The sequence below is a fragment of the Amblyomma mixtum genome, chromosome 3 (assembly GCF_055824585.1).
Source record: "Amblyomma mixtum isolate Tamu chromosome 3, ASM5582458v1, whole genome shotgun sequence".
Taxonomy (NCBI): Eukaryota; Metazoa; Arthropoda; class Arachnida; order Ixodida; family Ixodidae; genus Amblyomma; species Amblyomma mixtum.
In genome coordinates this window covers 75,493,108-75,565,196 of record NC_143014.1, presented here as the reverse complement: position 1 = coordinate 75,565,196, position 72,089 = coordinate 75,493,108, and the positions used below count along the sequence as shown (strand labels likewise).

The 72,089-nt window shown below is 46.6% G+C and overlaps 2 long non-coding RNA genes and 2 pseudogenes across 2 annotated transcripts; 3 read left to right on the top strand and 1 right to left on the bottom strand.

Annotated features, from left to right (window-relative positions):
* The first annotated feature begins 17,032 nt into the window (after nucleotides 1–17,032).
* LOC149350634 (uncharacterized) lies at nucleotides 17,033–18,279 on the top strand. The gene is made up of 2 exons (XR_016289463.1): nucleotides 17,033–17,165; nucleotides 17,949–18,279. It is a non-coding gene; the product is annotated as an uncharacterized LOC149350634 (long non-coding RNA).
* A 27,100-nt stretch (nucleotides 18,280–45,379) lies between these two features.
* On the top strand, nucleotides 45,380–50,569 carry LOC149350633 (uncharacterized). Its single transcript, XR_016289462.1, has 3 exons — nucleotides 45,380–45,630; nucleotides 46,439–46,619; nucleotides 49,139–50,569. It is a non-coding gene; the product is annotated as an uncharacterized LOC149350633 (long non-coding RNA).
* A 467-nt stretch (nucleotides 50,570–51,036) lies between these two features.
* LOC149350632 (uncharacterized) lies at nucleotides 51,037–51,821 on the bottom strand (annotated as a pseudogene).
* Nucleotides 51,822–69,086: 17,265 nt separating this feature from the next.
* Nucleotides 69,087–69,870, top strand: LOC149350631 (uncharacterized; annotated as a pseudogene).
* The last annotated feature ends 2,219 nt before the right edge of the window (nucleotides 69,871–72,089 follow it).

The following is a 72,089-nucleotide window of genomic DNA, read 5'->3' as shown; positions in this document are numbered from 1 at the left end:
TAGAACATGTAGAATTTATACAAGGCGTCCCAGCTAAAATTAGGCAGGATTTGAAAATCTCCCGAGGTGCTCTAAGATGATGATGTCCTGAGGCTTAATGGCACATACCCACGGCGGGGAATTGGCCATGGTGCATAGCGGAAACAAACGCATTCATGTATAGGGAATGGAGTATATTTAAAACTTTACGACGCAGAGCTAGAATTTGTACAAAACAAAAAATATGGAGAAGGAAAAGTTGTGGATTCACATTCTAGCAGAGGAATCTACCAGATGAAATTATATAATCGCGAATGTAATAGCACACTGGTTTCAGGGCATATCCCTTGGCGCTTGCCCCGAAGGATAGGAGAATCGGAATAGAGGAAGCCCAAGCCGAGCGAGGGGGATCTCCAAGTAAATTCTATGGAGAGCAGAGAGCCGCCGGCAGGAGGGAAAAAAATGTTCTATAGACTCAATTTCGCCACAAGAGTCACAAAGGTTGGATATCGAAAACCCCGATCGGCATAAATAAAGAATTAGCCGAGGTATCCTGGAGTGCAAAAAGGGTTGGACAACTTACATTGCCTCGAACTGCACATCCGCACACTCCAGGGAAATGCCAGGTGTTGAAAATCCGCTGCAGCAAGGAGAGGCTCATGGCTCAAGGTGTGGAGAGGCTGGAATCGCTGAAAGCGTGCTAGAGTCAAGTAAACAGTATTTGGGACGAAAGGGACAATAGGTCCATCAAGAGCAGACTTTGCTAAAAAATCAGCGCTCTTATTATAAACAATGCCCCAGTGTCCTGGGATCCAGTGAAAGCGTACACCTGCAACATGTGGAGGAATAAAAAATCGAAGGGAACAGCTCATAGGAGTAGTGCATATTCCCGCGAAATAAAAAAAAAATAGCACGTGGCATGAACGCTCGAGCGCCACGATTAGAGGGCTCCCAGACATTTCGCGTACAAAAAAGCATAATCATTTAGCAGGGTGTGCGGTATCTTGAACGACAACAATGCAGCGACGCAGGCTCTGGCTGTGCGATTTACCCCAGCGGTATGCTTGCCTCGCTTCGGTTCATAACAGGTACATACAGGGACCATTCTACATGATTCTCATTGGAATGTTCCTCCTACGTTGTTTGTGAAGTTGGCTAATTAAACTCCAGTTATAATGCAATTAAGCAAAACATAGAATTAGTGTCCCTTTTCTCCATAGTATAGCCAACAGCATACATTTGGTTCCTTTGCCTAGACTGCCTCGGTTTATTTTTATGCCCTGGGTAAAGTTAACTTGGACACCGTGAATATGCTGAGCTGCCACTACCATGGTTTGTAAAAATTCATGTACGAAATGCGAGTTCATGCTAGTAATTTTGTTCTCTTTCATTTGATTTTATTAATCGAATTTTCTCTGAATGCAGCTTGAAAATTAAATCCTGCCATTTTCCAACAACGCGTAGCCTTAGGTGCTGATGGCGGGCAAGTTTTCTCCGCGTCATCACTGTTTCAAACACGTGGCGGAGCACTGAAAAGAAAATACAAACGCCCGCCACGAGTATAGGGCTTGGCAAATTCAGGACAGCACTTTGGCCTTAATTCAATTTCGAGGAACTGCGATGATTGATGAAAAAATAACTTTCAGACAACTAAGGGAAAAAAATGTAGGGGTTTTCCAAAATGGTGCAGAGACAAAGTGCCTGAGATAGGGATTTTCCGGAAGATGTCTGAGAATTATCGGTTGCGGCATGGATCATCAGTTGTCCGCCTCATCCTTGATACCGCGACGTTAGTGGGAACTCCCTGCCAATCCTTTTCGCTCAGGGAATTGTGACATGAAGCTGTGCCATCACTAATCTTCCGAATGATGGATGATTGCATGAGAAGATGGTAGGAATAGTCTGGTTACTCATACCGAAGCGTGGCCTTGTGGTAGAGCATCCGCCTCGCATTCGGGAGGTGCTGGGTTCGATCCCCAGTGCCGCCGGGTACCCACCGGTTTCTTTAATGGGCACAAGATTTCCCCTGGCCTGGTGCTCGGCTCTTCTAGGGTGAAATGCTTGGGAAAAGGGTCTTAGACCAAACAGTTGCCTTGGCGGATGAGTGATAAGTTCCCCTGCCAAGCAACCATAAGTCCGCCTCGTGCGGCATAAGCCCAATTTGTGGCCCTTTTTTCGCTTTGTCTACACGACTCTCTGCCCACAGTGACGGGATTTGAAGGCGCAGGCTCCTTTCCCAAGCAATGTAGACCTAGTAAGCCGAGCACCAGGCCGGGCCATAGCTTGTACCCATTTTGAGAAAACCGGTGGGTACCCGGCCGGTGGCGGGAGTCGAACCCATCACCTCCCGAAGCCGAGGCGGGCGCTCTGCCACGAGGCATTAGTCGTTTTAGTATTAGTCGTTTATCCTTCGTGTCTACACCTACATACCTCATGAAGCAACGCTGACCTCGAATGGCCCTGTTTTCTTTTCAGCATATTCCTGCGGTGCGAGCGTGGAGCGCAGGTTCCTGCCCTTGCACAGGGGACTTTGTTCGGTACCGAGCAGGGGCCGCTCACCCGATACCAACGGGCCGGGGACATGGAGGGTGCGCAGATGGTGAGACCAGGGACAAGATTACCTGACGACAGCAGGACTGCCACTATTTTCATATACCGATTGAAGCACTGCCCATTTAATATATGCGACTGTATAGGGAAATTTGTTTCAGGATTGGTACGTGTCAGAAATAAAACTAACACATCAAATTAACCGTTACTGCTTCACCGGCAGACCCTATAAAAAGCTATATATTTTAATGTCTCTGAACCGTGTAATGAAAGAGAATGATTTCTTTTAGCAGTGCAGCAGAGCAGAAACTAGGACTTAGAAGGAACGGACTGACGAGGACGATGCTGTTCGTCCCTTCTATGTCGTTGTTTCTTCTGTGTTACAGTATCGTAATAATGCTCCAACTAGCTAAGCTATCCAACCTGTTAATGACTTCATCCGCTTGAGAACCTTCACTTTTCTCTCCCTAGAATGTATTTATAAGCCGCCGACGTCGCTGTAAACGAAGCATAAGTATTCATATATCTCTTCTTATTTTTGCTGAGACTGGCTTCGGCCGGCGGAATTTCGACCATGTCTACGGTGCAGGGCAGGCACTCTGAGAAGCATCATCCATTCTTGCTGCATATTTTAGCGTTATAAAGCTGATTGTGTAGCACAAAAATAATTCTTAGGTTTGGCTGTGAAGGAAACGCTTTTTTGCAATGTTATTTATTCGAAGAAACAATGCAGCAGCTTTAAGGACCAAGAGTTCTAAAAGCTGCGTTCCTCGGCACCTCGTTCGTCTATACAAATGTTGGTTTCTCTACGCTTTCATTTTGCAGGTTCTGCACGTGATCGGCACTTTCTGCGACTTGGACAACATTGGAGTGGAGCTGACATCAGCCTCTGACCTGCCCTCGATGCACACCCGCTTTTTGGGAGAAACGGTCTGCCACAACAAAGGAGGTAGAAGAGCGCACAGTTCAGTCCCACGGTTGCTGTTGTCGTTGAGGTTTGAGCTAGTCCGCATCCGCTAGATCTAGCCGCTTCGTGGTTCAGCCCTGCGAAGCTGCGGTGGTCACGACGGTCGCCTTGGCAGGTTCGTTTTGCCGAAGATCAAGGCCACTCTGGACAACGGAGGCACCGTCGCTGGAAGGGGTATTGCTGGGAAGCCACGTCGTCTGCGACATGTGGCCAGAAGGAGCCATCGCAGTCTGCAGGGCAGCCTCTAGAGCGGCTTGATTTTATGTACATATTTTGATTTTGTATAATGTGTATTTTTCAGAAGTGTTTTATTTATGCTATTTATATTCCTTAAATACATTGTTTACTAAAATACATTTGCGTATATATGCTTTGCTTCTGTTTGTAGTAACGGGCATTTTATCTTCAGCTTGCCAGCTCTCCACCTTTCAATTTTTTTTCCTGTCCTCGAGTTTCTTCACTCGCTTCACAATTTACAAAGGTTCTGAGGTCATCTCCTGCCAGAATTCACCCACGGGGGAGAAATTTAGAGTACAACAAAAACCTTGAAAGTAATTGACCAGAAAAGAGCACTATACGGAGAGCGAACTAAGGGTAGCGTTCAGTAAAGGAGAGTACCGTAAATTACACAGTGAACTCGAACTGATGATATCCTTTAGCGTGAGATCAATCAATCAATCAAACGTTTTTATTTTCATCACAAATTGATGAGGGTTGGTTCAGGCAAAAAGTGGAAACAACTTCCACTTGAAACAGCCTGAACCCCCCGTATACATGACTTGCAGCGCGGGGGGACACGTGTACAAAACAAAACAAAAAAAGAACACGAATAAGATCAGGGTAGGGAAACAAACTTGGGTGGACGAGTGCGAGTAGACTTAAAGGGTAGAACATACACGACGGTTATGGTAACCCTGAGCTCGGAGGGAGGGCAGCCTAGCCGAACGCGCCAAAGAATACGGGGGGAGGGGGGGGGGGATATAAGACTTGGAAATTTGTTCTGATAGGGCGGCCGTGGCGTAGGACTTTCACATTTCTTCTTTTTTTTTTTCAGTATACTAAATACCCAACAGTGCTTCCACTCTTGCAAGTCAGTTTGGTTCATGTTTTATCGAGCCTCATTGCATCTTTTATTCTTTCTGGTCGTTCATGTCTGTGGGGTTTTAGGCATTTGGCTGTTCGTTTCCTACTTGTTCGTTTTACAACTGAGTCCCCGTTTTCTGTGTTGAGGAAACGGTTGGACAAGGATATAATTTGTACGCTCTTCCCTCCGCCTATATACATCTCTCTATATTTTATTTTACCGGCACATGACGTACTCAAAATAATATGTAAAATGCCCACATCACAGTGTACAAAGACATTTTGCTATAAGCTCCACACCGAGACATTACCCGTTAAAACATTGTTAGAGAAAAAGAATATTTTTGTGTCTACCGCAAATTGGCGCCTATGTGGTGTTCCCGAAACGATTGAGCATTGTTTCATGAATTGCAAAGATTCAATACTCTTTTGAGATATCATGCAATGGATATTGCGAAAGACACTTAATCTGACACCACATTCTGTACAATATCTCCCTGCACTGCCATTTGTGGATGAACCCTTAGACATGTTGTTTCTAATTGGATTACACAGCCTTTGGATGGACCGACATTGTGAATCAGTTGTTTGTGCTAAAGACCCCTTCAGTAGAATCATTGTACGCCTAAAATAAGTGCATGCCCAGACCATATTTTCGGAACAGAGTGGCGCTCATTGTTAGTGCTGTGATCGTCATTATCTTTTTTTTCTAGTGCTTTATTCCTTAGGTGTGTCGTATTATGATGAGTCAGTTATGGGCTCTGCATTGCTTCTTGTCTCGTGTTTGGTTGCTTATAGGTGCGTCTTGTTATGCATGATGTTGGTTTGCCGCTGTGTTCCTGATGTCTGTACATAGTTCATGTACGTAAAATATTACATCAGTGTAACAAATAAGGCGTCGAAGCATGAAAGTAGCGATGGCATTGTGTGCCAATGCTGTGTCACCAAAGCTCATCTGTTGGCGCCGCCGCGTGTTCCAAACCCGCTCGCGGTCATGAAGAATGTTATTTTATTTTATTTCATTTTAGGTCACGCAAGCTTCACACAAGAACCACCGAAATCTGAGAGTGGCGGCCTTTATTTCTACCGCATTGGAAAAGACGTCGACGTTGCGTGGCATGGGCGGTGGAAGACGTGGTGAACGAAGAGCGGGGACAACAACTTTCGAGGGAAGGCGGCCTGTTGCCAGCAGGGCCGCCGGCCGAGCGCAATCCTGCCCCTGGAGTTGAGGAGCTCTTGTAGCAGCGCATGGTAAGTTCCGTGACTATATTACAGACACATTTGCCGGAGCTTTAACTTCGTAGTGCTCAGTTGCGTTGACGGCGAGGGTTTTCTTCCACTGGCACCTTTCTCACTCTCTGCACACGGAACGCGGACGGGGCACGCACTTTGATGAGCGTGCCCATTAGGGTTGAACAGAATAAGTAAGAATGTGGACCGGTGACTAGGTGTCAAGCTCTCACCCGGTGTGAATGTTTCGGTTGCCGATCCGAGCGAGATGCACCGCCGGCGCTCCTCCTTATCTGGACTGGACCGTCCTCCTCGTCACTTGCAGGGCCCTGGCAGCGACGTTCCATGGGGAGGATTTTCCTTTCTGCATAAAATTTTCCATCTTAGATTGCGCCTAAGGAGAAAAGGACATCTTGATGAATTTTCGGGGAATCTTAAAGGGACACTGAGGAGAGCACTATTAATATATTTTTTATAGCAAAATCCGATAGTTCGTCATGTCATGGCTTTGTTGCCACTTGGCCGGTAGCGAAAAATGCATTTATTTCTAAGAAATTTGGATTCGAAGTTTAAAAGGTTTTTCCCGCCGCTGTGATTCAAACTTGGGATTCGGCTATGACGACAGAGGACTAAGTGACGTCAAACATGACGTGACATGACGTGATGCAGACTCCGTGATTTCTGGCGGCCAGCAGTGCGGCCTAGCAGCAGCCGAAAAGAAAGCTACCGCCGGCCGCACGTTGAAGGCATCTATCGGCTATTGCGGCCGTCGCTACAGTCGCTTCGCTTACGTTTGCACCGGCGTTTTGCGAGCGTTACGATGGATCTCGTTCTCGAAGTCGTCAACGAAGTTCTCGCAAATAGACACCTTTAGCATACCGTGTACCTTGATACCGCTAGCGGAATACCGGGAGCCCGCCTAACGCCGGCGAGCAGGCGCTGATTGGTCCCGATGCTTCAGGCGAGCGCGTAGCTGCCCGGCACGTGGCGCCATCTGGCGACGTCAAGGAGATTTGCGCATGCATTGGCTGCGCCTCAGTGATTTGTGCTTCTCGTGTCCTAGCGTTGCTAGAACTAGCAACACTGTTTTGTTATATGACGTCATGACGCTTGTACTTGCGAGTTTGGCCTGTGGCGGCGATACCTGTATTTTGGTTCTTGCTCTTTTCTACGTTACAAGAGCTTTGTTGTCAGTATGAGTGGCGTTTTTGTAATCAGGAGCTGGTATTCTGTCGATACAAGCCAACTTCAATTTCTCCTCAGTGTCCCTTTAACAACTAGCATCCATAGGAGGAGGCACATTTTTTTTTGTGCATTGGAAGATATTTTCGGCCTACGACAAAGATCACGGCCAGCGCAAAGCGCAAGCCCGGCCTAAAATGCTAGAACGGAATTAAAAGAATGGCGCAATCGATTGCAGTGCGGAATGCCTTATCCCTACGCTCACCTTCGGACCTTCTCGAAAATGACAGTCGCTACTGCTGTTACCTTGCAGCGCTTTCATGAGCTCTTTCTTTTCAAGGCAGCCGCAGAAACGACTGGTATACGGCTGTCAGCACTAAGGCACACCGTGCCGTCTCCTTCCCGAAAGTGCGTTCGACATATCGTTGCTTTGTTGGTGAAATGTTTAGGGGAATTCCCCAAGGTGGAGTAGATTTTTAATAGGGGAGTAATTACTCATTGACATCCACCCGAGCGCAGCCATAAGGCTACAAAGGAAAGCTATACGGGTACAGCTTTCTCAGAAAATTCGTAGTTAAGGAAAAATTCGTCCTGGTGTGGGATTAATTACTAAAATTAACATACCACAGCGTTGACGAGCATACGTTTATGTTCTCTGCCCAACATTGAGAGAACGAAAAGGTGGTGGTTCCATTTCGCGTATTCTACTGTGCCGGGAACCTTAAACGCATTTTGGCGGTCCAGAGCTTTCGCTGGGCGATCCATCCTAGGTGCTAACCGCAATATTTCACTGCGGAAGCATTCCATGTCCTGTTAGCACAAAATCAGTCGTTCGTCACTATCCACAGCACGAAATTATTAAGTGTTGTCGCCATGTTCTCGGATAATATGAACAGTATATATAGCGGCGTCTAGTGAAAAAAAGAAAAAAAAACAGAACTTCTTCCGAAGTTGCGAGGGATTCAACAAAGGTCCTACAGACGGCGAAGCGAGTAGGCAACCCATAGGCCCTGAAACATACTTCTCGGCCCATAAAGGTGAACCTAGTGTATATGTTTCCTTACGGCTGTATGCTAATTAGTAGGTGTGTCACTGGAAAGGAAGGAATATTTAATTTAGAGCTCACGATGAGACAATGTTTTCGCATTCAAAGCGTGTAAGCTGTCTTAAGTGCCCTACCTATTTTTTTTTTTTGATTCCCGATGGTAGAGTGTGGACTGATACGACGGATCACACCAACTTGGTAGAACATGTAGAATTTATACAAGGTGTCCCAGCTGATTTCAGCCAGGGTATAAAAATATGCTGAAACACTCTTAGACGACGCGGCCAAACGCATGTTGCTGGTTATTGTATGAAGGAAGTGACATTAGTTTTGTGTTCCGCTTAATTGATAATTTGTCGAGCTTAAATAACCAACTTCGCAAGCAACGAATTTACGCGAAAAATTCCAATGATAAGGTTCTAGAACGTTCCGCAAAACTAGCGATTGAAGAGCTTATAACTTTCCATCGATTACGTAGTTGTTGTTTTTTTCGATCACTGCAGATGCTCGCGCAATGCGTAAAAATGCCACGTGACATGCGCGCTTGGCGCCGCGATTGGAATGCTCTCAAACGTTGCACGTACAAATGGACACATCATTTAGTCGGGTGTGCTGCCACTCAAAACACGACGGGGCAGCGACGCAGGCGCTCGTTGTGCGGTTTACGCCAGCGGTAAGTTTCCCTCGCGGTGGTTCGTGACAGGGACAGACAGGGACCGTTCTACAAGTTTCTGATTGGAATTTTCCACCTAACTTCATTGCTTGCGATGCTGGCTAATTATTATCGACTAATTATGCACTTAAGAAAAATACAAAATTAGTGGGCCATTCTCTATAGTATAGCCAGCAGCATAAATTTGGTCCCGTAGCCTTAGAATGCCTCGGTATATTTTTAAACCCTGGCTAATGTTAGCTCGGACATCGCGAATTTGATGAGCTGCGACAAGCAAGAATTGTAAAATTCATGTACGAGATGCGAGTTCATGCTAGTAATTTTGTTCTGTTTGTTGTGTTTCTGCTGATTTTGATATTCGCACTGAATTAAGTTTATAAATTAAATCACGCAATTTTCTTTCAACGCGTAGATTGAGGGGCTGATGGCGGCCAAGTTTTCTCCCGATTCATCCCTCTTTCAAATACGTGGTTTGGTTTGGTTTGGTTTCGTTTGCTTTATAGGATTTAACGTTCCAAAGCGACTCAGGCTATGAGAGACGCCGTAGTGGAGGGCTTCGGAAATGTCGACCACCAGGGGTTCTTTAACGTGCACTGACATCGCACAGTACACGGGCCTCTAGAATTTCTCCTCCAAAGAAATTCAACCGCCGCGGCCGGGATCGAACCCGCGTCTTTCGGATCAGCAGCCGAGCCCCATAACCTCTGAGCCACCGCGGCGGCTGTTTCAAATGCGTGGCGGAGCACGGAAAAGAAAATAGAAACAGGGGCCACGTGTATAGGGCTTGGAAAATTGAGGACAGCTCTTTGGCCTTAATTCAATTTCGAGGAACTGCGATGATTGACGAAAAAATTCCTTAAAAGAGGGAAGAAATCTAGGGATTTTCCAAAATGACACAGAGTAAATGTGCCTGAGATAGAGATTTTTCGCACTATGTCTGAGAATTATCGGTTGCGGCATGGAACATGGGTGGTTTTGTTCGCCTCTGCCTTGATACCGCACTGTTAGTGGGAACTTCCTGTCAGTACTTTTCGCTCAGTGAATTACAATATGTGCCGCCTTTGCCAATAGTAATCAGTCCGTCATGACCGCGAGAGATCCGGGCTGGTGACGCGAGTGTGACGCTGTGTTAGCCAGCCCCTTGTCGTTTGCGAGCACAACCTTTTTGACGTATAGCTGTGCCATCACTAATATTCCGGATGATGGATGATTGCATGGGAAGGTGGTAGAGAGACCCTGGTTGCTTATAGCAAAGACGGTATCTGTTAAGAGCAGTTGTAACAGATACGAGCATGAAGAATGCATTTGGGAAAAGTACGAACGGTCCCCCCCCCCCCCCAATGATGTTTACAATCGAAGAAGCCATTGACTATGCTGAGTTCCAATCCTTGTAGCATTGTAAATAAGGTTGATAAGTTAGAAGAAATAATTATGATTTATAGCCCAGATATACTAGTAATAACGGAGACGTGGTTAAATGCCTCAATACATGACTCTGAAAACGTCCTGGTGTCTTACACGCTCCTTCTGTCTGATAGGCACAGCCGTGGTGGTGGTGTTGCTGTTGCCATTGAGCAAAACCTTCCGTTCATGGAAGAGGAAGGTATAGACGGCCATGAAAGTGTTTGGGGCATGATTAAAATAGGTGACGCTACAGTACTAGTAGGCCACATTTATAGGCCCCCGAATGCATCCGATGAATATCTCTTGAAACTGCACGACTATTTAAATTACAAAATGAGAGAACGCAGTAATCTTATATTAACTGGAGATTTCAACTTGCCGAGAACTGACTGGGCCACCCTAACTCCTGGTAGCAGGGAAGTGACTAATTGCGAGCTGCATTTAAACTTAATGTTCAGTTTTTCCCTGCTACAGCTTGTTACACTGCAGACACGCATTCAGGGTGGGACTAGCTCAGTCCTTGATCTTGTTTTTGTATCTGGCACGTTAAACCCGGAACGTAGCATCGAAGAAGGTATATCTGAACATGAACTACTTGCATTAACATTTTCTCAGATAGAACATCAGCATACCAGAGGCCACAGTGCGCAGACACCTATCCTAACGAAGGATTACTGTCGGGCGGACGACGTTAGCATCATCGACTACATCGAATTAAAGTTGGATGATTACATTGCGGAAGGCCCTGCGACTATCAATGATCTATGACTAAAGTTCAAAGAAAGGATAAAATATTGCGAAGAAAACTTTATTCCCAACAAGTGAAAAACAATACACCGTAAAAATCCATGGGTTATCCGTAATATAATTCACCTAAAGCAAAGACTTCAGAGAATGCGTAGAAGTAAAGAATCACCTGCGGAAATATGTGAACTTTCACATGTTCTCAAGAAGTAAATTAAAGGTCAAAAGAAAAATTAAAGAGAACATATATTTGCAAGCACTCTGTAAAATTTTATGATTACGCAACCACAGAAGTTTTGGCGTTATTTATCGAAATCTGATGGTGCTACTTCGAAAATTTAAACTGACGGTAGTATCGTTGAAGATCAGTGAGTGAATGCGAACTGCTTCAACTCGTACTTCCAAGCCTTCTTTACACGTGCAACTCCAGTGAATGTAGCCACTGCGCAGCGCACCAGCCACATGCCCGAGCTAGTGATGACGCAAACAGGCGCTCTAAACTTGCTCATGCAAATCAATACGAAAAAAACCCCTGGTCCCGACGGCATTTCAAACGTATTTTTTAGGCGCTACGCTGAACAAGTTGTACCTTTTATGTGTGCAATATTTTCTGAGTCGCTCAAAACAGGTACCGTACCTCAAGACTGGCTCCATTCGAAGGTGATACCTATTCTTAAGGGTGGCAACAAATTGCTAGTAAATACGTACCGACCAATATCGTTAATTAGTTCCTGGTGCAAAGTTTCAGAGCACATAATTCATAAAGCTATCATGACACATCTGGAAGAAAATAATCTACTCTACATCAGGCAAAATGGCTTTCTTGAAAAAAATGTCAACTGTTACTCAACTGCTTGAAATAATGCATGAGCTAGCCTCAGTAACTGATTCTCGACTACAGGCTGATGCAATCCTCATAGACTTTGCCAAAGCTTTCGAAATCAATAGGCATAGATTCGAAAGTAGTAGCATGGGTAGAAGCCTACCTCTTCAACCGTAAACAGTTTATCACAATAAACAGTGTCAACTCGGATTATCTGGAAGTGCCCTCGGGGGTCCCACAGGGCTCCGTTCTAGGCCCACTGCTGTTTCTTCTATCTGTTAACGACATTCATTTGTGTGCTGAGCCTGGCGTGACCATGAGACTTTTTGCCGATGATTGTGTGATATATACAACTATGAGGAGCTCTAGTGATCAACTGAAACTACAATCATCTGTACAAAACATTTGTGACTGGTGTGCAACTTGGGACTTGCAAATTAACATTTCGAAGACGACATGTATGAACATAACAAGAAGAAAATCTCATCTGTCCTTCAACTACACGCTATCGGGTCTGACAATCCCACGCGTAGACAAAGCAAAGCACCTGGGGATCCCAATAACCAAAGACCTGAAAGGAACACACACATCGGCAAAATATGCATCTTCGCGTTTAAACAGCTCGGTTTTCTTCGTCGCGGACTATCAATGGCTCCATCGCACGTAAAACTAACTGCCTACAAAGCAATAGTCCGACCTATTCTTGAATATGCGAACATAATCTGGGACCCTCATCAAGCACGCCATATAGGAAAGTTAGAAAAAATTCAGTCCAAAGCACTACGGTTTACATATTCGAAGTACTCTCGTCATGAAAGCGTAACAACCATGCGCATCAATTCTCAAGTTCCGATTTTGTCTTGCCGGCGTAAAACGGCTGCAATAAAATGCCTTTTAAACCTTTATCATCCCGGATTAAATGTAGTTAAGGAAGATTACCTAAAAACACCAAACCGTCACTCTATCTGAGGTAACCATACTAAGTAGTACATTAGTCCATGCTGGGCGAATTGTAACACGTTCAAGTTTTTATTTCTTCCGAAGGCAATCGCAACGTGAAATGCCTTGCCGAGCGATATTGTTCACACTGATAGCTGATGTCTTTTGTCAATAATAGAGCGTTTTTTCGCCCATCAAAATGAGGCTACTTGACGGTGATTGTTACGGCCTTTTCCACTGTGTTTTTAAGGCGGAAGCCTTTAATGCCTCATCGTTGTAAGCAGGAGTTGACAGAAATGTCACGCTTTTCAATTGGCCGAAACGGTCGTGACGTCAGAGTGCTCGTATTTCAAACGGGGCCAATTGTACTTTGGCGAGTAACCCAGCAAACAATTAAAGGGATCGTATAGTGATGCTCCAAGTTAGTTGGGCTGAGTTTAGTTAAATTGCTTAATTACCCAATTAGCCTACTTAAACCTTCTAGTCAGGCCAGATAAATAAATAACTTTGAGTAGGAAATTGGTCGAGTTCGGGAATCGAACCCCGGTCTCCGGAGTGCGAGACGAGCATGCTAACCACTCTGCCATGCCAGCTCGATGGTATGAACAAAGGCGCGTCTAGTGAATACTGTGTCTTCGTTCACTCCCATCTTCCTCCCTTCCCGTTACGGTGAGGTTTAGGTGTCCACTGAGATATGAGAGACAGATACATTTCCTTTCCTTAAAAACCAATTTACGGACGAGCAAGGCGTACAACCGAACGGGCGATGGCGTTCTATGGACTCCCTGGCAGCGTTGCAAGAGGCTGTCGCGTTTCACTCTTAGAGGCGAAGCCTAACACCTTAACAACGCATCAGTGACACAAGCAGCAACACCGCGCTTAAAGGGAGCCTGAAGCACTTTTTTTGAAAATCCGGCTGGCAGCGGCGTCCTATATTTTTTCATGCTGTATGCTCGAATATCGCATCCAAATAAGGCAAAAACAAGCGCGAATTGCCTTTTTTAGCAGAAATATGCGGCCTGTGCCGCGGGGCACGCCGCGTGGTGCGCCGCCGCCCGTGATTGGTCAAGAGAGGTCGTGACGTCACTTGTGAGGACTGGAGAAGCTGCCGATGCGGATCCGGCGCTGCGCTGAGTGCAGATCGCAGCTTTCAGTGGCGTTGTAAAAGCGAATATGGCAAATATTTTTTTACTGACCTCCAAAGAAAAGGATACTACAGTTTGTTCATTCCACGTATCACCTGAAAGCAAAAAACGACACGAGCAAAAACTTCTACGCCTAGCACAACAATACGCTAGCGTGAAAGACACGTATGCAGACGATGCGTAAAAGGTGCCAGCACAACCTCGGCTGGTATTCTCGGAAAGGAAGGGGTGCGAACAATACTCAAGTCAATTACCACCACCGGACGCCTCCTGGCTCGCCCGAAAGAGCGTCATCCTAAAGAAAAGGGTACAAAAAATCATATTCTCACTACCCGGCGTAGGTTGGGGCAAGAAAGTATTTCAAGGAAACCATGAAGCAGCACAAAGCTGATGTCAAAATTAGCGAAGCGCAGTGGCCAAGCACTGCGAGGCATGACCACAGGATATTGAAGGAATCATTGTGCGCTGGAAACCAAGCTAAATACGCGCACAAGGCTGCTGCTTCATTCGTGGCGCGTTCAGCAGATGCCAGAAAATATTAATAGCTGCCTCGGAAACGTTCGCCCTTCCTAGATTTGCAGTTTAGGTTCAGTGAAGTAGTGGCCAACTATATGTGTGTTTAAAAGCCAAGCTGGCTGCAACTCGTTCGCTGCCACAACTTGATGAAGAAACCGACTAAGGTTGCGAGACATGGTGTTTTTTTTTTTGCAAAAACTTGGTTGGCATTCATTTCTCTGTTAAATTTGCATCCGAAATCAGAACGTCGAACGCTTTCATTTTAATCGCTTAGCTACGATTAAACGAGATGCCGCATATGAAGAGCTTCGATGCTTGCTTGCTTTGCTTTATTGTGTTTTGCTTTGCTTGCTTGCTTGGACACGTCGAACCGAGTATAAAATCACTAACCGAGCCTTGGTGACCACGCCTCATGTGGTCTGGCCGCACCTAGGGTGGTATTCTCGCGGTATCGCCTTTTGCGACATGTCGCATTCGCTCTTCGCTGATTGGCTCGGGCCGCGGTAACGGCGGCGTGATGACACGGATCCGCCTTCCTGCTACGTCATCGTGACGTCGCCCCAATTTACTACGCGTAGTCGAACAACGGAATGCGCTGAAGCGATTCGCGCGGGCGACGGGCTACGAAATTGATACTAGACGCCATGGATCCCACTCTCCTTGCCTGGTTTTTGAGTTGCGATGAAGAGTGGCGTGTCCGCGGACATCGCGGCCAGTTTGCCTTGGCCGACGAATCTTGTCGGCGGCAATACCGGCTGTCGAAGAGCACAGCACTGTGGCTACCGTCTGCTGAGCCGGACTGCCACTCGCCATGCGAACTTACTTTGCCCCGTCGTAAATAGATGACGAAGCAGACGTTGCCCGCTGCGACGAGATGGCCTTGCCAGCGCTTGCGCTCGCAAGGCGTTTTAGTGCACGTTAGTTCAACGAAACAGTGTCTGCACGAGCCAAAGAGGATTTAAAGCAATGTGACGACTTTTACAAACCTACAACTGAACATTAGAGAGTTTTAGTATTGCGATCTTTGCGTAACTGCGTGCATAGCGGAATAGCGGGTCCAGAGTGCGCATGCGCAGAACGCTAATGGGGAAAAAGCGTTAGCGTACGAATGCAATCGGCAGTTGCGGCTTTTGCGCCCTTAGCGTGAAAACATGGCGGCGTCCTTCCAAGCGAGAGCCGCCCGTTTCAGCCAATTCAGCAATCCTTGCGATTCCGGTCGGCATGTTTACCGGCAACTACTGGTGTTGTTGCTTTTCGCTATGACTTTTCCTTGCTTCGACGATAAAGTTTAAGCTGCAATTCAGCCTAGTTTTTGAGATAGGCTCTCGATTCTGGAGCGCGCAAGCCTAATGGGACCTCCAGCTACACTGCTACCGTCTGCAACTGCCCGAAACGCAGCCGAAACCTAGCACAACCGTCCGGAACGAAACAAAATAGATTTGGAGCTTTTTCGCGGTGTTTTATAGACTTAAATGGAGTAAAGCGAGTTTATATTAAATTTGCAAATGTTTTTTGAACATTAGACGTCATGTGATGGCAAATATTCTTGCTATCAAAGATACGAAACTACTGCTGCTAGTGAATCAGCAGTGGTAAATTGTCGCTTCTTGGAGTGAATGAAAGCACTGCCGACGAAAGTGCCGGTGGCGTTTTGCGTTTCTTCGAGCAACTGTACGCACTTTTTTAGGCCCCGCCCTAATGCGACATGTCGCAAAAGGCGACACCGGGAGAATACCACCCCTAATCTGAGAAGAGCAACACATGCTTGAGCCTCTATTAGGTTTCTGCAGGGGCTTAGTGAGCATGTTTATACTTATAAAAGAGGCGCTTCTTCGAAATGGTGACACGCCTCTCATGCGCGAGGAAATGAAAGGAACTGCGTCATGGTTCAGCTGCGACAGAAATCTCCAGAGATCACATTAGGGACAAGCTCTCTATGTAGCCGGTCTCACGAAAGTGCTTCGAGCAGAGTACGCTTGCTTTGGTCGGCTTGAATTCTTCGTCAAAGCAGCGAGCGCTTGCGCTGCGAGCGTATGATCTTGCGGAAAACAGTGGAAGACGATACAGTCGCGGGCGTAGTTGTTCGTGGACACGAAATCAGAGTAGTACCTCGTGTTGAATCTGATTCTCAAGGTCGGCTGACACGCTTTGTACGTCACAACGCACGCAGTACGAGGAACAACGCATGCAGCACGAGAAACAACGCGCGCTGAAAGCTCTCTTGGGTGCGCCGAAGTATCCCCGGCTCCTCAATGTGTGTCACGTTGGCCGACATGGACGAGGTTTCCCTCTCCGCTGTTCTCCTCTCCTGCGGTCGCGCGGGGAGCGGGAGATTTAAACATCGCATTTTTAATTGGTGATTGCGCCACTGTTTTGGCCAAAATCGAAAAAATAATTTCACAGACGTGATCAGCAATGACACTACTTCAAAACCCTAAAAAATTAGCTGATTCGAAAACCGCCCCAGTATCCCTTTAAGGCTTTCGCCTCACCGCACTTTAGGTCAACAAAGTTGCCCCTGAATTTTTATGTTTATTTGCTTGTGTTTTCTCTTCTTGTTATGCTATTTATATGTACATCTGGCTTGACCCACTCCTGTATGAACCTGAAGAATCCTCACAGTATTACTGAATAGTGAAAAATAATAGTATTCGTCCATGGGCCATTTTAGTATTAGTCGTTTATCCTTCGTGTCTACCTCATGAAGCAACGCTGATCTCGTTTGGCCCTGTTTTCTTTTCAGCATATTCCTGCTGTGCGAGCGTGGAGGACGTTGCAGTTCACTCTGGCAGGCTTCCACCCTTCCACAGGAGACTTTGTTCGCTACCGAGGAGAGGGCGCTCATTGGATACCAACGGGACGGGTACATGGCGAAGGCGCAGATGGTGAGATGAGAGACAAGATTCTGTGATGGCGGAGGGACTGCCACCATTTTCAGATACCGATTGAAGCACTGTCCATATGAGGTGTGCGACTGTAAATTCCCGGAAATTTGTTTCAGGATTGGTACGTTTAGAAATAAAACTACAACGCATCAAATTAACCGTAACGGCTTCACCGGCAGACACTATAAAAAGTTATATATTTGAATATCTATAAAATGTGTAGTCAAAGACAGTGATTTCTTATAACTTTGCAACAGTGAAGAAACTATGACTTAGAAGGCACGAACTGACGAGGACGATGCGATTGTTCCTTATATGTCATTGTTTCCACTGTGCTGAAGTATCATAATAATGCACCAACTACCTCAGCTATCCACCCTGGTAATGAATTATTTCATCCCCTGAGAACCTCCAATTTTCACTCCCTAGAATGTATCATAAGCCGCCGAAGTCGCTGTAAACGAAGCATAACACTCGTAAATCTGTTCTAATTTTTGCTGAGACTGGCTTCGACCAGTGTAATTTCGACCATGCCTACGGTGCAAGACAGGAACTCAGAGAATCATCATCCATTCTTGCTTCGTATTATAGGGTTTGTAAGCTGATTGTGCAGCAGACAAATAATTATTTGATTTGGCTGTGAAGGAAACGCCTTTTGCCCTTGTGATTTATTCCGTGAAAAGGGAAGCAGCAGCTTTAAGGAGCAAGAGTTCTAAAAGCTGCGCTCCTCGGCATTTCTGTCCTCCATACAATTGTCACTTTCTCTGCGCTTCTATTTTGCAGGTTCTGCACGTGAGCAGCACTTTCTGCGACTTGGACAACATTGCCATGGAGCAGACACCGGCCTCCGACCTGCCCTCGATGGAACTCACTTTTTGGGAGGAACGCTCTCCCGCAATAAAGGAGGTCGCTGCGCGCATAGTTCAGTCCCACGGCTGCTGTTGTCGTTTAGGTTTGAGCTAGACCGGATCCACTAGATTTAGCCGCTTCGTGGTTCCGCCCTGTGAAGCTGCGATGGCCACGACGGTCGCCTTGGCAGATTACTTTTGCCGAGGAGCCTCAAGGCTTCTCTGGACATCCGAGGCATCGGCTCGCTAGAAGGGGCCCTGCTGGAAAGCCACGTCGTCTGCGACATGTGGCCAGCAGAAGCCATCGCAGTCTGCAGAGCAGCCACTGGAGCGGCTTGATTTTTGTAAATACTTTGATTCTGTATAATGTATATTGTTCAAAAGTGTTTTACATATGCTATTTATATTCCTTAAATACATTGTGCTTAATAAATACAACTGCGTATGCATGATTTGCGTCTGTTTGTAGTAACGAGCATTTTATCTTCAGCTTTCCAGCTCTCCATCTTTCATTTTTTTTTCCTGTCCTCGGGTTTGTTCATTTTCTTCACAATCTACGAAGGTTCTGAGATCATGTACTTCTAGAATTCAACCACTTGGGAGAAATTTAGAGTGTAATAAAAAGCTCGAAACTAATTGACCAGAAGAGAGCACTAAGGCGAGCGAACTAAAGGTAGCGTTATGGGAGAAGGGGAGTACCCTAAATTACACAGTGAACTCGAACTGATGATATCCTGAAGCGTGGGATCGGGATATAGAAACAAACGTGGCGGACGAGTGCGAGTGGACGTAGTGGGTAGAACAAAGACGCTGGTTATGGTAACAGTGAGCTCGGAGGGGGGCAGCCTAGCCGAACGCGCCAAAGGATCAGGGAGGGGGATATAAGACTTGGAAATTTGCCCAGATAGGGTGGCTGTGGCGTAAGACAGGGCTAATTCCAGAACAGCCCTAGAGGTCTTAGTCATTGCATTAAAAGGAAACTTGACTGACAGTGACGACGTACTGACTCCAGTATTTTGGCGAAACATATATGCAGTTTGTACTGCCTCAGGGGCGGCACTTCTGCAGCCAATTTGAGGTACATCGGTAACGCTTGCGTCTTGCTACTAAGGGAGCGTCACATGCGATTCGCGGGCTGGCGTTTAATTTGCACAGTCGTGTTTAAAAAAAAAAGCATTTCACGATTTGGTATAGGTGCGTGGCAATGCCTATGTACGCGGCAACATTTGCCAGGCGCTGCACAGTGACCGATGTCTCCAAACCCTCGTCTGTGATGCCCTGTCGGACGTAATCGTTGTGTTGTGTGTCAGCACAACAGGACTCTTTGCTATCAGCTTTAACTTTGCCGGATCGTTGTCAACCAGACTTTCGTCTGGCCGCTGCATTCGCGAAGTCAAGATGCACTGCCAACGTACGAACGTCCAACGTGTCTCTGAAAGCGGCTGAATACACCCTTTAGGCTCTGGCGTGTTGTGATAGCTTTCCAGCCGCTCGATGGACCTCGCAGATAACAAACTGCGACTACAAAAAGTGTCGAAGGCTCCCAGGAAGTAAGAAGCCGAAGCTCCTTGATGCACTCGCGAGTCGAAACGTTGCCGTCCCTGCTTAGTGCCACGGTCGACGTGGACAAATCTGGGAGAGCCTTAAGGGCAACTCCGGCGATTTTTTGATGTTCATCGATCGAAATGAAATTTTAATACTGTATTCTTTATGGTAGTCTGATATCTCATGTAAAATTTCGCACCTGAAAGCGGCGTAGTTTTTTCGGAAGCGAATTTTGAAGACAAGCGCTTCTATACGCGAGCGGCACCCACTGATCGAGCAACTTCTACAGGCCACCCTGTACTGTGACGTCACTGGCGGGGCGGCGTGTCAAGCTAGTCGGGCGCGCGCTGGCGTTGGCAGTGCAGGCGAAAACTGAAAATTGATTTTGAGGAAAGTAAATGACGCAGTAACGTACACCCGAACCGGGACGTAAGGGTCGAGTGAAAGAAAGGAAGCAAGAAAGAGGTGCTGTAGTGGAGGTCTCCGGAGGAATTATTTGACCACATGTGCAATTTCGCGCCATCTCAACGTGCCTGATGTGAAGTGTACGCCAGAGTGATGGGTCACGGCAACTTCTGATGTGCTGTGGGCTGCACAAATTCTTCATCTGTGACAACGTGCGTGATCTACCATAGGTTTCCTAGCGATAAGAACCTTCGCGACAATTGGGTGAGAGCTGTCCGGCGTGTCAACTGGTCTCCGAGGAAGCATTCCCGCTTGTGCTCGGAACATTTCGCGCCAGATTGCTATGAGGACAGCGTGAGAGCTGCCCGGCGTGTCAACTGGTCTCCGAGGAAGCATTCCCGCTTGTGCTCGGAACATTTCGCGCCAGATTGCTATGAGGACAGCGTGTACCTCAGATGGAGCTTTGGACTCGCTAAGGCTTCGTTCAACCGGGGCTTGAAGGCAGATTCTGTGCCAACGTTATCCGAGTACAACCGCCCATCGCAGCGGCCAGCTGCTAACGAAGCGCGGCCGTCAAGAGGAAGCGGACCACGGAGAGCGCGCTTAAAGCATGTTGGATTGTAGAACTGTAGCTGGCGTGAACTCACTTCCAAAAGCTCGCCGTCGAGACAAAGCTTCGCAAAGAGAGGACTGTTGGTGATGCATTCCCCTGTAAAGTCGTTGTGCACCGCGGCAACGTTTCGGCAGCAGATTCATCAGGCTGGGTCGGTCGGAACTCGTCACACGAACAGCTAGCTATCAGCGGGAGCATCACATTAACTTTTGTTCTGACGACTGTGTCACAAATGCTTACACGAGAAATGACTCAACGGCGGTGGATCATACCTGAAAGGCGACTTGTCCAGTCCGAAATCGTCGAATGAGTCGTTTTCTAAAGACTCGCTGGTCTAGGAAAAGCTGTTTTCCGCGCTTCAGCCATGTCGACAGCGCGGCTCCGAACTACAGTGTCTGAACTTCGCAGCGCGGCGAACCCGCTAGTGACGTCACAGTCAATACCGCACGAAGGCACCTCTCCGGTTTCGGTTTTGCGGTTTCGGTTTCGAGCTCTGCGTTTCTTGCTGTTTAAAAATTATTTTTGGATTGCTCTTGAAAACCTTGTATCGTACACATTACAGGAGGTTCTTAGGAACACAAAACAACCATTAACGTAAAATGGCTGAAAAATCGTTGGAGTTGCCCTTTAACTTGGATGGTGGCAGGTGCACGCTATGAGAAGCCAGAAAATTGTTGGAAGGTGCTCATGAACATTTGTGAAGTTTGTGCGAGATCTTGCGGCTGGGAACGCTGCGTTTCTTTCCAGCCGATCGCCCATATGGCGGAGTCCGGGAGGAGATTTGCCGTGTGCTGTGGCGTTCGCAGGGGTGTCCTGGAGGAGTGCGGCTACGACTGACGTCGATTAGAAGGCTATGAACGCGTGGTCTCTACACTGTGACACGCCATCGTTTGCGCAATCATTCAGCAGTAAAACTGGTGAGGTGGTCCGACGTGGGCTCACTGCAATTCACAAGAGTCACAATATGCTGGCATGCAATGGGCACGTAGGTCCCCATGGTCTCGAATTTTGGCAGGGTGACGGCATGTAATATGTTTCTCGCCGCTAAAATTTGTTGTGCGCTCCAAATTATTCAGCCGCCGCGGTGGCTCAGTGGTTATGGTGCTCGGCTGCTGACACGAAATACGCTGGTTCGATCCCGGCCGCGTCGGTTGAATTTCGGTGGAGGCACAATTCTAGAGGCCCGTGTACTGTGTGATGTCAGTGCACGTTAAAGAGCCCCAGTTGGCCGAATTTTCCGGAGCCCTTCACAACGGCGTCTCTCATAGCCTGAGTCACTTTGGGACGTTAAACCCCATAAACCAAACCAAACCAAGTTATTAATTGCAGATGAATTTATATCCAGATTTTTCAGAAAGTTTTCGGTACATTTCTGTGCGATTCGCCTTTTGAATCAATGAGGCGTGATAACCTTGGTTTAGTCCACCTGTATGTCCGACACACTGTTTCACATTTCATGTTTTTTTTTTTCAGGACACTAAAACCCCAACAGTGCTTGCATTCTTGCAGGTACATTTGGTTCATGTTTCATCGAGCCTCGTTGTGGCTTTTTTATGTTTCTGATCGTCCATGTTTGTGGGGTTTAATGCATTTGGCTGTCCGTTTCCTTCTTGTTCGTTTTTCCCCTGAGTTCCCGTTTTCTTTGTTGAGGAAACATTTGGACAATGATTTTATTTGTATGCTCCTCCCTCCGCCTATGTTCATCTCTGTGTGCTTTAGTTTTCCGGGACATGACGTACTCAAAAGAATATGTAAAACGCCCTGATGATCGTGTACAGCGATATTTTGCTATAAGCTCCACACCGAGACATTACCCGTTAAAACATTCTTAGAGAAAAAGACTATTTTTGTGTGTACCGCAAATTGCCGCCTATGTGGTGCTCCAAAACGATTGAGCATTGTTTATTCAATTGCAAAGATGCAATACTCTTGTGAGATATCATGCAGTGAACATTGTGAAAAAGACTTAATTTGACACCACATTCTGTACGATATCTCACTGCACTGCCAGTTGTGGATGAACCCTTGGACATGTTGTTTCTAATTGGATTACACAGCCTCTGGATGGGCCGACATTGTGAATCTGTTGTTTCTGCAAAAGTCCACTTCAGTAGAATGATTGTACGCCTAAAATAAGTACATGGCCATACCAAGTTCGGAACAGAGTGGCGCTCAATCTTAGTGCTTTTATTTTCATTGCGTTTTTTCTAGTGCTTCATTGCTTAGGTGTGTCGTATTATAATGCTTTAGTTATGAACTCTGAATTGCCTATTGTCTTGTGCTTGGTTGTTTATTAGTGTGTCTTGATAAGCATGATGTTATTTTGCCGCTGTTTTCCTAATCTTTGTACACAGTTCACGTACTATACATAAATATTGCATCAGTCTAACAAATAAGGTGTCGGAACACGAAAGTGGCGATGGCGTAGACAATAAAGAAAAAAAAAAGTGGCGATGGCTTAGTGGTCCAGTGCTGTGTCAGCGAAGACCATCTGTTTGAGCCATCACGAGTTCGAACCCCACTCGTGATCATGAAGCAAGTTATTTTATTTCATTTCAGGTCTCGCAAGCTTCACACAGCGATCGCCGAAATCGGAGAGTGGGGGCGTATAGTGGTAGCGCACCGGAAAAGAAGACGTTGCGTGGCATGGGCGGTGGAAGACGTGGTGAAGGAAGAGCGGGGACACGTGCCAATCCCCCGCCGTGGGTATGTGCCATTCAGCCCGAGGACATCATCATCATCATCATCATCGTCGCTCGCTCCGGACGCCTTTCGAGGGTAGACGTCGTGGACGCGGCCTGTTTCAACGCAGGGCCGCCGACCTTGCGTAATCCTGCCCCTGGTGTTGAGGAGCTCTTGTAGCAGCCCATGGTAAGTTCCGTGGCTCCATTACAGCCAACTTTGCCCGGGATTTAGCTTCGTAGTGCTGAGATGCGTTGACGGCGAGGATTTTCTCCCACTGGCACCTTTCTCACTCTCTGCACACGGAACGCGGACGGGTCACATACTTTGATGAGCGTGCCCGTTAGGGTTGAACAGAATAATTCGGAATGTGGACCTGTGACTAGGTGTCAAGCTGTCACCCGGTGTGAATGTTTCGGTGTCCAATCCGAGCGAGATGCACCGCCGGCGCTGCGCCTTATCTGGACTGGGCCGCTGTCCTGGTCACTTGTAGGGCCCTGGCACCGACGTTCCATGCGGAGAACTTCCCCTTCTGCGGGAAATTTTCCATCTTAAATTGGGCCTAAGCAGAAAAGGACATCTTGATGAGTTTTCGGGGAATTTTGAGAATTAGAAAGGAAAAGAGGGGGTACTTTTATTTTTTGCAGCTGAAAATATTTTCGGCCAACGATATGATCACGGCCAGGGCAAGGCACAAGCCCGGCTTCAAAAGCTGAAAAGGAAGGATGGCAATGGCGCAATCGATTGCAGTGCGGAGTACCTTATCCCTACGGTCACCTTCGGGCCTTCTCGAAATACGACAGTCTGCTACTGTTACTTTGCAGCGCTTTCATGACCTCTTTCTTTTCAAGGCAGCTGCAGAAATGACTGGTATACGGCTATCAGCACTAAGGCACACCGTGCCGTCTCCTTCCCGAAAGCGCGTTCGCCGTATCCTTGCTTTGTTGTGCGATAAATTACTAGACAGTTTTAGTATAGCGTACGCAAAACCTTTGCGTACGCAATAAAATATCGCATGTAGAATGTGCATGCGCAGAACGCTAAAAGAAGCTTAGCGTTTAGCGTACGCACGCAATTTTCTGGAAATAGCGTAGCGTCTTTGCGGGGCTTGTGGAGACAACATGGCGGCGCCCTGTTCGCCCGCTTCGGTTCTAAAATACCTCGTCATTGAGTTATTCGGCGCTCAACTGGCAATAAATGGTGGTATTCGCTTCCGCTTTCTGTCGTTTCACTGGGACGCAATGCTATGTGCGATAATTTGCCGGTACTTTTGAGATAGCAGTCTGTTTTCAAGCCCGTAAGCCTAACAACAGGTTGTGTACACTGTCGTCATGGCAACAGCCATTTTTAGCACTTGGATCAAAACGACCTCAATTTTTTTTTCCACGTGTGGTGGCGCTAGGTACTTACCCAAACGGGGCTCAACTTGGATGTTGTATGTCTACTTAGCGGCTATTGCGGAACGGTCCGCAAACGCTCACCTAAAAGTGTTGTTCGCGCTTTGAATTTAGCGTACGCAAACATCTTGCGTGTTGCGTACGCAAAAAACGCAAGCGCTATACTAAAACTGTCTACTAGCATTAATTACGACAGCGTTGACCAGGTGGAGGTTTATGTTCTCTGCGGAACACTGATAGAACGAAAAGGTGGTGGTTCCATTTCGCGTATTCTGTAGCTCTCAATTGTGTATCTCGTTTTTGCGTTCCTCTTTGCGCCGAGGTGAAATACTGCCCTGACTCCGGTGACATGTTTCGGCCGGCGCTGCTGCATATGCAGTATACTCTGCCGGGAACCTTAAACGCATCTTGGCGGTTCAGATTTTTCGTTGGGCGATCAGAATGTAGGTTATAATCGCAATATTTCACTGTGAAAGCATTGCATGTCCCATTAGCACAAAAGCCGGCATCCGTCACCGTCCAGATCCCGAAATTATTAATTAACGTCGCAATTCTCTCCCATAACTTCGACTGTACATATAGTGGCGGCTAGAGCAAAGAAGAAAAAATAAAAGTTCTTTCGAAGGTGCGTGGGTTTCAACAAAGGACCTTCAGATAGCGAAGCCACTAGGCAATCCTTAGGCCTCGAAACATGCTTCTCGGCGCATAATGGTGAACGTATTGTATGTGTTTCCTCACGGCTGCACGCTAATGACTGTGTGTGTCCTTTGGAAGGAAGGAATCTTTAATGGACCTCGCAACAGAGGTCACGATGTGAGTGTTTCCGCATTCAAAGCATGTAAGCAGTCTTAAGTGCCCTCCGTATTTTTTTTTATTCCCGTTGGTAGGGGGTCGACGAATACAAAAGATCGACCAACTTGGTAGAAAATGCAGTATACAAGGCGTCCCAGCTAAATTAACCAGGATTTGAAAATTTGCCGAGGTGCTCTAAGATGATGATGCCCTCATGCTTAATGGCACATACCCACGGCGGGGATATGACCATGGTGCATAGCGGATACAAACGCACTCATGTATAGGGAATTTGGTATATTTAAAATTTTACTACGCAAAGCCAGAATTTGTACGAAACAAAAAATATTGAGAAGGAAAAGTTGTGAATTCACATTCTAGCAGAGGAATCTACCAGATGAAATTATATAATCGTGAATATAATCGCAGACTGGCTTCAGGGCACATCCCTTGGCGCTTGCCCCGAAGGATAGGAGGATCGGAATAGATAGAGGAAGCCCACGCCGAGCGAGGGGGATCTCCAAGTAAATTCTACGGAGAGCAGCGAGCCGCCGGCAGGAGAGAAAAAAATGTTCTGTAGACTCAATTTCGCCATAAGACTCACAAAGCTTGGATATCGAGAAACCCGATCGGCATAAATAAAGAATTAGCCGTGGTATCCTGGAGCGCAAAGGGTTGGACACCTCATATTGCCTCGAACTGCACATCCGCACACTCTAGGGAAATGCCACGTGCTGAAAATCTGCTGCAGCAAGGAGAGGCTCATGGCTCAAGGTGTAGAGACGCTGGAGTCGCTGAAAGCGTGCTAGAGTCAAGTAAACAGTATTTGGGACGAAAGAGACAATAGGTCCATCAAGAGCAGAGTTTGCTAAAAAATCAGCCCTCTCATTATAAACAATGCCCCAGAGCCCAGGTACCCAGTGAAAGCGTACTCCTGTAACATGTGGAGGAATAAAAAATTGAAGGGAACGGCTCACAGGAGTAGTGCATATTCCCGCGAAATAAAAAAAAAATAGCACGTGGCATGAACGCTCGAGCGCCACGATTAGAGAGCTCCCAGACATTCCGCGTACAAAAAAGCAAAATGATTTAGCAGGGTGTGCGGCATCTTGAAAGACAACAAGGCAACGACGCAGGCTCTGGCTCTGCGATTTACCCCAGTGGTATGCTTGCCTCGCCTCGGTTCATAACAGGTACATACAGAGACCGTTCTACATGCTTCTCATTGGAATGTTCCTCCTACGTTGTTTGTGAAGTTGGCTAATTAATCTCCAGTTATAATGCAATTAAGCAAAACACAGAATTAGTGTTCCTTTTCTCCATGCAATAGCCAGCAGCATACATTTGGTTCCTTTGCCTTAGAGTGCCTCGGTTCATTTTTATGCCCTGGGTAAAGCTAACTTGGACACCGTGACTATGTTGAGCTGCCACTAGCACGGTTTGTAAAAATTCATGTTCGAAATGCGAGTTCATGCTAGTAATTTTGTTCCGTTTCTTTTGATTTTATTAATCGAATTTTCTCTGAATGCAGCTTGAAAATTAAATCCTGCCATTTTCCAACAACGCGTAGCCTTAGGTGCTGATGGCGGGCAAGTTTTCTCCGCGTCATAACTGTTTCAAACACGTGGCGGAGCACTGAAAAGAAAATGCAAACCCGCGCCACGAGTATAGGGCTTGGAAAATTCAGGACAGCACTTTGGCCTTAATTCAATTTCGAGGAACTGCAATGATTGATGAAAAAATTACTTTCAGACAACTAATGGAAAAAATGTAGGGGTTTTCCAAAATGGTGCAGAGACTGAGATAGGGAAGTGGCTGAGATAGGGATTTTCCGGATGATGTCTGAGAATTATCGGTTGCGGCATGGATCATCAGTAGTTTTGTCGGCCTCATCCTTCATACCGCGGCGTTAGTGAGAACTTCCTGCCAATCCTTTTCGCTCAGTGAATTGGGACATGGAGCTGTGCCATCACTAATCTTCCGGATGATGGATGATTGCATGAGAAGATGGTAAGAATAGTCTGGTTACTCATAGCAAAGACGGACCGTTTTAGTATTAGTCGTTTATCCTTCGTGTCTACACCTACATACGTCATGAAGCAACGCTTACCTCGAATGGCCCTGTTTTCTTTTCAGCATATTCCTGCGGTGCGAGCGTGGAGGGCAGGTTCCTGCCCTTCCAGAGGGGACTTTGTTCGGTACCAAGCAGGGGCCGCTCATCCGATACCAACGGGGCGGGGACATGGAGGGTGCGCAGATGGTGAGACCAGAGACAAGATTACCTGACGACAGAAGGACTGCCACTATTTTCATATACCGATTGAAGCACTGCCCGTATGATATATGCGACTGTATAGGGAAATTTGTTTCAGGATTGGTACGTTCAGAAATAAAAATAGCTGACGCTTAGCTAAGGTTAAGCCTAGTCAGATGCGAAGCATATTGATGGCTAGGCTTGGTAATACATGGCTTTCCTTGGTTGACGTTCATCCCGCTCTTCATCGGTCTCTGTGGCACGCTGAAGCTTTCGCTTCTCGTTCAAATCAGCCCTGCTTCTAGGCGGCATCCCAACACCTGGCCGCCTCGTAAGTGCCCGGAGAGCGAGGCAAGCTCAGCTTTATACAGCTGCTGTAGCGTCACGTGGTCAGCTGCAGCGCCTCTGATGTGGAGCTTCCACAGCCGCGGCCGACCGCTCGAGCCGGCACCCCATCTATCCTCTGCGGTGACGTCACGTTGTCACGTGGTCAGCCGCCGCGCCTCTGATGTGGAGCCTCCACCGCCGCGGCCGACCGCGCGAGCCGGCAGCCCATCTCTCCTCTGCTGTGACGTCATGTTGTCACGTAGTGTCACGTGCTCACGCTAAAGGTGAATGGTAGCTCCACCGCCGCGCTCGACTGGCTGTAGTGTAGCTCTAGTAATATGCTTCGCATAAAAACTTTAACACATCAAATTAACCGTTACTGCTTCACCGGCAGACCCAATAAAAAGCTATATATTTTAATGTCTCTGAATCGTGTAATGAAAGAGAATGATTTCTTTTAACAGTGCAGCAGAGCAGAAACTACGACATAGAAGGAACGGACTGACGAGGACGATGCTGTTCGTCCCTTCTATGTCGTTGATTCCCCTGTGTTACAGTATCGTAATAATGCTCCAACTAGCTAAGCTATCCAACCTGTTAATGACTTCATCCTCCTGAGAACCTCCACTTTTCATTCCCTAGAATGTATTTACAAGCCGCCGACGTCGCTATAAACGAAGCATACACATTCATATGTCTCTTCTTATTTTTGCTGAGACTGGCTTCGGCCGGTGGAATTTCGACCATGTCTACGGTGCAGGGCAGGCACTCAGAGAAGCATCATCCATTCTTGCTGCATGTTTTAGCGTTAGTAAGCTGACTGTGTAGCACAAAAATAATTCTTAGGTTTGGCTGTGAAGGAAACGCTTTTTTGCAATGTTATTTATTCGAAGAAACAATGCAGCAGCTTTAAGGTTCAAGAGTTCTAAAAGCTGCGCTCCTCGGCACCTCGTTCGTCTATACAAATGTTGGTTTCTCTACGCTTTCATTTTGCAGGTTCTGCACGTGATCGGCACTTTGTGCGACTTGGACAACATTGGAGTGGAGCTGCCATCAGCCTCCGTCCTGCCCCCGATGCACACCCCCTTTTTGGGAGAAACGCTCTCCCTCAACAAAGGAGGTCGGTGCGCGCACAGTTCAGTCCCACGGCTGCTGTTGTCGTTGAGGTTTGACCTAGTCCGCATCCGCTAGATTTAGCCGCTTCGTGGTTCAGCCCTGCGAAGCTGCGGTGGACACGACGGTCGCCTTGGCAGGTTCGTTTTGCCGAAGAAGATCAAGGCCACTCTGGACATCGGAGGCACCGTCGCTGGAAGGGGCCTTGCTGGAAAGCCACGTCGTCTGCGACATGTGGCCAGAATGAGCCATCGCAGTCTGCAGGGCAGCCACTCCAGCGGCTTGATTTTAAGTACATATTTTGATCTTGTATAATGTATTTTTTCAGAAGTGTTTTACTTATGCTATTTATATTCCTTAAATACATTCCGTTTACTAAAATACATTTGCTTATGTACGCTTTGCTTCTGTTTGTAGTACCGGGCATTTTATCTTCAGCTTGCCAGCTCTCCACCTTTCAGTTTTTTTTCCTGTCCTCGAGTTTCTTCACTCGCTTCACAATTTATGAAGGTTCTGAGGTCATCTCCTGCCAGAATTCACCCACGGGGGAGAAATTTAGCGTACAACAAAAACCTTGAAAGTAATTGACCAGAAAAGAGCACTATACAGAGAGCGAACTAAGGGTAGCGTTCAGTAAAGGAGAGTACCGTAAATTACACAGTGAACTCGAACTGATGATATCCTTTAGCGTGAGATCAATCAATCAATCAAACGTTTTTATTTTCATCACAAATTGATGAGGGTTGGTTCAGGCAAAAAGGGGAAACAACTTCCACTTGAAACAGCCTGAACCCCCCGTATACATGACTTGCAGCGCGGGGGGACACGTGTACAAAACAAAACAAAAAAAGAACACGAATAACATCAGGGTAGGGAAACAAACTTGGGTGGACGAGTGCGAGTAGACTTAATGGGTAGAACACACACGACGGTTATGGTAACCCTGAGCTCGGAGGGAGGGCAGCCTAGCCGAACGCGCCAAAGAATACGGGGGGAGGGGGGGGGATATAATACTTGGAAATTTGTTCTGATAGGGCGGCCGTGGCGTAGGACACGGCTAATTCCAGAACAACTCTAGAGGTCTTAGTCATGGCATTAAAAGGAAGCTTGACTGACAGTGACAACGTACTGACTCCTGTATTTTGGGTAAACATATATGCGGTTTATACTGCCTCAGGGGCGGCACTTTTTCTGCCAATTTGAGGTACGGCAGTAACACTTGCGTCTTCCTAGGAAGGGAGCGTCGCATGCGCTTCGCGAGCTGGCGAGTAATATTCACATTCATATTTCAAAAAAAAAAAACAGTTCACGATTAGGTATGCGTGGCAATGGCTATGCAAGCGGCAACATTTGTAAGGCCCTGCACACCGACTGATGTCTCCAAACCCTCGTCTGCGATTCCCTGTCGGACGTAATCGCTGTGTTGTTTGTAAGTTAGGAGAACAGAATTCGTTGCTATCAGCTTTAACTTTGCCGGAAAATTTATATTTCGCTCCAAATTACTCAGTGCATAAGATTTTATATCCACCGTTTTCACGGAGTTCTCGGTACTTTTGGGTGCGATTCCTCTTTTGAATCAATGAGGCGTTATAACCTTTTCCTTCCCTTCTGACTACCTTGGTTTAGTTCACCTGTATGTCCGACAGACTTCCACATTTCATGCTTCTTTTTTCAGTATACTAAATACCCAACAGTGCTTCCACTCTTGCAAGTCAGTTTGGTTCATGTTTTATCGAGCCTCATTGTATCTTTTATTCTTTCTGGTCGTTCATGTCTGTGGGGTTTTAGGCATTTGGCTATTCGTTTCCTACTTGTTCGTTTTACAACTGAGTCCCAGCTTTCTGTGTTGAGGAAACGGTTGGACAAGGATATAATTTGTACGCTCTTCCCTCCGCCTATCTACATCTCTCTATATTTTATTTTACCGGCACATGACGTACTCAAAATAATATGTAAAATGCCCACATCACAGTGTACAAAGACATTTTGCTATAAGCTCCACACCGAGACAATACCCGTTAAAACATTGTTAGAGAAAAAGACTATTTTTGTGTCTACCGCAAATTGCCGCCTATGTGGTGCTCCCAAAACGATTGAGCATTGTTTCATCAATTGCAAAGATTCAATACTTGAGATATCATGCAATGGATATTGCGAAAGACACTTAATTTGACGCCGCATTTTGTACGACATCTCACCCCACTGCCATTTGTGGATGAACCCTTAGACTTTTTCTTTTTAATTGGATTACACAGCCTCTGGATGGGGTGACATTGTGAATCAGTTGTTTCTGCTAAAGACCCCTTCAGTAGAATCATTGTGCGCCTAAAATAAGTGCATGCCCAGACCATATGTTCGGAACAGAGTGGCGCTCATTGTTAGTGCTGTGATCGTCATTGCCTTTTTTTCTAGTGCTTTATTGCTTAGGTGTGTCGTATTATGATGAGTCAGTTATGGGCTCTGCATTGCCTCTTGTCTCGTGCTTGGTTGCTTATAGGTGTGTCTTGTTACGCATAATATAGGTTTGCCGCTGTGTTCCTGATGTCTGTACATGTACGTAAAATGTTACATCAGTGTAACAGATAAGGTTTGAAGCAGGAAATTGGCGATGGCGTTGTGTGCCAATGCTGTCTCAGCAAAGCCCATCTGTTCGCGCGGCCGCGTGCTCCAAACCCGCTCGTGGTCATGAAGAATGTTATTTTATTTTATTTCATTTTAGGTCACGCAAGCTTCACAGAAGGACCACCGAAATCTGAGAGTGGCGGCCTTTATTGCTATAGCGCACTGGAAAAGAAGACAACAACAACTTTCGAGGGAAGGCGGCCTGTTGCCCGCAGGGCCGCCGGCCGAGCGCAATCCTGCCCCTGGAGTTGAGGAGCTCTTGTAGCAGCGCATGGTAAGTTCCGTGACTATATTACAGACACATTTGCCGGAGCATTAACTTCGTAGGGTCAGTTGCCTTGATGGCGAGGGTTTTCTGCCATGGGCCACTTTCTCACTCTCTGCACACGGAACGCGGACGGGGCACGCACTTTGATGAGCGTGCCCATTGGGGTTGAACAGAATAAGTAGGAATGTGGACCGGTGACTAGGTTTCAAGCTGTCACCCGGTGTGAATGTTTCGGTTGCCAATCCGAGCGAGATGCACCGCTGGCGCTCCTCCTTATCTGGACTGGACCGTCGTCCTCGTCACTTGTAGGACCCTGGCAGCGACGATCCATGGGGAGGATTTTAGTTTCTGCGTAAGATCTCTCATCTTAGATTGCGTCTAAGGAGAGAAGGACATCTTGATGAATTCTGGGGGAATCTTAACACCTAGCTTCGATAGGAGGAGGCACATTTTTTTTTTTTTTGCACTGGAAGATATTTTCGGCCTACGATACAGATCACGGCCAGGGCAAGGGGCAAGCCCGGGCCCAAAAGCTGAAACGGAAGGAAAAGAACAGAAAATCGATTCCAGTGCGGAATGCCTTATCCCTACGCTCACCTTCGGACCTTCTCGAAAACGACAGTCGCTACTGCTTTTATTTTGCAACGCTTTCATGAGCTCTTTCTTTTCAAGGCAGCCGTAGAAACGACTGGCATACGGCTGTCAGCACTAAGGCACACCGTGCCGTCTCCTTCTAGAAAGCGCGTTCGCCATATCGTTGCTTTGTTGTGTGATTAATAACCAACATTAACCTACCACAGCGTTGACGAGCGTACGTTTACGTTCTCTGCCCAACATTGAGAGAACGAAAAGGTGGTGGTTCCATTTCGCGTATTCTACTGTGCCGGGAACCTTAAACGCCTCTTGGCGGTCCAGAGCTTTCGCTGGGCGACCCATCCTAGGTTCTAACCGCAATATTTCAATCATTTCATGTCACATTAGCACAAAAGCCGGCGTCCGTCGCCGTCCAGATCCCGAAATTATTAATTGACGTCGCCATGCTCTCACATTACATCGACAGTATACATAGTGGCATCTAGAGCAAAAACAAAAACAAAAACTTCTTCCGAAGCTGCGGGGGATTCAACAAAGGACCTTCAGATAGCGAAGCGAGTAGGCAACCCATAGGCCTTGAAACATACTTCTCGGCCCATAAAGGTGAACCTAGTGCATGTGTTTCGTTACGACTGTATGCTAATGAGTAGGCGTGTCACTGGAAAGGAAGGAATTTTTAATGAACCTCTCAACAGAGCTCACGATGAGACAATGTTTTCGCATTCCAAGCATGTAAGCAGTCTTAAGTGCCCTGTGTATTTTTTTTTTATTCCCGATGGTAGGGTGTCGACTGGTACAACGGATCACACCAACTTGGTAGAACATGTAGAATTTATACAAGGTGTCCCAGCTAATTTTAGCCAGGGTATAAAAATATGCTGAGACACTCTAAGATGACGCGACTAAACGCATGTTGCTAGTTATTGTACGGAGCAAGTGATATAATTTTTGTGTTCCGCGTAATCGATCATTCCTCGAGGTTAATTACCGAACTTCCCAAGCAACGAATTTACACGAAAAATTCCAATGATAAGCCTCTATAACGATCCGCGAAACTTGGGATTGAAGTGTTTATAACTTTCCATCGATAACGTAGTTTTTTTTTTTCGATCACTGCAGATGCCCGCGCGATGGATAAAAATACTATGTGACATGGGCGCTTGCGCGCCGCGATTTGAATGCTCTCAAACGTTCCGCGTACCGGGCCGATGTCTGCTACAAACCTACAACGAACCTTTGCCGCCGCTGCGGAGAAAATCGCTCGCCTCCACCTGAGGGAGAACAGCCAACCTGCCAACCCGTCTGCATCGTCTGCAATGGGGGCCACAACCCAGGCAGCCGGAACTGCAAATTCCGGCTTATCAACAAGAACAAACAAGGAACGCCCCATGGCAACCAGGTGCCCAAGCAAGGGGACAACGACTCATCACTACACGGACACCAGTCTAGGTCCAGGAAGAAAGAACACGGTGCTACCGGAAAAGGAGGAAGCCACAGCCGGAACAACTCCAGCTCCTTCCCGCCCCTGGGGAACCCTGCAGGGAACGACAAGCGAAGCTCGAGCCGCGGACGCAGCGATAGCCGCTCCAACAAAAAGGTGAGCTGGCCAGCAGAGGCGTCCCAATCTATTGACGCTCGAGAGAAGGAGTTTCAGATCCAACTACAATCCCGAGACAGAGAAATTGCCAGCCTTAAAAAAGAGTTGGCTGACATTAAACGCCTGTTACAAGCGCATCAGGTACAGAATGCCACTGCGGCTAGAACGCCACCCACCGCGTCCCAGGCTTCGACCAATAATGCGATGGAAACAGACGCTATTTGCCACACTCCCTCCACCGCGTCCCAGTCTTCGGCCAATAACGCGACGGACCCAGACGCCAGAATAGCAACTAAAAGACCGCTTCCTACAAAAGAAGGCGAGGAATCCAAAAGAAAGGCCGAGGCTTCGGAAGCCGACACCCCGCAGCCGTCGAAAGCGCCTACCAAACTCAGGGCAGACATCAATACTCTGTCAGAGAGAACTAGCGCTATATCAACAGAACAAGCAACCTTCCAAGGCCTCGTTACTACCAAATTTGCAGAGATAGATATTCGCTTTGCAACACTAGAGGGACAGGTATCCCAAATAGCCACCTGCATGCAGCAAATAATGGATAGGCTTACAACTATCGAGGCCCGCCTACCCCCCATCTTGGATCTGTCCACGACGCCACAACCATCTATAACCCAACATGGCACCACGCCAAAAATTTGAAATTTGGCAATGGAACTGCAGAGGCTTCCGCCGCAAGCGGGCCCACTTGCAGCTCCACATCCAACAAGCACCGTCTGTTCCAACCCCAGACGTGATTGCATTGCAAGAAGCTAGCGGCAGGGCTACACTGCCAGGCTATAAAGCATATCTGCCACCTCATTATGATACTAGTAACGCAGCCGGCTCCTTCACAGCCACTCTGGTGCATAGAAATATCACCGCAATTCAACATTTTATAAATGATTCGGAAGAAGATTACACCCTACTTGAAATAGTACCAAGGCAAAAAGGAGACTCAAATCTCTTCATCCTTAATGTATACAACCCGCCCAGAAACAAAGGCAATGGACTCCCACACTTGTTGATAAACACAGTAAAGCTGGCTGCTGGGGCTCAACTAATGATTGTGGGAGACTTCAACGCTCAACACCCAGCATGGGGATATACCAAAGCAACTCCGAAAGGGAACCTGCTCTGGCAAATCATACAGTCACTAGGGCTCACAACGCTAAACAACCCGAGCGACCACACACGCATGGGTAACAGTGTATGTGTAGACACATCTCCAGACTTATCCCTCTCTAAAAACGTCAAGGACGCAAAGTGGGTCAACACCGGGCAAAACCTTGGTAGTGATCACTTCATCCTTAGCATCACCTTCCCCACGACAAAACTTAAAAACAAAGCAAAAGAAATACGAACCACGGATTGGGACAAGTTCAGGCAACTTCGCGACAAAACAGCTCCAAAGGAGATCTCTAACCTTCGCTACTGGGTTATCTCCCTGAATGAGGATGTCAGCTCCACTAGCGTTGTGGTGCCAGTTGAGAAGGAGGAGCAGATTGCAGACTCAAAGCTGTTACACCTGTGGCAGGCACAAAAAGGCCTCCAAAAACGCTGGAAGAACCAAAAACACAACAAGCGACTACGCAAAAAGATCGCTGAAATCGAGAGGCGAATCGAGGAACATACACTTACTCTTCAAACACAACAATGGAACCAAATATGTGAAAGCGTCAATGGACAGCTCGGAAATAAGAAGACATGGCATCTTCTAAGACACCTGCTCGACCCAGAACAAACACGTCCCGTGCAACAAAGTCAACTGTACAGACTCATACATAAATATGAGGGTACAACTGAAGACCTAATCAAAGAGCTAGTAGAACGTTATCTAAACACGGATGATGGTACAACACAACCAGACTACCGGGGGACTCCTAATCCAAATTTAGACGCAGACATCACAGACGCAGAGGTCTGGTACGCAATTGGAAAACTGCGGACAACATCTGCGGCAGGACCAGACAAAGTAACAAATAAGACTCTCAGGAACTTAGACGCAACGTCGATCGCGGCGGTTACAGACCTTATGAACAAATACTGGCATGCAGGCAACATACCACCAGAGTGGAAACACGCGAAAATCACTTTTATTCCTAAAGCGGGTAAGAAACTCAGCACTGAGAATCTACGCCCAATTTCATTAACATCATGCCTAGGCAAACTCATGGAGCATGTAATCCTCAATAGGCTCCAAAACTATGCGGAGGACATGAACCTCCTACCTGAAACAATGTTAGGATTCAGGGCCCAACTATCTACCCAGGACATACTCTTGCAGCTTAACAAGGACATAATTGAAGCTGACGAGGGAACAGGAACGAAAGCAATATTGGGTTTAGACCTTGTTAAAGCTTTCGACAACGTCACCCACAAAGCCATTTTGACAAGCTTGTCAGAAATCAACCCCGGAGAAAGGACGTACAACTACATCCGATCCTTCCTCACTAACAGAACAGCAGTGATAACGGTCGGAACAATAGAGTCTGCCCCAATCACACTAGGAAGTAAAGGAACGCCACAGGGCTCCGTCCTGTCCCCTTTCCTTTTTAACCTCTCCCTCATCAAAATTCCCCCCAAACTGGCACAAATACCAGACCTACATCACACGTTCTATGCAGATGACATCACACTTTGGGTAACCAAAGGATGCGAAGGCTACATAGAAGACACACTCCAAGCAGCAGTGGACATCATTGAGGCATGCGCATGGGAATCCGGCCTCACTTGTTCTGAGCAAAAATCTGAACTCTTCGTGATCCGTCGTAAACAAAGAGGTAGGCGTACCACGACATCCCCCCCGCAAATAAACGTCTATGTTAATGGACGATCTGTCAAAGAGGTACAGACCATGAGAATACTGGGGTTGTATTTACAAACAAATGGAAAGAATACTGACACACTCACTAAGCTAAAACGCACGGTAGAAGCGACGGCGCGATTAATCCGCCGCATAGCTAACCGCAGACAAGGGGTGAGGGAAAGAGATTTATGCCGCCTAGTGCAGGCCTTTGCGCTAAGCAGGATACTCTATGCCACCCCTTATCTCAAATTTTCGAAAGCAGAAAAGGACAAATTGGATAGCATGATACGGCAGGCCCATAAGGCTGCGTTAGGACTCCCACTAAATGCCTCAACCGAAAGGCTTATGAGGTTAGGAATACATAACACCTACAATGAACTGAAAGAAGCCCATTTAATGGCTCAAACAGCGCGATTAGCCAATTCCAGAACTGGCAGGAGTATTCTTACCAGGCTCGGAATTAACTTTCAACCTACGAATAACGATGCTAAAGTAGACTTACCCCGCGACTATAGGACGGCCCTACTAATCAAACCACTCCCCAAAAACATGCATCCCTTACCCCATGAGGGTAGAAGACAAGCACGAGCCAAAGCCTTACATAACAAATACAGACAGTGCGCTGCAACACTTTATGTAGATGCGGCAGAATACAAAAATACCAATGCCTTTGCAATTGTGGTTGTGAACGAGAATGGTGACCACATCGTCTCGGCGACAATCAAAACGAAATCCTCTGAAACGGCAGAAGAGGCGGCTATAGCCCTCGCCCTAGCACATACCCAAGGGAGCATCATCCTCAGCGATTCCAAAATGGGTATCAATAATTTCGCTAAAGGGCGAATTACAAACACCTCCCTTAGAATCCTTAACGCAACCAAATTCTCACCAAATTATTCCGAATTGATATGGGTCCCAGCCCATTCGGGGAATCCGGGGAACGAGGCAGCCCACAATAAAGCCCGAGGTTTCGTCGACCGGGCAGTGGATGAGTCTGGCTCCCTGAATTTCACGAAGGACTCAATGATCACATATCATGATCTCACCAATCATTTTAAATTAGAGAGGAGAATTTTCCCCCCTCCAGACAAAAGACTTACTAAAGAACAAGAGGTTACGTGGCGTCGTCTACAGACGAGATCGATACGCACCCCATCACTCCTCGCGCACATTTATCCAGATCTTTACAACCCAAACTGCAAACACTGTGGCCAACGTGCTACCTACGATCACATCCTGTGGGACTGCAAAATAGAGCCACCTCCGGGTGATCTAATTACAGCTCCTTCTCTCGAGCGGTGGGAGACAGTGCTGGCGAGCTCTGACCCCAGAACGCAAGTTTTGGCGGTGGAGTGGGCTGACAAAGTCGTCGAGGGCTATGTACTCTCGACCACTTAACGCGACCTCTTGCCAAGCTCTTCCCGGCGAATAAAATGTTTTACAATCAAAAACAAATGGACACATCATTTAGTCGGGTGTGCTGTCACTCAAAAGTCGACGGGGCAGCGACGCAGGCGCTGGTCTGCGATTTGCGCCCGCGGTATGTTTCCCTCGCGGCGGTTCATGACAGGGACAGACAAGGACCGTTCTACAAGTTTCTCATTGTAATTTTCCACCTAATTACATCGCTTCATATATTGGCTAATTATTATCGACGAATTATGCAATTATGCAAAATACAAAATTAGTGTGACATTTGTCTGTAGAATAGCCAGCAGCATAAATTTGGTCCCGTAGCTTTAGAATGCCTACGTATATTTTTAAACCCTGGCTAATGTTACCTCGGACATCGAGAATATGATGAGCTGCGACAAGCACGAATTGTAAAATTCATGTACGAGATGCGAGTTGATGCTAGTAATTTTGTTCTGTTTCTTTTGATTTTATTAATCGCATTGAATTAGGTTATAAATTAAATCGTGTCATTTTGTTTTTAGGCGTACCTTTAGGAGCTGATAGCGGCCAAGTTTTCTCCCGTGTCATCCCTGTTTAAAATACGTGACGGAGCACGGAAAAGAAAATACAAACACGCGACACGGGTATAGGGATTGGAAAATTCAGGACAGCATGCACTATGGCCTTAATTTCGAGGAACTGCGATGATTGATGAAAAAATTCCTTAAAGACTACTCAGGGAAGTGATGTGTAGAGTTTTTCCAAAATCACACAGAGTAAAAGTGCCTCAGATAGGGATTTTTCGGACTATGTCAGAAAATACATACTACGCCCACTCACTGCGCTGTCAAGGGCGCATATAAGAAGCGGCCCATTCCGTTCATCTTTCATTGTGAACAAGGAACACGTAGGGGTCCTGAAGCGTCACGTTTTAAACACCATCTCTGGCGACTGTATGTTTTATTTTACCACTATGCCAGAGAATTATCGGTAGCGGCATGGAGTATGGGTGGTTTTCTCCGCCTTTGTCTTGATACCGCGGCGTTAGTAAGAACTTGCTGTCAATGCTTTTTGCTCAGTAAATTACAATATGTGCCGTCTTTGCCAAAAGTAATCAGTCTGTCAACACAGCGAGAGATCCGGGCTGGTGACGCCAGTCCGACGCTCCGTTTGCCAGCCCTTGTCGTTCGCGAGTAAAACCTTTGTGACGTGGAGCCGTGTCATCACTTATCTTCCGGGTGACGGATGATTGCATGAGAAGGTGGTAGGGAGAGCCTGTTTACTTATAGCAAAGACGGTATCTGTTACGAGGAGTTGTCCATGGGCCATTTTAGTATAAATCGTTCATCCTTCATGTCTACACCTGCATACCTCACGAAGCAACGCTGACCTCGTTTGGCCTTGTCTCCTTTTCAGCGCATTCCTGCTGTGGGAGCGTGGAGAACGTTGCAGTTCACTACGGGAGGCTTCTCCCGTTCCACATCAGCAGTTGTTTGCTACCGAGCAGGGGCCGCTCATTCGATTCCTACGGGTCGGGGACTTGGCGAAGGCGCAGATGGTGAGATCAAAGACAAGATTCTGTGATGACGGAGGGACTGCCACCATTTTCAGATACTGATCGAAGCACTGCCCACATGAGGTGTGCGACACTAAATGACCGGAAATTTGTTTCAGGATTTTTACGATTAGAAATAAAACTGGAACACGTCAAATTAACCGTAACGGCGTCACCGGCAGGCCCTATAAAAAGTTATGTATTTGAATGTCTATAAATTGTGTAATGAAAGAGTATGATTTCTTATAAGTCTGCAGCAGATAAGATAATATGGCCTAGAAGGAACGAACTAACGAGGACGGCGCTGTTATCTCTTCTGTGTCGTTGTTCACCCTATGCTGCAATATCATAATAATGCACCAACTAGCTCAGCTATCCACCCTGGTAATAAATGATTTCATCCGCCTGAGAACCTCCACTTTTCGCTCCCTAGAATGTATCATAAGCCGCCGACGTCGCTCTAAACGAAGCGTGACACTCGTACACCTGTTCTCATTTTTAAGGCGATAGCCTTTAATGCCTCATACTGTCGCTAGCAGCCGTTTCGGCAGATGTGTCCTCGTTTCGGTTACGTGCCTTATATGGCCATATGCTTATCATTACTAAATCAATACTCAATCGATGGCATTCGAATGACGTCGGAACGTGATTTAATGCATTCTTGCATGATAATTAATGACTAATTGAGTAATAATAGTTTAGCAATTAAGCTAATTAACCTTTCTAGTCAGACAAGATAAACAAATAAAACCGAGTAGGTAACTGGTCGAGTTGGGGAATCGAACCAGGGTCTCCGGAGTGCAAGACGAGCACGCTAACTACTCCGCCATGCCGGCTCGATGGTTTGGGATGGACAAGGGCGAATACGGTGTCTTCGTTCACTGCCATCTTCCTCCCTTCCCGTTACGGTGAGGTTCAGGTGTTCACTGAAATATGCGGGACAGATACATTTCCTTTCCTCAAAAACCAATCTACCGACGAGCGGGGCCTACAGCCGAACGGGCGATGGCGTTGCGTGGACTCCCTGGCAGCGTTGCAAGACGCGGTCGCGTTTCACTCTTAGAGGCGCAGCTTAACATCGTAACCACACATCACTGACACAAGCAGCAACACCGCGCTTAAGGCTTTCGGCTCAGTCCACTTTAGGCCAGCAAAGTGCCCCCCTGAATTTTTGTTGCTACTGGCTTCGGCGAGTGGAATTTCGACCATGTCCACGGCGCAGGACAGGCACTGCGAGAACCATCATCCATTCTTGCTTCATATTGTAGCGTTTTGCAAGCTCATTGTGCAGAAGACAAGTAATTATTTCGTTTGGCTATGAAGGAAACACGTTTTTCAATTGTGATTTATTCATTAAAAGGGATGCAGCAGCTTTAAGGATCAAGAGTTCTAAAAGCTGCGCTCTTCGGCACCTTTGTCGTCTATAAAAATGTTAGTTTCTCTGCGACTTCATTTTGCAGGTTCTGCACGTGAGCAGCACTTTCTGCGACTTGGAGAACGTTACCATGGAGCTGACATCAGCCTCCGACCTGCCCTTGATGCACACCCGCTTTTTGGGAGAAACGATCTGCCACTACAACGGCGGTCGATGAGCGCACAGTTCAGTCCCACGGCTGCTGTTGTCTTTGAGGTTTGAGCTAGACCGGATCCGCGAGATTTAGCCGCTTCGTGGTTCCCCCCTGCGAAGCTGCGGTGGCCACGACGGTCGCCTTGGCAGGTTCGTTTTGCCGAAAAAGATCAAGGCCACTCTGCACATCGAAGGCATCGTCGCTGGAAGGGGCCTTGCTGGAAAACCACGTCGTCTGCGACATGTGGCCAGAAGGAGCCATCGCAGTCTGCAGGGCAGTCACTGGAGCGGCTTTTTTTTTACATATTGGGACGAAGACGACGAAGCTAGCAGTGGAGGAAAGCCTGGACCGACTGCTCAGACTAGGGCTTGGTCTGACACATTGCTGCCACCGGAGGTGGTTTTGGGCAGGTCCAAAGCAGTGTCTGCATTACTTCAATGAGCAGACTTCCTGGCACCCTTACAAAAATGGATATCAACTTTCTTTAGACTTTGTATTAACACACTATTGACTCTAGTAACCTTGTATTAACATTTACATTCTATCAACAATTGTTCATACAACGTTGGTAGAAGTTACTTCTTTGTATGTACTCCTGTCAATGGAAAGTTACTAGAAGATAATTTTTACATTCTAAGCACCTTTCTTAATACAATGTTGGTAGACTGTTACTTCTTTGTATTTACTCCTGTCAATAGAAAGTTACTAGAAAATCTGGGTACAGTTTGACACATCGAGAGAACTAAATGAACAAACTGCATGGTGTTCGAGGTAATTAACAGTATCTAGTTCGCATAATCGTGACATCTTGCCTGATTGCATGGTGGAATCTGTTGCAGCTAGTCAACAATTTCACTATATCGAAAAGCGACCAACATTATTCGCAGCAAATGCGTTTGGAATCAAATCAGGATATGGGAAAACGTTTTAAAACAGAAGATATATTCCATCTTAATATTTTATGTACTTTACGGACTGCTGTGAGCAGAAATACTCTAGAAACTGACAAAACATTTTTGCTCATGCGAATAGTTGCCTCAAATCATGTACCGTGGGCGAACACTTCAAAGCTATTAAAACACCTCGAACACGCAACAAACATTACAGTCACATTCTCTTAGCCGAGCATATTCTATTAACATTCGTTGATAGTAAGGTCATACAACTTCCTTACTGCTTTCTATGTACTGCTGTCAGTAGAAACATACTAGACACCGACAGAACGTTTTATCATGGGAATAAATGCCTAAATTAATTAAGTACTCTAGCCTAACATGTCAAAGCAAATAAAGCAACCCTGAACACGAAACAAACATTTGCCGTCACATTTTCTTAGCCAGGCATATTTTATCAACATTTGTTGATCGAAAGGTCATACAATTTTCTTACTGCTTATATACTGCTGTCAATAGAAATATACAAAAAACCGAGAAAGCATTTTGGTGATGCGAATAAAAGCCTAAAATAATCAAGTACTGTAGCCGACAACTTCAAAGCGGCAACTAAACTAACCTTGAAGACGGAACAAAAATTTGCAATCACATTCACATAGCCGAGCACACTGTGGGTTTTTAAAAATTTCACTTCAATTTTCTCATTACTACCGTTACTGCTTTAGCATTTTCGAGTGCGGGAAAAAGGGCAAAGTTCATAACAGAACATTCATCCCGAAATTCAGAAATGCGCCCTGAATCGAAGATATTTAGTGACACTTTCTCATTGTATGAAGTATTGTATGAAAAAAGTTACCAGCAAACGAAATAATTTTGGTACAAAGTGAATGAATTCATAGAATACTCAAGTATTATTGTCTCGCACTTCAAGGAAGTTAAAAGAACTTTCTAACCAAAATAGGAGTAAGTGACATATTGAGTTACATAAGCGCAATGATGACTTCGTTACAGCGAATTAGTTTCAGTGATGGCTCCTTCTACACGAAAACAATCCTTTCTGCTGCGTATTCGGCCTTAAATTCTGTACTCAGGCAGTCATTAACCAGATTTAACATTTCAGAACTAACAAAGAGTTTCAGCAGAGCTGTACAACCACTCTGCCAATTGGATAACACGATGGTGTTGCTATTGTTGCAATTCTTGATAGGTCATATTTTAACGTGCAGTCGAACAGTAATGTGCCGTACGACGGCGCTGAGACACACTAGTGGTAAGAGCGTTTCGTTCTGAGGTTTCAGAGGGATTATTGTTGCGAGCTAGAAAAAAATTCAAGTTTAGCATTGCACCGATGTGTTTCCACACTCATTGAATGACACGTTCTCGCTAGCTCAAGAGGCGCCCAAATTATATCACCAGCTTCAGGAGAACTCCTTCCTGAACCTTCACCGCAAGCACACTTTCTTCCCCTCACAATAACCTGCACACTGCCCGCCATGCAAAAGTGCCCGGTACACTTTATGCCACTCCACGTGGGAGCGCCCAATTTAAACCCTCTCACTACCGTCCTCCTCGAGCGACCAGCAATGGCTGATCGCACGGGACTGAAAACCCCGCGCGAAAAGGGCCGCACCGCTTCGCGCTCTGAGTAAATTCTGTGTAACGTGTGCAGGCTTACAGCTTCGAGAACTCAAGCTGCTTTGTTCCTCAGCGACAGTACATGCGAAATTTCGCGCAAGGCAATATTAATTTTTATTCATGTTCGGCGCCCGATACTATAAAGAGAAGTATAGAGAAACAAAACAGGTAACAGCGGCCCGCTGTACTCAACTCCGGTCACAAGGGCTTTCCATGAGGAAGGTGCACGGTAATTGGAGCACTTTAAGCCCTCATTCTTGACTTGTTACATTTTTCACTAGTACTGAGCCACAGAGGAACTTCCAGTATGGAAAAAGCTAGGGTGAGACCAGCCCCCGCTTTGAGCACCGCTAAAGCACCGGCGAAGTGCCTCTTCCGCATCTTCACTTCAATCTCCTTCAACGCAAACACGGTACGAAGCTGTGGCGAGGGAAAACGTGGCGATAGCTGTATTTTCTATCTTCCCGTAATGCAATGACTAAGAAACCCTGGAATAAAGTGTTGGGTTTTAACGTAGTCATACCGAGCAGACGCGCGAAAACGTGTTCATTCTTCGCCTTTTCTTACTGGCATCAGCGGACGTGAGGCCGAGCCGAGGACCGCGAAAGGCAGAGGCAAAAATCAATCAAGGTAGCACACAAAAATACTACGCTAGCGCGACTGTCGGCGCGGCTCGCTCGAGCAAAGAGCGTGCAAGGTGTCCAATGGCGTGATATAAACACACACAAAACAGAGGGGATGCTGCAGCGCGGCCTTGACAGTTTCGCATGTCACGCTAATGCGGCGTGCGAACGCTCGCGTTCCCAAGGCACAGAGACGTATACTTACACTAATTGGCATGAGCCAAGCTCGCGACACAATATGAGAAAATCAAAACCGAAACCGTTAGCGTTCGCCAACACCATCATCATTCCTGATTCTGCGACGCAGTTGCGGGGAGCTCGGTTATAGTCTTAGAACTAAATAGTTAGTTCAGCCATGTAGCGGCTGCGGCTTCCCGCATAAGCGCAGCTGCGTCGCCTGTATCCTGTAGCTGCCCGCCTCTGCAAGTTTTCGTTCGCAGCGCCGCCAGAAGCAGATGGGTGTGAATAGTTGCATTTTTTCGCCTAAATTATTATCAATTTGATGACTTTGTAATTCAAACAAAATATTTTGTTCTTTAATGCACAACTATTTGACAAACAAAGCTTAAGTGTGTAACGTTAGGCGAATTTAGCGTTCTCTTTACATTCGCTGGCGGCGGATTGCGCGTCTCATGTTGGCCGCGCGCTACACTACCTTTTTCAGTACGCTGAAACGACTCTTTGTTGACGGGGTGCGACGGTTGTGAAGTTGTGGGTCCCTTTCTTTAGTTTGTTTGTGTTAATGTGCGGCCTCGTTAGTGTTGTGGTAGTGTGAACGAACTCGGAATGTGACAGATGGTTCCAGTGCTGCGGAAGACGTTCTTACGCGCATGCAGTGCTCAAAAACTGCTCTGACGTACTGCACCCAACCACGCCGAGAGCGGCCGGCGCCCGATGCCCGATAGAAGAAACGGCTTGCCGCGAACGTTGACGAATGTAAGTACAGAACTAGAAAGTGACTTTTGCGATGTGTCGGGGGGATGCATGAGGGCTGCGAATGCATTTGGGTTGGTCTTCAAGTCTTGTTCGCAGTGAGATGCAAAATGCGAGCACCACGCGATCGTTTGCAGAGAGATGGTGTTCTGACACGCTCGCTTGCCAACTATGCAACTTTTAACCCGCCGCCTTGCGCTCTTTGCGTCAGCTCCTCGGCGGAGAAGTTACGTGATAGAATTTGTTGCGCGCTGAGAACTATGGGGTGCTCCTTGATTCGTTATTCCGACTGAACAGGAGCAGCGCGTGAAAAGGAGACCATAAGAACGAAAAGTGCTTGTACTGGCGTGCGTCTTTTGATTCTGCTGTCTGAGTGTTTACTGGGTATGGAGCATTGCCCGTTCCACATCTCAGTCACGTCAAGTGCTGTGGTTCTTAGTACCTCTTGTCACGGTAACGACGATTAAAAATAGCAGAACCATTCCTTTGCAGTGCAGCTGAGGTAATCGGACAGTGGAAAGTTTGTTGTCATTTTATTTGAATTACATTCAGTACATTCATGTCATTCCCATATTTTCAGCCCGAAGTGATAAATTATAACGTGATTCGCGAATAATAGCTCTAAGAAAAGTATGACTAGCTTTGCAAACCATTTTTATGCGAACTATAGGAGGCGTAGGCAATTAATCGTTAGCCTCCACTCCTGAACACACTGCACTGAACAGCTGGAGGTTGTAATGGAATGTGGCTTCTGTGATGATGTTTATGAAAGCATGGCTCTAATACAGCCTTTCTTCAAATGTGCCCGCAGTCAAGCTCTGTACAGCTGCTCCACCGGTATCATCACGCTACTTTTGCACCAACTTTCATCTGTCATCGAGCCAGTGCTACCTCAACCGGAGGCAAATGACATCAAGACCTGCTGGTGCAGCCTATCAGCCATTGACACTGGATATCAAGCATGTGCCACTTGTAAAAGGATAGGTACACGAGTGGGTATTTTTTCCTTGTCTTTTTTAGCCTGACAAGAATCTTCTGGCCCAGGCTCCCTCTTTCTTTCATTTGTTTTTTTTTGATCTTTTAAAAGCGGACCAAGAGAAAGGGAAAAGATATTGCGGGCGTCATGAAAGCACTCCCCTAGTCAAGCGCATGGTGTTATAGTGTAAAATGCTTTTTTATAGTTTTTTCCCTCATGCCTCTCATGCTTGGGAATCTTGATCATAGTATAGACCAAATTAAAACAATTGTCTGCTTCATGACCTTTAACAGTAATCTAAAAACAGCAAATAAATTTTATAGGTTTACTTCAGCAGTACCTACCTCTTACAAGGTATGGCATGTTTGAAGTGAACCAGTGGTGTGGTAACTGTATGCCAGGCATAGCCTAACGGGCATAATTGCATAATTGAATATTAGCGTTCAAGTGGAGCACTCTGCTTTAGAAGCATAGGTGTTGCTAGCATCAATAATTGATACCTTACCAGATTATCCTTGCATTACATGAAACCCTGTAAAGCTTATATTGAAGCTGTACAAAAGAAAGGTGCTTATTCGATATGTCATGAGCATTGCTGAGGTTTTCTTTCACACTCCCTTTGTCACAACCGACTGCACTGTACAGTTGAAATGCATTTGGAATTGAGTACTGGTGCATTGTTATTTTTATTTATGCCGAAGTTCAGTTACTGGTCCCATTACACTAGCTGAGCCTAGGTCAACAAATATTGCTGTGACCTTAACATGACCCCTTGCTGTACTTGAACCAATGCGTTTGATGTTGCCTCTCCCCCGTGCCATCAAGGTTTGTAGTAAGCTGTGTAAATAACTTAATTTACTTTCTTGAGGTATTTATTGCTGCAATTAGTAACAGGTAATTTCTAGGGGTGTGCGAATATTCGAAATTTTCCAATATAATTCGAATATTATATTTTTAGTATTCGTATTCGAATCGAAGGATTCGTATAGGCGCGAATATTCGACCCGACGGGAATATTCGTATCTAGCCGAATATTCATTGTGAGCACCGGCGTTCATTTCGGTCCGCAAGCCCTATTGACAGAGACATAACAACAAGGCGGCGCCCAGAGCAATGCGCATTCCTTCCTCCAAGGGCCATGCCGTAGCTGACTGCGCTGGTGAGCTTCTTTGTGGCTATACCTGCGAAGCTGGTATAGTCAGCGCTGTGCACGAAGTACCTCGCAATACGTGCCAGGTCGGTGCCAAGTGAGAGGGCCTTTCCTGTGGCTGGAGGAGTCGTTTCAGCTAGAAGGGAACTACTTCTGCCTGACCATGTGGAGCAGCAGGTTTTCCTTCACGACAACCTTTTATGTTCATCCCAGCAACGCGCGTTCGTGCTGATGGCAAGCTAGCCTTAATCAATGCTGTGTACCAGCCATCTTCTCTGATATTTCCACTCTTCTAAGAATAATTTTCGAGACTGATACTTTTTGTGCACCCACACACACCTTTTGTGTTCATTTAATCATCGATAGTTGAACTGTGATGTTCTTGGGTGCTCAAATAAATGTTTTGTAGTGGTTAAATGCGTCTGTCCTTGATTATTCGATATTCGATTCGATATTCGGAGCCAAGTATTCATATTCGATTCGTATGAAGAATTTGATATTCGCACACCCCTAGTAATTTCCTAAATAACAACCTAAGTACGCCTTTGGAACACTTGTTTCCCTTGTATTCTTAACTTAAACAAATAGGAGCAGGCCTCAGCACTGGAGGGATGGGCTGTGGGACAAATAAAAAACTACCAGTCCAGCTGCTCCCTTAGGGGCACGTTGCTGAGGCTTTTATTGCTTGTAGTTCTATGCATCTTTACTTACAGGTGTTGTATCTGACGCAGTGTGTGCCTTAATATTTTGATTCATTTGCTTTAGAGTGTGCCACTCTTGCCCTGAGAACTGCTCACCTCTGTACTCTTTGTTCATACATTTTCCCCTAACACCTGGCATAGCTCCAAGTGATGCTACATTATCTACAAGCTGGTAAATAAAATGAACAGCAAGTAAAGTTAAGTTACTCCCTCCTAGCCGCTCTAAGGGAAAGAAACATATGCATTATATTGCAATGTGTTTGTGCCATCACTTTTGAAAACAAAAGCTGCCTGAATTTTTGTACAGACAAATCAGAAACACAAAACAATTTTCATATTTGATGGCCTGCATCTTATCTTCACATGACTGGAATGGCTAAATATCTCTTTGTGGTAGCCTAATTAGGCGTAACACGTTAATGGCAGTTCCTGTGAATATCATTCAGTCTTTGAATGTGGGGGCAGAATTGAACACAACAGCATGTTATATAGCTTTTTCTTGTTCAAGGAAGCATTGCATTTAGCTCTAGTCTTGTGACTGCTGCTTATGCTATTACTCGGCAGCCTTATCAAACTCACTCGGAGTGCTGAATTTTAGTGCACATTTAACTGATTATTGCTTCTCTGTGTTTGATTCTATTAGAAGTTACTATAACTGTATACCTTGAATGTTTTCTTTTGCAGTTCTCTTGCTGCTGCATTCCGCCATGGAGGAGGCTACCTGTTAATTGGTGCACACGTCTGATCACTACGACGCTACCTTTTCCGCTGGTGATGCCGACAAGTAACGACAGGGTTAATTGGAGAGACATGAGAGAGGCCTTTGCCCTGCAGTGGGCGTAGTCGGGCTGATGATGATGATGAACAAGCAGGCTGCCTGATATTGAGGACAAGTGTCAGGGTAGTTCACCAACAAAGCTGCTTAAGCATTTCTGTGCTGATGTATGTTTATTAAAATCAGCTCATAGCTTGATATCTACATCCATGTGGACATTTAGCATATGTTTGTCATCCTGTTTGACTTTTAATTGACTAGTGTTTCCAGCCTTTAATTTAAGACAGTGTAAGCATTGTTTCACTGTGTGGGATTTTTTAGCAGTTTTGGAGAGGTGTGTGTGTATGCATGCAGAGTTTTTTTCCACGGGTTTGTTATGTGGCTCATGGAACCTTCATGTTACAGAAGAAATTTTTTCATTTCTGGGTTGTACAGGAAAGTGAGCAGTATTATATGCACCAAGTGTTTCAGGGAAGAATAAATACTTTTCAAAAATATGGCTTTTGCTGCATAGTATTACCAGTGTTAGCAGACACCAGAAAGCTGGTGAGGTGTATTTAGTAAGCTGGTTAACTAATTTCTGATAATTAACTTTTTAACTAACACAGGTTTGCAACTGGTTGCAGTTAGAGACTTTTAGCCAGTCGTTAGTAGTAGCCATATCAGTTTTTAGAATGTACAAAACATGATTACTTTCGCCACTGTGTCTCGACAAACTTTGGCTGCATCGTGCGAAAATACATGCGCTTTTGAAAGCTCACAGGGAGAGCAACCCCTCCAGTTCATGTAACTGCTACAAATCTCTAATTGCAACTAGACGCCTAACTCTTATAGTTAAAAGGTTCATTAATAAAAATTAGTTAACCAGCTTACTAGGTAAGACGATTCACCAGTTTTCTGGTGCCTTCCAACACTGGTAATACTATGCTGAAAAAGCCATATATTCATCTCAAAATACCAGTTTTTTGAAAATTACTCAGTCTTCCCTGAAACACCTCGTATATATGTAAGAAAAAGCTAACGGTATTTAATTCACGACGTTTTGGTCGGAGGGCCAGCTGTTTTCAAGTGTACTACTGCATTTGAAGCACACAGCTTTTATTTTGAATGCTGTACTATACTCTAAAAAGGCTGGCCCTCTAGCCGAAACATTGTGAATTAAAACCTGTTATGTCTTTCAATTTCTATGTGTCAGTCATTGTTACTAAGAGGGAACTGAGGGGAACTGTGCCGAAGCCAATATTCTGTTCCTGTATTGTTCTCCATAAAATATTTTGATGCATCATGCATATCTTCTAGCGCGTATGTACACTTGTGCACAATAAATATAATAATTTGCATTTTGCTTCTATTATTCTTTAAGCAGTCCAGGATACAGTGTTCACAAAATGATTTTGAAGTGATAACACTACATTGGTAAAAGTTGTACTGTGTGGTTAAGACACACTTTTCCAAACGTTGATGTAGGAATTATACTGTCTTCGTACTTGAGTCTTTTGAATAACGGTGGCCAATTGTCGGAAGGCCGTTGGTAGGGTGTTGGTAGACATTGTCGGTATGTGGTTGATAAGAAGTGTAAAGACTTTCTATGTACTTGAGTCTTTTGCATAACGGTGGCCAATTGTCGGAAGACCGTTGATAGGGTGTTGGAAGACATGGTCGGTAAGGGGTCAATCGGAAATGTACAAACTGTCGATAAGGGGATGATAGGAAGTATAAAGACTTTCTATGTACTTGAGTCTTTTGGATATCGGTGACCAATTGTCAGAAGACAGTTGATAGGTTGTTACTACAATGTATAAAGACGTTCAAAAGACTTTCTGTTCAATGTTGATAGGTTCTATTAACAATTGTCGAAAGACTTTCTAAAGAATGTTACTAAAAATTTTCGTAAGGGCATACACTGGCTAATCCAACTCCTCTGGGCCTGGATGATGGCCCTGCCCACGCACCTCGTCAGGGCCGGTGCGAACGAAGAGGCAGTCAGAGGCCTAGTCACTGCCCTCTGTCTGCTCAGTGATGGTGACAGCCTTGTCGGTCGAGTCCTCATCCTCATCATCCGTCAGCTCCGCAGAAGTGTCCAACGAAGATGTGCAGACCAAGTCGTCAGCCAAGTCTTCTGCAATGGGTGAGGCGCTGCCGACCCTTGTCCTCGTCGTCGTCAGTCAGCTCATCATCGTCGTAGTCGTCGGGGTCGTGGGGCCGTGGCTGGGACAGGGAGGCGACCCACGAGCCCAGGTCGTGGTTTTGACTGAAACTGCTCGCTTTGAACGATCCCCGTTTGGGGGTGGTGGCCAGGGCCGCCCGCATCAGCTCCACCCTCTGGCTGCTTTCGCCAGAAGATGCTGCAGGGGGCTTGATGAAGAGGCCCTTCCTCGGCGGTGGTGGAGGCCGATGTGATCGGTTCGACGAGTGAGCAAAAGGTTCCCTCTGTGTCCACCTGGAGTGGCCTGCCGGAACGCCTTGCTCTCTGGGCGGCTTCCAGGAGTTGGCAATGCCCCTTTTGGGCATGGGTGCGACGACAGGCTCTGGATTGGCTGGCTCTTCTAAGGCGGCGCTGGGCTCGTCACAGTCCAAGAAGTCTGAGGGCATGTTGAAGGTGTGCGCACGAGGTGGTCTTTGACGGCGCCAGTAGGCATCGACAACGTCATAATTAATGTCAGACAAGCCATCGTGCATGGAATGCGAGACGCCATTGGGAGGTTGTCCTCTGCCGATGCCGGTCGCTGCATGACGATTCAGGAACCCAGGATTTTCCCCAGTCTTTTTCTTGAGAAACTGGAACAAGGGCAGTTCTCGAAGAGGAATTCGCTGGCGGCCGCGGCACCAGCAAGGCAGAGGCTGGCAATCAACTGCATCCTCAAAATCCAACGGCGTCGTAATCCATTACGCGGGAAGCAGTGGTTGTAACAGATTATATTGTTACATAGAGTCTATATCCATTACGCGGGAAGCAGTGGTTGTAACAGATTACATTGTTACGTAATTGTACGCACCCAAGGGGTAGTCACTGAGGGATACTGATGCTGACAGCAGCTCAGTCGAACCACTGCCGGCCAACGGCGCACAGATCACACTTCGTTCTCTTCGCGCTCCGTGCACGAGCCCAGCACTGTCTTCTTCGTTGTCCACTGACAATATGAAAGCGGCAAAACGAATTACAAGCTGTGGACGCAACCAGGCTGACCAGAGACCGCCGCGTTACAATATTTTGATTTTGTATAATGTATATTATGCGAAGCATATTACTAGAGGTACAGCCTTTGTCAAAAGTTTGGAGCCCAAGGGGTTTTCTTTTGAGCCACACTGTGTCGTTCTTATTGGATCTCTAGTGCTCAGAATTTCCTGAACATGAGAAGATTTCTGGTACTGCCTCCTGCAATAGGTAGGACTTCAATGAATGCTCCTGGAGTCCCAATATAAAGCTTGAAAGCGAACCCCCCGGGCTCTAAACTTTTGACAAAGACTGTACACTACAGCCCTTCGCCGTGGTTACGCGCCGTGCACACCACGTGACACATGACGTCAAGACAGAGGAAGATGAGGGTCCACCTCGCGCCGTCGCTGTGGTTGCACGCCGTGCAGACCACGTGGTACAGTGACGACATACACGTAACATACCACGTGACACATGACGTCATGACAGATCGCCGTCACGCGCTGGAAGAGGGAGAACGATGCCATCGCCCAGACACCGGAATGTCCTCGAGCGGCATTCCCCGCGCATTTCGAACGCGCGTTCACACTCGGTGTAGGTGATCTAGTTACAGCTCCTTCTCTCGAGCGGTGGGAGACCGTGCTGGCTAGCTCTGACCCCAGAACGCAAGTTTTGGCGGTGGAGTGGGCTGACAAAGTCGTCGAGGGCTATGTACTCTCGACCACTTAACGCGACCTCTTGCCAAGCTCTTCCCGGCGAATAAAATGTTTTACAATCAATCAAAAGGTGAAACGCTCGCTCCACCGGGCAGGCGGACGCGGCTTCCGTGGCAATCCAGGCGCCTACCCAACGCGCGTCTCGAGGTTAGTCGGCGTTCCGCTGTAGCCATGCCGTTGTCTTCCCCCACGACGAAGGCTTCTAGTGGTTGTATTAAAATGATCAAGTATTCAACCAAGGAAAGCCATGTATTAACAAGCCTAGCCATCAATATGCTTCGCATCTGACCAGGGTTAACCAAGTTAAGCCTCAGCCATTTTTGTTCAAAAGTGTTCGACTTATGGTTTTTATATTCCTTACACTCTGTTTACTAAAATACATTTGCCTATATATGCTCTTCTTCTGTTTGTAGTAACGGGCATTTTATCTTCAGCTTTCCAGCTCTCCACCTTTCAATTTCTATTCCTGCCCTCGAGGTTTTTCACTCTCTTCACAATTTACGAAGGTTCTGAGATCATATCCTGCCAGAATTCACCCACTGGGCTGAAATTTAGAGTGTAACAAAAAGCTAGAAAGTAATTAACCAGAACAGAGCACTACGGAGAGCGAACTAAAGGTACCGTTATGGGAGAAGGAGAGTACCGTAAATTACACAATGAACTCCAACTGATGATATCCTGTAGCGTGAGACCAGGATAGGGAAACAAACTTGTGCGGACGAGTTCGAGTAGGCTTAGATCAGGCTTGGAAATTTGCCCGGATAGGGCAGCCGTGGCGTAGGACACGGCTAATTCGAGAACAAGTCTAGAGGGTTAGTCATGGCATTAAAAGGAAACTTGACTGACAGTGATGACGTACTGACTCCAGAGTTTGGGGGAAAGATGTATGCAGTTCGTACTGCCTCAGGGTGGTCACTTTTACAGCCAGTTTCAGATGCGGCAGTAAATCTTTCATCTTGCTATGAAGGCAGCTTCAGATGGATTTCGCGGGCTGGCGTCTAATGCACAAATTCATCTTAAAAAAAAAAGAGTTCACCATTTGGTCTAGGTGCGTGGCAGTGCCTATGTACGCGGCAACTGTTGCCAGCCGCTGCACACCGAGTGATGTCTCCGAACCCTCTCTTGAACGTAATCGTTGTGTTATGTGTCATCCAGCACAACAGGACTCTCTCCTATCAGCTTTAACTATGCCGGATCGTTGCCAACCAGACATTCGCCATGGCACTGCACTCGCTAAGTAAAGATGTGCTGCCACCGTAAGAACATCCAGCTGGTCTCTGAACGCGGCTGAATACGCCGCTTAGTCACTGGCGTGTTGTGATAGCTTTCCAGCCGCCCGATGGACCTCGCCGATAACATACTACGAGTACAAAAACCGTGTTAGGCTCCCAGGAGGTAAGTAGCCGAGCCCACAACAGCTCCTTGATCCGCTGGCGAGTTGCAACGTTGCCGTCGCTGCTTAGTGCCACGGTCGACGTGGACAAATCTGGGAGAGCCTTAACTTGGATGGTGGCAGGTGCACGCTATGAGAAGTCGGAATATTGTTGGAATGTGCTCATGAACATTTTTGAAGTGTGTGCGAGATCTTGTGGCTAGCAACGCTGCGTTTCTTTCCAGCCGATCGCGCATATGGCGGAGTCCGGGAGGAGAAATGGCGTCTCCTGTGGCGTTCGCAGTGGTGCTTCTGGAAGAGTGCGGCTACGACTGACGTCAATTAGAAGGCGGTTAACGCGCGGTCTCTACACTATGGCGCGCCATTGTTGCGCAATCATTCAGCAGTAAAACTGGCGAGCAGGTCCGACGTGGGTTCACTGCCATTCACAAGAGTCGCAGTATGCCGGCATACAATGGACCCGTATGGCCACCCTTGGCGTCCCTGTGACTATAAGCATAGCGCATATGACTGGAAAGACCGCATGCTAACTCTTCAGCGTTATGCTCTGAGTTTCGTCCCGCATGGTCTCGATTTTTGGCAGGGTGACCGCATGTAATCTTTTTTTTTTCGCCACTAAACTTTATTGTGCGCTCGAAATTATTCATTGGAGAAGAATTTTGTCGTGTCCGGTCGCTGTGTTGAATGCAGCGAAAGACGCACACGGTACTTTAAGACTTCGTTTATTTAAAGCCGATGAGGGTGCGACCAGCGTCGACCGAGGCAGGAGCCGAACTGGCCGCCCGAAGAAAGGATGGAGTGGAGAAGCGTCCACGGCAGGGAGTGGCTTCCCAGAACAGGAGGAGGGTGCGGGGGCGCACCGTGGGGGGGCATCCGGCGACAGCGTGCGACGAGGGGCAAGCGGTCGTTAGGAGGAGGATGCGAGTGGTCGTTAGGAGGAGGATTGAGTGGTCGTTAGGAGGAGGATGCGAACTGTCGTTAGGAGGAGGACGCGGGGGCGCACACACACAAAAGCAATAAGGGGACACAACAAATTTATATTCAGCTTTTTATGGAGTTTTCGGGTCCTTTGTGTGTCATTCCTTCTGTTGAATCTATGAGGCCTGTTAACCTTTTCCGCGCCTTCTAGTGACCTTGTTTTACTCCATCTGAATGTCCGACAGGCTTTCGTCGAAATTTCCGGAGCCCTCCACTACGGCGTATCTCATAGCCTTAGTCGCTTTGGGACGTTAAACCTCATAATCCAACCAACATTTCATGTTTTTTTAGTACATTAAATCCCAAGAGTGCTTGCATTCATGCAAGTAAATTTGGTTCATGTTTTACCGAGCCTCATTGTATCCTTTAATGTTTCTGATCGTCGATGTCTATGGGTTTTAATGCATTTGTCTGTTCGCTTCCTACTTGTTCATTTTTCTCCTGAGTTCCCGTTTTCTGTGTTAAAGAAACGGTTGGACAAGGATTTAATTTGTATGCTCTTCCCTCCGCCTATGTACATCTCAGTGTATTTTTGTTTACCGGGACATGACGTACTCAAAAGAATAAAAAAAAGGCCCTTCTCATCGTCTACAAAGACATTTTGCTATAAACTCCACACCGAGACATTACCCATTAAAGATGGTTAGAGAAGAAGGGCATTTTTGTGTCTACCACAAAATGCCGCCAATGTGGTGCTCCTGAAACGATTGAGCACTGTTTCCTCAATTGCAAAGATGCAAATACTCTTTTGAGATATCATGCAATGGACCATGTGAAAAAGATTTAATTAGACACCACATTCTGTACGATACCTCACTGCACTGCTATTTTTAGATAAACCCTTAGACTCTTTCTTCCACATAACTGCTGCGTAAAAAATGAAGACCAGGAAGGAAGAAACACCTACCACACGGACAAACGCTGCCCGTCATTTTGTACGCTGCAGCTTTGTGAAAACAAAGTGACCAACTTGCCCAAAAGCTCGTTTTACTAAAACCTTAGACTTTTTCTTTTTAATTGGATTACACAGCCTCTGGATGGGGTGACATTGTGAATCAGTTGTTTCTGCTAAAGACCCCTTCAGTAGAATCATCGTGCGCCTGAAATAAGTGCATGCCCAGACCATATGTTCGGACGAGAGTGGCGCTCATTGTTAGTGCTGTGATGGTCATTGCCTTTTTTTTCTAGTGCTTTATTGCTTAGGTATGTCGTATTATGATGAGTCAGTTATGGGCTCTGCATTGCCTCTTGTCTCGTGCTTGGTTGCTTATAGGTGTGCCTTGTTACGCATAATATAGGTTTGCCGCTGTGTTCCTGATGTCTGTACATAGTTCATGTACGTAAAATATTACATCAGTGTAACAGATAAGGTGTCGAAGCAGGAAAGTGGCGACTGCGTTGTGTGCCAATGCTGTCTCAGCAAAGCTCATATGTTCACGCCGCAGCGTGTTCCAAACCCGCTCGTGGTCATGAAGAATGTTATTTTATTTTATTTCATTTTAGGTCACGCAAGCTTCACACAAGGACCACCGAAATCTGAGAGTGGCGGCCTTTATTGCTATAGCGCACTGGAAAAGAAGACGTTGCGTGGCATGGGTGGTGGAAGACGTGGTGAAGGAAGAGCGGGGACACGCGCGTATCGCTCGCTCCGGACGCCTTTCGAGGGAAGACGCCGTGGACGCGGCCTGTTGCCCGCAGGGCCCCCGGCCAAGCGTAATCCAGCCCCAAGAGTTGAGGAGCTCTTGTAGCAGCGCATGGTAAGTTCCGTGACTACATTACAGACACATTTGACGGGGCTTTAACTTCGTAGTGCTCAGTTGCGTTGACGGCGAGGGTATTCTGACATGGGCCCCTTTCTCACTCTCTGCACACGGAACGCGGACGGGGCACGCACTTTGATGAGCGTGCCCATTAGGGTTGAACAGAATAAGTAGGAATGTGGACCGGTGACTAGGTGTCAAGCTGTCACCCGGTGTGAATGTTTCGGTTGCCAATCCGAGCGAGATGCACCGCCGGCGCTGCTCCTCATCTGGACTGGACCGTCGTCCTCGTCACTTGTAGGGCCCTGGCACCGACGTTCCATGGGGAGGATTTTCTTTTCTGCGTAAAATCTCCCATCTTAGATTGCGTCTAAGGAGAAAAGGACATCTTAATGAATTTTGGGGGGAATCTTCAAAACTAGCATCGATAGGAGGAGGCACATTTTTTTTTGCACTGGAAGATATTTTCGGCCTACGATACAGATCACGGCCAGGGCAAGATGCAAGCCCGGCCCCAAAAGCTGCCACGGAAGGACAAGAACAGAAAATCGATTCCAGTGCGGAATGCCTTATCCCTACGCTCACCTTCGGACCTTCTCGAAAACGACAGTCGCTACTGCTGTTATTCTCCAACGCTTTCATGAGCTCTTTCTTTTCAAGGCAGCCGTAGGAACGACTGGCATACGGCTGTCAGCAATAAGGCACACCGTGCCGTCTCCTTCTAGAAAGCGCGTTCGTCATATCGTTGCTTTGTTGTGTGATTAATAACTAACATTAACATACCACAGCGTTGACGAGCGTACGTTTATGTTGTCTGCCCAACATTGAGAGAACGAAAAGGTGGTGGTTCCATTTCGCGTATTCTGTACCGGTAAGCTATATATCGGGTTTCTGCGCTGGGCTCAAATACTGCTCTGACTCCGGTGACATGTTTCGCTCATGACTCCTGCATGTGCGATATACTGTGCCGGGAACCTTAAACGCCTCTTGGCGGTCAAGAGCTTTCGCTGGGCGACCCATCCTAGGTTCTAACCGCAATATTTCGATGCGAAAGCATTCCATGTCCCACTAGCACAAAAGCCGGCGTCCGTCGCCGTCCAGATCCGAAATTATTAATTGACGTCGCCATGCTCTCGCATAACTTCAACAGTGTACATAGTGGCGGCTAGAACAAAGAAGAAAAAATAAAACTTCTTCCGAAGATGCGGGGGATTCAACAAAGGACCTTCAGATTGCGAAGCGAGTAGGCAACCCATACGCCTTGAAACATACTTCTCGGCCCATAAAGGTGAACCTAGTGCATGTGTTTCGTTACGACTGTATGCTAATGAGTAGGCGTGTCACTGGAAAGGAAGGAATTTTTAATGAACCTCCCAACAGAGCTCACGATGAGGCCATCTTTTCGCATTCCAAGCATGTAAGCAGTCTTAAGTGCCCTCTGTATTTTTTTTTCCCCGATGGTAGGGTGTCGACTGGTACGACGGATCACACTAACTTGGTAGAACATGTAGAATTTATACAAGGTGTCCCAGCTAATTTTAGCCAGGGTATAAAAACATGCTGAGACACTCTATAGACGACGCGACTAAACGCATATCGCTGGCTATTGTACGCAGCAAGTGACATAATTTTTGTCTTCCGCGTAATTGATCATTTCTCGAGGTTAATTAACCAACTTCGCAAGCAACGAATTTACGCGAAAAATTCCAATGATAAAGTTCTAGAACGATCCGCAACACTTGCGATTGAAGAGTTTATAACTTTCCATCGATAACGTGGTTTTTTTTTCGATCACTCCAGATGCCCGCGCAATGGATAAAAATACTATGTGGCATGGGCGCTTGCGCGCCGCGATTGGAATGCTCTCAAACGTTCCACGTACAAATGGACACATCATTTAGTCGGGTGTACGATCACTCAAAAGTCGACGGGGCAGCGACGCAGGCGCTGACTCTGCGATTTGCTCCGGCGGTATGTTTTCCTCGCGGCGGTTCGCGTTTGATCGCGTCCCGCACCGACGTCTTATGTCAAAACTTTCTTGCCTCAATATTGATCCCCTCACACTATCATGGATTAACTGTTTCCTCACTAACCGGTTTCAATATACCGTCATCGGCGGTTATCATTCAGCAACTCATGAAGTGATTTCAGGCGTGCCGCAGGGTTCTGTGCTTGGGCCCCTGCTCTTTCTCATATTTATCAATGATCTCCCATCCGGCATATCTTCGTCCATTCGTCTTTTCGCTGACGACTGTGTGTTATATCGTCGCATTTCCTCTCACGACGACCAGATTATCCTACAAAATGACCTACAAAAAATAGATAATTGGTGTTCCGAATGGTTGATGGAGCTGAACATCACTAAATGCAAATTTATGCAAATTTCACGCAAGCATTCCAATATTACGTATCCTTATTCTCTTCAATCAACTATCCTTTCGCAGGTTGAATCATATAAGTACTTAGGTGTCACAATCAGCAGCCAACTGACGTGGGAAAAACACATCACTCAACTCGTTGCTGATACATCAAAAACACTGGGTTTTTTTAGAAGGTCACTTTCACTGTCTCCACAATCAATCCGTAAACTAGCATACGAGACTTTCATTCGCACTAAACTTGAGTACGCATCAGCAATTTGGTCTCCTCACCAGGCTTACTTAACACCATTGAATCCATTCAGAATCGTGCGGCACGCTTCATTACTTCAGATTACGATTTTCACCACAGCATTACCGCTATCAAGTCATCCATCGCTATCAGCCCACTAGCCCTTTGACGCAAAGTTTCTCGCTTATGTTTATTGCACAAATTATATCACAATTTTCCTAACCTACGCGAGTCCCTTCTAGTCCCTCCTGTGCGCACGTCATCCCGTTTATTCAACTCCATGAGCATCCAACGTTTACACGGATCAACTAATGCCTTTAACAAATCTTTTTTGCCAGCCGCTATTCAAGACTGGAATCGGCTTCCAGAATCGGTTGTCACTGAAAGCGATCCAGAAAGGTTTAAAGAACGTCTGATGTGTTATCTTGCTGTATAAATGGTTTCATTTCCCTTTCGTGACTTTATTTCTCTTCATGCTTTTGTTGTGTGTGTGTTTTCTTGTTTGTTCTTTTTTTTAATTCTTTTTTTCCCCACCAATGTGAGTCATGATGAATGTACTACTCCCCCCCCCCTTATGTAATACCCCCTCCCAGGGGCCTTTAAGGGTCTAATAAATGATGATGATGATGATGATAACTTTTTATAGGGTCTGCCGGTGACGCCGTTACGGTTAATTTGACGTGTTCCAGTTTTATTTCTAAACGTACCAATCCTGAAACAAATTTCCGGGCATTTACAGTCGCACACCTCATGTGGGCAGTGCTTCAATCAGTATCTGAAAATGGTGGCAGTCCTTCCGTCATTACAGAATCTTGTCTCTGATCTCACCATCTGCGCCTTCGCCAAGTCCTCGTCCCGAAGGAATCGAAGGAGCGGCCCCTGCTCGGTAGCAAACAACGGCTGATGTGGAACGGGAGAAGCCTCCCGTAGTGAACTGCAACGTTCTCCACGTTCCCACAGCAGGCATCCGCTCTAAAGGAAACAAGGCCAAACAAGGTCAGCGGTGCTTCTTGAGGTATGCAGGTGTAGACATGAAGGATGAACGATTTATACCAAAATGGCCCATGGACAACTACACGTAACAGATACCGTCTTTGCTATAAGTAAACAGGCTCTCCCTACCAGCTTCTTATGCATTCATGCGTCACCCGGAAAATAAGTGATGGCACAGCTCCACGTCACAAAGGTTTTACTCGCGAACGATAAGGGCTGGAAAACGGAGCGTCGGACTGGCGTCACCAGCCCGGATCTCTCGCTGTGTTGACAGACTGATTATTTTTGGCAAAGACGGCAAATATTGTAATTTACTGAGCAAAAAGCATTCACAGGAAGTTCTCACTAACGCCGCGGTATCAAGACAAATGCGGTGAAAACCACCCATGTTCCATGCCGCGACCGATAATTCTCTGACATAGTGGTAAAATAAAACATACAGTCGCCAGAGATGGTGTTTAAAACGTGACGCTTCAGGACCCCTACGGGTTCCTAGTTCACAATGAAAGATGGACGGAATGGGCCGCTCCTTATATGCGCACTTGACAGCGCAGTGAGTGGGCGTGGTATGTATTTTCTGACATAGTCCGAAAAATCCCTATCTGAGGCACTTTTACTCTGCGTCATTTTGGAAAAACCCCACATTGCTTCCCCGAGGAGTTTTTAAGGAATTTTTTTATCAATCATCGCAGTTCCTCGAATTTGAATTAAAGCCAAAGTGCTGTCCTGAATTTTCTAATCCCTATACCCGTGTCGCGTGTTTATATTTTCTTTTCCGTGCTCCGCCACGTATATGAAACAGGGATGACACGGGAGAAAAGTTGGCCGCCATCAGCTCTTAAAGGTACGCGTAAAAACATGGCACGATTTAATTTATAACCTAATTCAATGCGATTAATAAAATCAAAAGAAAGAGAACAAAATGACTAGCATCAACTCGCATTGCGTACATGAATTTTAGAATTCGTGCTTCGCAGCTCATCATATTCTCGATGTCCGAGGTAACATTAGCCAGGGTTTAAAAATATACGTAGGCATTCTAAAGCTACGGGACCAAATTTATGCTGCTGGCTATTCTACAGACATAGGTCACACTAATCTTGTATTTTGCATAATTGCATAATTCGTCGATAATAATTAGCCAATATTGCAAGCGATGTAATTAGGTGGAAAATTACAATGAGAAACTTGTAGAACTGTCCTTGTCTGTCCCTGTCATGAACCGCCGCGAGGAAAACATACCGCCGGAGCAAATCGCAGAGTCAGCGCCTGCGTCGCTGCCCCGTCGACTTTTGAGTGATCGCACACCCGACTAAATGATGTGTCCATTTGTACGTGGAACGTTTGAGAGCATTCCAATCGCGGCGCGCAAGCGCCCATGCCACATAGTATTTTTATCCATTGCGCGGGCATCTGGAGTGATCGAAAAAAAAACCACGTTATCGATGGAAAGTTATAAACTCTTCAATCGCAAGTGTTGCGGATCGTTCTAGAACTTTATCATTGGAATTTTTCGCGTAAATTCGTTGCTTGCGAAGTTGGTTAATTAACCTCGAGAAATGATCAATTACGCGGAAGACAAAAATTATGTCACTTGCTGCGTACAATAACCAGCGATATGCGTTTAGTCGCGTCGTCTATAGAGTGTCTCAGCATGTTTTTATACCCTGGCTAAAATTAGCTGGGACACCTTGTATAAATTCTACATGTTCTACCAAGTTATGTGTGATCCGTCGTACCAGTCGACACCCTACCATCGGGGAAAAAAAAATACAGAGGGCACTTAAGACTGCTTACATGCTTGGAATGCGAAAAGATGGCCTCATCGTGAGCTCTGTTGGGAGGTTCATTAAAAATTCCTTCCTTTCCAGTGACACGCCTACTCATTAGCATACAGTCGTAACGAAACACATGCACTAGGTTCACCTTTATGGGCCGAGAAGTATGTTTCAAGGCCTATGGGTTGCCTACTCGCTTCGCAATCTGAAGGTCCTTTGTTGAATCCCCCGCATCTTCGGAAGAAGTTTTATTTTTTCTTCTTTGTTCTAGCCGCCACTATGTACACTGTTGAAGTTATGCAAGAGCATAGCGACGTCAATTAATAATTTCGGATCTGGACGGCGACGGACGCCGGCTTTTGTGCTAGTGGGACATGGAATGCTTTCGCATCGAAATATTGCGGTTAGAACCTAGGATGGGTCGCCCAGCGAAAGCTCTTGACCGCCAAGAGGCGTTTAAGGTTCCCGGCACAGTATATCGCACATGCAGGAGTCATGAGCGAAACATGTCACCGGAGTCAGAGCAGTATTTGAGCCCAGCGCAGAAACCCGATATATAGCTTACCGGTACAGAATACGCGAAATGGAACCACCACCTTTTCGTTCTCTCAATGTTGGGCAGACAACATAAACGTACGCTCGTCAACGCTGTGGTATGTTAATGTTAGTTATTAATCACACAACAAAGCAACGATATGACGAACGCGCTTTCTAGAAGGAGACGGCACGGTGTGCCTTATTGCTGACAGCCGTATGCCAGTCGTTCCTACGGCTGCCTTGAAAAGAAAGAGCTCATGAAACCGTTGGAGAATAACAGCAGTAGCGACTGTCGTTTTCGAGAAGGTCCGAAGGTGAGCGTAGGGATAAGGCATTCCGCACTGGAATCGATTTTCTGTTCTTGTCCTTCCGTGGCAGCTTTTGGGGCCGGGCTTGCATCTTGCCCTGGCCGTGATCTGTATCGTAGGCCGAAAATATCTTCCAGTGCAAAAAAAAATGTGCCTCCTCCTATCGATGCTAGTTTTGAAGATTCCCCCCAAAATTCATTAAGATGTCCTTTTCTCCTTAGACGCAATCTAAGATGGGAGATTTTACGCAGAAAAGAAAATCCTCCCCATGGAACGTCGGTGCCAGGGCCCTACAAGTGACGAGGACGACGGTCCAGTCCAGATGAGGAGCAGCGCCGGCGGTGCATCTCGCTCGGATTGGCAACCGAAACATTCACACCGGGTGACAGCTTGACACCTAGTCACCGGTCCACATTCCTACTTATTCTGTTCAACCCTAATGGGCACGCTCATCAAAGTGCGTGCCCCGTCCGCGTTCCGTGTGCAGAGAGTGAGAAAGGGGCCCATGTCAGAATACCCTCGCCGTCAACGCAACTGAGCACTACGAAGTTAAAGCCCCGGCAAATGTGTCTGTAATGTAGTCACGGAACTTACCATGCGCTGCTACAAGAGCTCCTCAACTCTTGGGGCTGGATTACGCTTGGCCGGGGGCCCTGCGGGCAACAGGCCGCGTCCACGGCGTCTTCCCTCGAAAGGCGTCCGGAGCGAGCGATACGCGCGTGTCCCCGCTCTTCCTTCACCACGTCTTCCACCACCCATGCCACGCAACGTCTTCTTTTCCAGTGCGCTATAGCAATAAAGGCCGCCACTCTCAGATTTCGGTGGTCCTTGTGTGAAGCTTGCGTGACCTAAAATGAAATAAAATAAAATAACATTCTTCATGACCACGAGCGGGTTTGGAACACGCTGCGGCGTGAACATATGAGCTTTGCTGAGACAGCATTGGCACACAACGCAGTCGCCACTTTCCTGCTTCGACACCTTATCTGTTACACTGATGTAATATTTTACGTACATGAACTATGTACAGACATCAGGAACACAGCGGCAAACCTATATTATGCGTAACAAGACACACCTATAAGCAACCAAGCACGAGACAAGAGGCAATGCAGAGCCCATAACTGACTCATCATAATACGACACACCTAAGTAATAAAGCACTAGAAAAAAAAGGCAATGACCATCACAGCACTAACAATGAGCGCCACTCTCGTCCGAACATATGGTCTGGGCATGCACTTATTTCAGGCGCACGATGATTCTACTGAAGGGGTCTTTAGCAGAAACAACTGATTCACAATGTCACCCCATCCAGAGGCTGTGTAATCCAATTAAAAAGAAAAAGTCTAAGGTTTTAGTAAAACGAGCTTTTGGGCAAGTTGGTCACTTTGTTTCCACAAAACTGCAGCGTAAAAAATAACGGGCAGCGTTTGTCCGTGTCGTAGGTGTTTCTTCCTTCCTGGTCTTCGTTTTTTACGCTGCAGTTATGTGGAAGAAAGAGTCTAAGGGTTTATCTACAAATAGCAGTGCAGTGAGGTATCGTACTGAATGTGGTGTCTAATTAAATCTTTTTCACATGGTCCATTGCATGATATCTCAAAAGAGTATTTGCATCTTTGCAATTGAGGAAACAGTGCTCAATCGTTTCAGGAGCACCACATTGGCGGCATTTTGTGGTAGACACAAAAATGCCCTTCTTCTCTAACCATGTTTTAATGGGTAATGTCTCGGTGTGGAGTTTATAGCAAAATGTCTTTTTAGACGATGAGAAGGGCCTTTTTTTATTCTTTTGAGTACGTCATGTCCCGGTAAACAAAAATACACTGAGATGTACATAGGCGGAGGGAAGAGCAAACAAATTAAATCCTTGTCCAACCGTTTCTTTAACACAGAAAACGGGAACTCAGGAGAAAAATGAACAAGTAGGAAGCGAACAGACAAATGCATTAAAACCCATAGACATCGACGATCAGAAACATTAAAGGATACAATGAGGCTCGGTAAAACATGAACCAAATTTACTTGCATGAATGCAAGCACTCTTGGGATTTAATGTACTGAAAAAAACATGAAATGTTGGTTGGATTATGAGGTTTAACGTCCCAAAGCGACTAAGGCTATGAGAGACGCCGCAGTGGAGGGCTCCGGAAATTTCGACGAAAGCCTGTCGGACATTCAGATGGAGTAAAACAAGGTCACTAGAAGGCGCGGAAAAGGTTAACAGGCCTCATAGATTCAACAGAAGAAATGACACACAACGGACCCGAAAACTCCATAAAAAGCTGAATATAAATTCTTCTCCAATGAATAATTTCGAGCGCACAATAAAGTTTAGTGGCGAAAAAAAAAAGATTACATGCGGTCACCCTGCCAAAAATCGAGACCATGCGGGACGAAACTCGGAGCATAACGCTGAAGAGTTAGCATGCGGTCTTTCCAGTCATATGCGCTATGCTTATAGTCACAGGGACGCCAAGGGTGGCCATACGGGTCCATTGTATGCCGGCATACTGCGACTCTTGTGAATGGCAGTGAACCCACGTCGGACCTGCTCGCCAGTTTTACTGCTGAATGATTGCGCAACAATGGCGCGCCATAGTGTAGAGACCGCGCGTTAACCGCCTTCTAATTGACGTCAGTCGTAGCCGCACTCCTCCAGAAGCAGCACTGCGAACGCCACAGGAGACGCCATTTCTCCTCCCGGACTCCGCCATATGCGCGATCGGCTGGAAAGAAACGCAGCGTTGCTAGCCACAAGATCTCGCACACACTTCAAAAATGTTCATGAGCACATTCCAACAATATTCCGACTTCTCATAGCGTGCACCTGCCACCATCCAAGTTAAGGCTCTCCCAGATTTGTCCACGTCGACCGTGGCACTAAGCAGCGACGGGAACGTTGCAACTCGCCAGCGGATCAAGGAGCTGTTGTGGGCTCGGCTACTTACCTCCTGGGAGCCTAACACGGTTTTTGTACTCGTAGTATGTTATCGGCGAGGTCCATCGGGCGGCTGGAAAGCTATCACAACACGCCAGTGACTAAGCGGCGTATTCAGCCGCGTTCAGAGACCAGCTGGATGTTCGTACGGTGGCAGCACATCTTTACTTAGCGAGTGCAGTGCCATGGCGAATGTCTGGTTGGCAACGATCCGGCATAGTTAAAGCTGATAGGAGAGAGTCCTGTTGTGCTGGATGACACATAACACAACGATTACGTTCAAGAGAGGGTTCGGAGACATCACTCGGTGTGCAGCGGCTGGCAACAGTTGCCGCGTACATAGGCACTGCCACGCACCTAGACCAAATGGTGAACTCTTTTTTTTTTAAGATGAATTTGTGCATTAGACGCCAGCCCGCGAAATCCATCTGAAGCTGCCTTCATAGCAAGATGAAAGATTTACTGCCGCATCTGAAACTGGCTGTAAAAGTGACCACCCTGAGGCAGTACGAACTGCATATATCTTTCCCCCAAACTCTGGAGTCAGTACGTCATCACTGTCAGTCAAGTTTCCTTTTAATGCCATGACTAACCCTCTAGACTTGTTCTCGAATTAGCCGTGTCCTACGCCACGGCTGCCCTATCCGGGCAAATTTCCAAGCCTGATCTAAGCCTACTCGAACTAGTCCGCACAAGTTTCTTTCCCTATCCTGGTCTCACGCTACAGGATATCATCAGTTCGAGTTCATTGTATAATTTACGGTACTCTCCTTCTCCCATAACGGTACCTTTAGTTCGCTCTCCGTAGTGCTCTGTTCTGGTTAATTACTTTCTAGCTTTTTGTTACACTCTAAATTTCAGCCCAGTGGGTGAATTCTGGCAGGATATGATCTCAGAACCTTCGTAAATTGTGAAGAGAGTGAAAAAACTCGAGGGCAGGAATAGAAATTGAAAGGTGGAGAGCTGGAAAGCTGAAGATAAAATGCCCGTTACTACAAACAGAAGAAGAGCATATATAGGCAAATGTATTTTAGTAAACAGATTGTAAGGAATATAAAAACCATTAGTCGAACACTTTTGAACAAAAATGGCTGAGGCTTAACTTGGTTAACCCTGGTCAGATGCGAAGCATATTGATGGCTAGGCTTGTTAATACATGGCTTTCCTTGGTTGAATACTTGATCATTTTAATACAACCACTAGAAGCCTTCGTCGTGGGGGAAGACAACGGCATGGCTACAGCGGAACGCCGACTAACCTCGAGACGCGCGTTGGGTAGGCGCCTGGATTGCCACGGAAGCCGCGTCCGCCTGCCCGGTGGAGCGAGCGTTTCACCTTTTGATTGATTGTAAAACATTTTATTCGCCGGGAATAGCTTGGCAAGAGGTCGCGTTAAGTGGTCGAGAGTACATAGCCCTCGACGACTTTGTCAGCCCACTCCACCGCCAAAACTTGCGTTCTGGGGTCAGAGCTAGCCAGCACGGTCTCCCACCGCTCGAGAGAAGGAGCTGTAACTAGATCACCTACACCGAGTGTGAACGCGCGTTCGAAATGCGCGGGGAATGCCGCTCGAGGACATTCCGGTGTCTGGGCGATGGCATCGTTCTCCCTCTTCCAGCGCGTGACGGCGATCTGTCATGACGTCATGTGTCACGTGGTATGTTACGTGTATGTCGTCACTGTACCACGTGGTCTGCACGGCGTGCAACCACAGCGACGGCGCGAGGTGGACCCTCATCTTCCTCTGTCTTGACGTCATGTGTCACGTGGTGTGCACGGCGCGTAACCACGGCGAAGGGCTGTAGTGTACAGTCTTTGTCAAAAGTTTAGAGCCCGGGGGGTTCGCTTCCAAGCTTTATATTGGGACTCCAGGAGCATTCATTGAAGTCCTACCTATTGCAGGAGGCAGTACCAGAAATCTTCTAATGTTCAGGAAATTCTGAGCACTAGAGATCCAATAAGAACGACACAGTGTGGCTCAAAAGAAAACCCCTTGGGCTCCAAACTTTTGACAAAGGCTGTACCTCTAGTAATATGCTTCGCATAATATACATTATACAAAATCAAAATATTGTAACGCGGCGGTCTCTGGTCAGCCTGGTTGCGTCCACAGCTTGTAATTCGTTTTGCCGCTTTCATATTGTCAGTGGACAACGAAGAAGACAGTGCTGGGCTCGTGCACGGAGCGCGAAGAGAACGAAGTGTGATCTGTGCGCCGTTGGCCGGCAGTGGTTCGACTGAGCTGCTGTCAGCATCAGTATCCCTCAGTGACTACCCCTTGGGTGCGTACAATTACGTAACAATGTAATCTGTTACAACCACTGCTTCCCGCGTAATGGATATAGACTCTATGTAACAATATAATCTGTTACAACCACTGCTTCCCGCGTAATGGATTACGACGCCGTTGGATTTTGAGGATGCAGTTGATTGCCAGCCTCTGCCTTGCTGGTGCCGCGGCCGCCAGCGAATTCCTCTTCGAGAACTGCCCTTGTTCCAGTTTCTCAAGAAAAAGACTGGGGAAAATCCTGGGTTCCTGAATCGTCATGCAGCGACCGGCATCGGCAGAGGACAACCTCCCAATGGCGTCTCGCATTCCATGCACGATGGCTTGTCTGACATTAATTATGACGTTGTCGATGCCTACTGGCGCCGTCAAAGACCACCTCGTGCGCACACCTTCAACATGCCCTCAGACTTCTTGGACTGTGACGAGCCCAGCGCCGCCTTAGAAGAGCCAGCCAATCCAGAGCCTGTCGTCGCACCCATGCCCAAAAGGGGCATTGCCAACTCCTGGAAGCCGCCCAGAGAGCAAGGCGTTCCGGCAGGCCACTCCAGGTGGACACAGAGGGAACCTTTTGCTCACTCGTCGAACCGATCACATCGGCCTCCACCACCGCCGAGGAAGGGCCTCTTCATCAAGCCCCCTGCAGCATCTTCTGGCGAAAGCAGCCAGAGGGTGGAGCTGATGCAGGCGGCCCTGGCCACCACCCCCAAACGGGGATCGTTCAAAGCGAGCAGTTTCAGTCAAAACCACGACCTGGGCTCGTGGGTCGCCTCCCTGTCCCAGCCACGGCCCCACGACCCCGACGACTACGACGATGATGAGCTGACTGACGACGACGAGGACAAGGGTCGGCAGCGCCTGCCCATTGCAGAAGACTTGGCTGACGACTTGGTCTGAACATCTTCGTCGGACACTTCTGCGGAGCTGACGGATGATGAGGATGAGGACTCGACCGACAAGGCTGTCACCATCACTGAGCAGACAGAGGGCAGTGACTAGGCCTCTGACTGCCTCTTCGTTCGCACCGGCCCTGACGAGGTGCGTGGGCAGGGCCATCATCCAGGCCCAGAGGAGTTGGATTAGCCAGTGTATGCCCTTACGAAAATTTTTAGTAACATTCTTTAGAAAGTCTTTCGACAATTGTTAATAGAACCTATCAACATTGAACAGAAAGTCTTTTGAACGTCTTTATACATTGTAGTAACAACCTATCAACTGTCTTCTGACAATTGGTCACCGATATCCAAAAGACTCAAGTACATAGAAAGTCTTTATACTTCCTATCATCCCCTTATCGACAGTTTGTACATTTCCGATTGACCCCTTACCGACCATGTCTGCCAACACCCTATCAACGGTCTTCCGACAATTGGCCACCGTTATGCAAAAGACTCAAGTACATAGAAAGTCTTTACACTTCTTATCAACCACATACCGACAATGTCTACCAACACCCTACCAACGGCCTTCCGACAATTGGCCACCGTTATTCAAAAGACTCAAGTACGAAGACAGTATAATTCCTACATCAACGTTTGGAAAAGTGTGTCTTAACCACACAGTACAACTTTTACCAATGTAGTGTTATCACTTCAAAATCATTTTGTGAACACTGTATCCTGGACTGCTTAAAGAATAATAGAAGCAAAATGCAAATTATTATATTTATTGTGCACAAGTGTACATACGCGCTAGAAGATATGCATGATGCATCAAAATATTTTATGGAGAACAATACAGGAACAGAATATTGGCTTCGGCACAGTTCCCCTCAGTTCCCTCTTAGTAACAATGACTGACACATAGAAATTGAAAAACAACAGGTTTTAATTCACAATGTTTCGGCTAGAGGGCCAGCCTTTTTAGAGTATAGTACAGCATTCAAAATAAAAGCTGTGTGCTTCAAATGCAGTAGTACACTTGAAAACGGCTGGCCCTCCGACCAAAACGTCGTGAATTAAATACCGTTAGCTTTTTCTTACATATATACGAGGTGTTTCAGGGAAGACTGAGTAATTTTCAAAAAACAGGTATTTTGAGATGAATATATGGCTTTTTCAGCATAGTATTACCAGTGTTGGAAGGCACCAGAAAACTGGTGAATCGTCTTACCTAGTAAGCTGGTTTCCTAATTTTTATTAATGAACCTTTTAACTATAAGAGTTAGGTCTAGTTGCAATTAGAGATTTGTAGCAGTTACATGAACTGGAGGGGTTGCTCTCCCTGTGTGCTTTCAAAAGCGCATGTATTTTCGCACGATGCAGCCAAAGTTTGTCGAGACACAGTGGCGAAAGTAATCATGTTTTGTACATTCTAAAAACTGATATGGCTACTACTAACGACTGGCTAAAAGTCTCTAACTGCAACCAGTTGCAAACCTGTGTTAGTTAAAAAGTTAATTATCAGAAATTAGTTAACCAGCTTACTAAATACACCTCACCAGCTTTCTGGTGTCTGCTAACACTGGTAATACTATGCAGCAAAAGCCATATTTTTGAAAAGTATTTATTCTTCCCTGAAACACTTGGTGCATATAAATACTGCTCACTTTCCTGTACAACCCAGAAATGAAAAAATTTCTTCTGTAACATGAAGGTTCCATGAGCCACATAACAAACCCGTGGAAAAAAACTCTGCATGCATACACACACACCTCTCCAAAACTGCTAAAAAATCCCACACAGTGAAACAATGCTTACACTGTCTTAAATTAAAGGCTGGAAACACTAGTCAATTAAAAGTCAAACAGGATGACAAACATATGCTAAATGTCCACATGGATGTAGATATCAAGCTATGAGCTGATTTTAATAAACATACATCAGCACAGAAATGCTTAAGCAGCTTTGTTGGTGAACTACCCTGACACTTGTCCTCAATATCAGGCAGCCTGCTTGTTCATCATCATCATCAGCCCGACTACGCCCACTGCAGGGCAAAGGCCTCTCTCATGTCTCTCCAATTAACCCTGTCGTTACTTGTCGGCATCACCAGCGGAAAAGGTAGCGTCGTAGTGATCAGACGTGTGCACCAATTAACAGGTAGCCTCCTCCATGGCGGAATGCAGCAGCAAGAGAACTGCAAAAGAAAACATTCAAGGTATACAGTTATAGTAACTTCTAATAGAATCAAACACAGAGAAGCAATAATCAGTTAAATGTGCACTAAAATTCAGCACTCCGAGTGAGTTTGATAAGGCTGCCGAGTAATAGCATAAGCAGCAGTCACAAGACTAGAGCTAAATGCAATGCTTCCTTGAACAAGAAGAAGCTATATAACATGCTGTTGTGTTCAATTCTGCCCCCACATTCAAAGACTGAATGATATTCACAGGAACTGCCATTAACGTGTTACGCCTAATTAGGCTACCACAAAGAGATATTTAGCCATTCCAGTCATGTG